The 72,089-nt window shown below is 40.0% G+C and overlaps 1 protein-coding gene and 1 long non-coding RNA gene across 4 annotated transcripts; both read left to right on the forward strand.

Moving 5' to 3' along the window:
* The first annotated feature begins 6,909 nt into the window (after positions 1–6,909).
* On the forward strand, positions 6,910–10,725 carry LOC116780726. Of its 2 annotated transcripts, XR_004354600.1 has the most exons (5): positions 6,910–7,452; positions 8,097–8,210; positions 9,373–9,447; positions 10,362–10,489; positions 10,596–10,725. It is a non-coding gene; the product is annotated as an uncharacterized LOC116780726 (long non-coding RNA). The 2 variants fall into 2 exon arrangements; XR_004354599.1 differs by having other exon boundaries at positions 6,914–8,210.
* Positions 10,726–14,952: 4,227 nt separating this feature from the next.
* Positions 14,953–57,680, forward strand: RAMP3 (receptor activity modifying protein 3). Of its 2 annotated transcripts, XM_032712781.1 has the most exons (5): positions 15,102–15,142; positions 16,945–17,066; positions 32,640–32,669; positions 35,669–35,801; positions 56,290–57,680. In XM_032712781.1, exons 3-5 carry the CDS (start codon positions 32,651–32,653, stop codon positions 56,543–56,545), a joined length of 408 nt encoding a protein of 135 aa, XP_032568672.1. In that variant the 5' UTR covers positions 15,102–15,142; positions 16,945–17,066; positions 32,640–32,650; the 3' UTR covers positions 56,546–57,680. The 2 variants fall into 2 exon arrangements, with proteins under 2 accessions (XP_032568663.1, XP_032568672.1); XM_032712772.1 differs by lacking the exon at positions 16,945–17,066 and having other exon boundaries at positions 14,953–15,142.
* The last annotated feature ends 14,409 nt before the right edge of the window (positions 57,681–72,089 follow it).

Consider the following 72,089-nt stretch of genomic DNA (forward strand, 5'->3'; position numbering starts at 1 on the left):
CCAAATCCACGGAAACCAAATCCAATGCCCTAAGTCATCAGTGCAAAAAGGCAAAGCCAAAACACGATGTAATTACTAAATACGTGTGAAATTGAGCTGTGAGTGGCAAATGAAAACTAGAAAAGAACTGGAAGAGCAAGAAGCTGTGGTTTATTCACCTGATGTATTTTTAACGGACCGAGGAAGCACTCGGTGCCGTCACACATCAAACGGTGGCCATTTGCTACCAAAATCTACCTCAAAATCTACCCTCTCCCCCCAAGGTTCTCACCCCTCGACAAATGGGTGCCGACGGGGTGAACTCGCTGTAACAGGCCGGACCGCACGTTTGTGGTTTCACAGAAAGGCGAGCCGGGGAGGATAAGGTGCTGCCGGAATGGCCGGGCTGTGGGATGGCTCGGGACCAGGCAGCAAGGGCGGCCGGGACAACCCCGCTCCACTTCTTTACAGGTACTACGGCCCTTCCGTGCCCCGGCAATGGGGTCGGCCCGCTCGTTTACGAAGCCCCCGCACCTCTTTTACACATCTCCTCTCAAACCTGGCCTAAACCACCTGTTTCTGTCTCAAATAAAGAAAGATTTGAGGGTGAAGGGGGGGGAGGAGGGGACTCTTGGGGCTGTGAGGGTGACATTGAACCCCTCCATTCAGAGATGTCCAACCAGTAAGGCACCTTGGTGTTTGGGGCGGGTCTCACCCTCTCATTAGAGCAACGCCGTATAGGGTTTTCTAGCAACCAGAAGCTGTGTCAAATAGGCAATTAAATGCAATTTTCAGTGATTTTATGTGGAACATCATGATCAAGGCTACAGAAATCCCAATTTCCACTTTTTAAGAGTGATTTTAAAAACAGGCTTTTAAATAAGATCTCTCAGTGCCTTCTGGTGGATAGGAAGGACCAGGCTGTATGAAACCCCGAATCCATGTGCTGAGCGATGAGCTCCAATCCTCGGCAGTCTTCTGCAATGCTGTGAGCACTGTTTCCCTGAAACAGAGCCACATTACAAAAAAGCTCCACGTAGCAATTTCCACCTCCAAAATTTCCCACATCTCCCAACCCAGCCCTGGGGCAACCCTCAGATTATTACAGGGTGGGTGAAAACACTTCAACCCTGTTTCTTAGCTTGATTTTTTTTCTCAACAACAAGTCTCCATTCCACGTGCAGCCTACTTCCCCAAGAAAGCCTCGTTCCCCTGTGCTGCCTCAGTCATGTCCATCTCTGAAGCTTCCTTCTGGGGAGAAGCCTTTGTCCCTCTTTGGAAGTTCCTTCCTGTAAGTGGCCACCATTCCCTGTGGGAGCCTCCTTCCCCTTGCAAGGCTCCTTGTGCTGCAGTGCCCGAGTCCCTGTGTGAAGCATCCGTCATCTGTGATGCCAGTGTCCCTCAGTGTTGGCAGGGTCCCTGTGTGGAGTATCCTTCCTCTGTGGTGTCAGAGTCCATCTGTGAACCTCCTTCTCCACTGAAGCCTCCTTGATGTGTTTTGGCTGAGTGCCCATGAATCCTCCTTCCAGTAATGAGCCTCCTTTCCTATAGAAGCTTCTTCTCCTGTGATGACAGAATCATTTGACACTGAGTTAGTGGCAGAGGCTGTACTTGTCCAGTGATGCCTGCTTGTCCAGTGAAGTCTCCTTCCCTTGTAAAGATTGCTTCTCTTTGCAAGCCTCTTTCCTTGGGAATGTCAGAGTCCTCTTATTTGCCGGAGTCCCTTTGTGAAACCTCTCTCCTTCCTGAAAGCAGAATCGATCTGTGGACCCTACGTCCCGTCTCGAGCATCTTTGTCCCTCTGTGAAGTCTCATTCCTCAGTCATCCCAGAGTGCCTGTGAGAGTGGTCTTTTCTAGTGAAGCCTTCTTGCACTGTGATGGCAGAGTCTCCATGAAAAGCCCCCTTCCTCTGTTCTCCAGTGTGTTTGTTATGCCGGAGTCCGTCTGTGACACTTCCTTGTAGGGAGAAGCCTTTGTCCATCTGTGGAGGTTCCTTCCTGTAAGAGGCCTCCAATGTCTGTGGGAGCCTCGTAGCTCTTGAAAGGCTTTTATCCCTGTGGTGCCTCCACGCCTATGTGAAACGTCCATCATCTGTGGTGCCAGAGTCCCTCAGTGTTGGCAGGGTCGCTGTGTGGAGAATCTTTTGTCTGTGATGTGCGAGTCCATCTGTGAAGGTTTCTTCACGTGTTTTGGGTAAGTCTGAAGCCTCTCTGCAGTGATGAGCGTCTTTTCCTATAGAACCTATTTCTCCTGTGATACCAGAATCACTTGGGAGTGATTTTCTGGCAGAGGTTCACTCTTCCTGTGAAGCCTGCTTGTCTAGTGAAGCATTCTTCCCTTGTGAAAATTCGTTCCCTTTTGAAGCCTCTTTCCTCAGTGATACTTGAGTTCTCTTAGTTGCAGAGTCCCTCTGTGAAGCCTTCTTCCCTTCTGAAATTATAATTACTCTTTAGTTGTTTGTTTACCCTTGGTTGACACCAGGGACTCACAACAGCCGATCTCTCACTACCCTCTGCAACTGGACAGAGAAAAGAAATAAAAAACAATGCAGGATGCATGAGTTAAGATAAGAGCTGGGAGAGATCACTTAATGATCACCATCACAGGTAAAAGAAATTAAAAGTGGGGATATTAATTGAATTTATTACCAACAGGGGCAGGGCTAAGGAGTGAGAAGTAAATAATCTGAAAAACTCCTTCCTCCAACCTCTCTTTCCTTCCACTTTCTCCCTGCTCCCCCTCAGCATTGCAGGGTGATGGGGAATGGAGATTATGGTCAGTTGTTCTTTCTGACGCTGCTCAGGGAGAGGAGTCCTTCCCCGCTCCTGTGGAGTCCCTCCCACAGGAGACAGTCCTTGACGCACCTGTCCGGCATGAGTCCACCTGTCTCAGTTTAATGAGACTGAAGTGTTTTGCTAAGGAAGATGAGTTATGAGGAAGACCAAATTCCTCCCTCTAAGCAATTGTAAATCAGAAATTAAGAGGCTCCAACTGAGGAAGTATGGAGAAAAGGAAAAAAATTACAGACCTTTATTAAAGGATATATGTGTATTGGCTGAACAACAAAAGAACACAAAAACAACTATACAATAATCCTGTAGCCAAAAAAGTCTCCCGCAAAAAGGGAAACAGTTCAGTACTTTCTGGGTTTTTTGGGTGCAATTCTAACCAGGGTCAGCAGGGGGCGCTGTTGGATCACTGGAGGAGCAGATCCTGCAGCTGCTCCGTGTTGGTCAGCAGGGGGCGCTGTTGGGCTCCGGTGGTCGCCGTGCGAAATAGCTCACCCCATTGGTCACAAGGTGACGTGGTTTTAAGGGATAAGAAGGAGCGCCGAGTTTGAATAAACCTCTTTGACTGCCATCTCATCGAGGAGCTGACTCCATTTATTTATTATATAAAGACTCCACGCTACAACTGTCTGTCCAGAGTAAAGGTGGATTATTTTTCTCTCTGTGAAAAATAAGTAAATCTCCACCTTTTTCCCAACTTGAAAGTATTTTAATTTCCAGAACTGAGAATATTTTTTCGCACATCTAAAAACATATGTCAGCTCTTGGAATTAATAATGAAAGAAGATGGTAGTTTTCTTTTTTTTTCTTCCTTTTCAATCTTCCAGTCAGAAATTGTTTTTTTTCTCCTAATACTTCTGCTGTGAACTGTGGGAAATCATGCACTAAGCCTCTGTCTTTTCTGTTTCCACCTCCTTCTTCACTGGGCTAAAGGTTTCTCTTGAGCCTGATATCCACCATACAGCATTGGTTTTAATTCTTATAGCTTGTTCATTGTAGGAGTTTTTACAGACTGAAAGACAACCTTGGTTATGCTTCTCATTATTTTCATTTTTATTTTGAGTACTAGCTAACCTGCTCCTAATGAAGCAGAACTATAAGCTTCATTAATGCTTAATAAAAGTTTTTTTTTTTGTTTGTTTCTTTTTGTTTTCTGCAGTGGTTTGATATTTTGTAGGTCTCTCTTTGTCTGTCTTGCCCACTGCAAGCTTGGAATGGGAGTGAACTCTGCTTTTCCCTTGGCTCCATTTCCCCAGGGATTCTTGCTTGTGCAAAAGAACCTGTGCTTGGAAGGGCTCCAGACTTGCTGCACCATTCAGAGCTTCTGCTTCCTGGCTCTCCCTTAAGGCGACGCAAGCTCTGGGCAGGCACTAGAGCACTTTTGATGCCTCCTTGGCCCACATACACAGTGGCAGAGTATGTTTTGGAAGGAAAATGGTGTGCTCGTTGTCAATGTGTCCTGCTTTGGAAAACATCCCGTGATATCACACACCTCATTCTTCTTTTGTATGTGGTCACTACTGATCCTCATTCTTAAAGTTCTCACTTTCATTCATCAACCAACGTAAAGTATTGTTTCCACTTGGAACATTCTGTGTCTTTGAAAGTGTTTTTAGAGCTGTTTTCTGCAATGGTTTGATATTTTGGTGTGATGTAAATAAAGGCAGCTATTCACCAGTGCAACACATATATTGAAGCACACTGATGTGGCCCCAACACAGTGGGAATGCTGCATGAAGTTCTTTCAGTATTTAAGTCCAGTGCATCTGACTGAGTTTTAAAAGCAATATGCAGTGAGGCATGGCTACTTCCTCTACTGTGATATTGTTCTCTAGGGTCATTCAAGACCATGTTCACAAGGCCTGATTCCTGGATATCAGTACAGAACAAGCTCAAAACCTAGCTGCTCAACACAAAGGGAAAAAAGAAATTAACTTTTAAGTATTTCCTTACATTATTTTTGTGCTAAATCTATTTACTCCTACTTTGTTTTAATTATCAAAACAGTAATTTTTTTTTAATGTTTGCACAGTAGAGGGAGCTGGAAGTTTAAAATATGTGTTCAGTGTGCAACTGTTGCCTGTAAAGATGAGAAATGTCAGTGGAATAACAAATGAGGTTTTAGCATTGCAGGAAGATGATGGACATTTATTCCAAGCCATTAAGTTAAATGAGTCAGAGGATTTTAAGTCAGTGGTGTTACTGGTCTTACCTGGGAGCACTACCATGAGACAGCAGAGGCTGCTCAGCCATATGCTTTGCAGCTGATTTTATTAAACTACAGCTGGCATTGGCTCCTTGATGCTGTTTGTGTTCAGAAATACTCATTTAATGGAAAAATTTAAACATATATATTTCAGTTACCTTTTAACTAAATAATCTTTCCAGATTCTGTAAGTGTTGAGGTTTTCTTTTCTCCATCTTTGTATTTTAGTTGCTGTCAAACTCATTTCAGTTGTCTGAGATCCAGTCCATTGGAGCTGCCAGTATAAAGGCACATATACTTGCCCTTGAGCCTATTTCTATGAACACAATCTTCTCCCATCTCCATTAGACTAAACTATTTATGGAAAACCCCTTTTGATAAAACCAGTCAAGGGAGAGGGTGCATGTTTAGGTGGTCTGTTAGAGTTGGAAGAAAGTGTTATCTCTTGCCGTCCCAGAGCTCCAGGCACCATGCACATCCTAATGAAAAGTCCCTCAGTCGGTGTTTATTTCCAATGCACATGAGAATCATCAAGAAACTCTCTAAAAAAAAGCCCTGTTTTCCTCACTGTCCTTTGACTGCGTTAGAAAAATTACCTACCTGGCAGCAACTCTACCTGATCCTGCCATTTCAGAGGCATCTCTGACCACATGCAGAGAAATACAGAGCAGCACCTCTACTCTGGTGAGGGTAGAACTTCTTTTAAGCAATTCACCTGGGGCTCAGCTGCTTTCTTAACTGCAGAGAGGGTCCAGTTTAACTTGGTGCCATTTGGGGCATATCTGCTGCATGGCCTCTGCTGGGTGGGAGTAGCAGAGTATAGCAGAGGAGGTGAGGAGACCTCAACACACAGCTTGGGCACATCATTATACCACATCTGACCAAAGCTGCAATGACATCTGGAGGTGTGAGTTCTTGTGGCTCTTACAGTTGGAGGAGAGTAATTTTTCCTTCATATCCCTTGTCTGGGAATTAGAGAGATCTAGTGGTAATGTAAGTGTACAAAGGTGTCTACAAAAGGCAGATGAGGAACAGCTTTGAAGGATCTTTTAAGTGAAGACAGGAAATTTGAAAAAACAAATTTAAAGCAGTAGGACTTCCTTATTGTGGTGAGCTGGTGGGAGTGCCTGACACCGATGGCAAAAATGTTTATTGTGAATTGAGTTAATACAGGATGTGACAGAATGAGAGCTCTAGCCGCATGGACAGTCACATCTCAGGCAAGGGGAGAGAAAGGCACAGAAAAGATCAACACTTTGATTTGTGAGCTTAAAGATGAGCTTAAATTTGTAAGTGGCACTTTGGAAATAGAATATGGCACTTTTATATCAGATCTGTGCTATTGTTACCTGTACGATTCAAAGAGATGGCTTTATAAGCAATTATTTAATCACAATATATCATTTACTCTGCTGTTTCTTTGCAGGTGACTGCAGGAATGACAGTTTAGGCTGTTACCACAGGGTGTCTCTCCTTGTTAGAGTTTGGCATTCTATCTGCCATGACCCATATAGTTTTCCCCGCTGATAATTACTTTCTCTTATCTAGTCAAGAAAATTCCCTTCAAAGGATTTCTTTGATTGAGGAAATTCATTAATATGATCTTGAGATAATATTAATGCTTCTTTGCTTGAGTCTTCTCAGTTACTGTTTGAACAGCACATTTTTCCATAGTTTATTAAGGAAGATTAGCATCTTTTGAAGTTTACTTTAATGGAAGACCTTCTATCAATTAATTAATATTTTCTAGGTTCCAGAAAAAAAAAGCAGTTGAGAAAAGTAAATCTGTGTATTATTATTGCAGGAAACATCTGTGCCCACCTCTTAACATAGATTTAAACCATTGCAAGTGTTCACCCAAGGAATGATCTCATGCTCAGGCTTCTTGAACCCATCTCACAAACTGTCATACTCATAATCAGCTTCCTGAACCCATCTCACAAACTGTCATACTCATAAACAGGCAAATGAAAGAAATGTTCAGGAAAATAAGGTCCTTTTGGCTCTACGAGGAGCAGTTAAAAGGTGTGATTGTTAATAGTTCCCACGAGATGGCTCCCGAGGTACAGAAGTGATGCAGTGCCCAGCATGGATTAGGTTCATGACCCGCAACTCTGTCATGTCGTAAAACACTACTGCAGAGAACAACAAAACTATAACTTTAGCCCAGACTCCACCGAGGATAAACATTACCATAGGGAGCACATACACCGAGAGCGGTGTTATATAACATGCCTGTGAGCACGTACGCAAATTAAATAACATGGTGACCAGCAACTACTCAACCAATACAATTGTTGCTTATAATTAATTTGTTTTAACATGCTCTGATCAGGTCTGTTTTTATCTCAATTCTCCGGGCCCTATGTTGGGCACCAAAAATGTTTGTCATTGTTTAACTGCAGCCCTAACTAAGTACCACACAGCTGCTACCTCACTACCCTTGCCCCAGTGGAGAGGAGAATTGGAAAGACTAGGTAAGCCTTATGTGTTAAGGTAAGTAGTTGAATAGTTGAATAATCAAAACAAAATAAAATATACTATTACTACAACTAATGATAATGACAACTGTAATAGAAAAAAGAGACAGAGAGCAATAAACCCCAAAAGAAACAGCTGATGCGTAGTACCATTGCTCACCACCTGAAGGCCAGCCCTTCCCCCAGGAGCAATCAGCCTCTCCCAGCCAACTCCTCCCAGTTTATATACTGGGCATGATGCTCTGTTATATGGGATATCCCTTTGGCCAGTAGGTCAGCTGTCCTGGACATGTTTCCATGTCCAGCTTCCTGTTCACCTCCTAACTGATGGAGCATGGGAAATTGAAAAGTCCTTGGCTCAGGGTAAGCACTGCTGAGCAACAGTTAAACCATCAGTGTCTTACCAACATGAGTCTCACACTGAATCGAAAACACAGCACTGCACCAACTATGAAGAAGAAAATTAACTCTATCCTAGCCAAAACCAGGCCAGATCTTTTTATTTATTTCTTCCAGAAAGGAAGAAATATTACAAGAAATCTGTTAAAGGAAATTTATTAATTTAAGAGATGGAATTTCTGTCTCAACAGATGAATGCAGTTTTTCTCGCAAGCTCAGTCATACGCCTTTACTTTATTCAGAATTAGAATAACAATGTTCTGAAGAGTAGAAAAAAAAATGAACAGAGTTGGTTCCAACAGAGGAAGAGCTGAGACATATGTGCAGAAGACAGAACAAGTTTAAACTATTTGGAGGTAATACAATCTTTTAAAAGTAGTTGCCTAATTTATGGTGTGAACAGATTTTTGGTTTTTGATTAAATATTTATAGTTTTTTTTCTCCGAACATGTGCTTTAAGCACTTTTGGGTAACTATAATTATGTTTTGATTTTGGGCTTTTCTGTTTGGAGTTGTTTTTGAAACTCATTTTTATTTGAAGCTTTGATGGATGTGAACTTTAAGTCTTGGTTTTGCTTTTGTGCTGGGGGAGATTTCATATTTTCTGATAGCTCTCACTTCCTCCACTGTACTATGAAGCACTGTACTACGCTTGCTAGAATCAAGCAGTAATTCCACCTGAAATCATTGAGCTGCAACTAATTAATCAGCCAGCTGATACAGTAGTTGGAAACGCCAAGTATGCACGTGTGCCAGTGGCACACCACCTGCTCTGCCTGTCATCCACTTACTCACATCCTTCCTCTGATTTAGAAATCTCTGGAGGCAAAGGTAAAGATAGCTCACCTTTGGAATATTTTATATCTGTATCTACCAACAAAACAATTGCCTATCTCAGTTAATCTAGATTATTTAAAGCACTTTTGTTCATCTATATTAGTTGTTCACTTCCCTTCCATGGAAGAATTTAGTATCCGGTAAATTTGACTTGTTATGGTAACTATTGTTATCTCATTTTGTTGTTTCTGATCTTTTCCAAATTTAAAACAAAAGGAATTGATGGTAAGAAATCCCAAGTAGGATTTCACTGGTAATTCCATGAGACGCAGAACACTTTACTATTAGAGTCAAAAACAGTGAGATATTTTTACAGCAATTTGTTTAAATATGAAGGGCTAGATATTCTGTTAAAGGTAAATTTATGAAGAATAAAACCTTTCATAAAAGTTAAACATTTTAAAAGATAATATTTCTTTCTGTCTGTATTTTATACTTTCATTTGAGGGGAGATATTATTCCATGTTAACTAATGCATAAACACACAGTTTACTTTTCTTAGTAATAGCAGGAATTTCCTTAAAATTTAGGTTAATTCTCAGTGAATCATAAATTGAGCACACCCATCTCAGCTGCATACACTGCTGTTTGATATAGGGCAAAGAGAGTGAGTGCTACCAAGATAAATCTTCAACCCACTGTTCCCATCCATGTCCTGTTCTTATTTTTGTGCCGCTCCAGATGTTTGAGACACATCATTTTCTCAAATGAGAGTTGTGGTCACTTGGCACACTGAGATATTCTCTGTTATTTGAGGTTATAGAACCCAAGCAGATGCTGTCATTTCTGTAAGTGCAATAGACTCAATTAAACCTTCAACTGATCCACTTATAAATGAAAACATTAGTTTCATTCCTATGTGGGGGAAATAACTGGTCTCCTTTACTGAAGTTATTTGGAAGTAATCCCAAGACTTATAAAAGTATTTGATCAAAGGGTGAAAAAACCCTTATGAACATTTGAGATCCCTGGACAGATCGATGACAGAGACGGAAAACGCAAGCAAAGGTGTTTTCTGACACATCACCTTTCTTTCCTCCCTTCCCCTTTTTCAATGGCAGTGACAATCAGTGATGTGCTTTAGGCACACTGCCAATGAATTTTCTACAAATGTCTCATATTTACTGTGCATTTTGTTTCAGTCAGGGGAAAGGGAGGTAGTACTAGTAAAGTGAATGCATGACACTGGGGAGAGCTCTCTAGGTCTTTTCCTTGAGTAATGGAAGCTGGGGCTCTGTGCCATGGCACTCCAAGGGAAATTGGCCAAGTAAAACACTGCGAGGCAATATTTGTGCCTGCTTTCACAATTTACGTGATTTGTAGCACATGCTGTGAAATGTGTCTGTGAAAGAGGTGTAAGTGGTCTGTCCATGAACTGGGGTTGCCTTGGGGCTGTAAAGATGACAAGATTAAAATAGAATGATTTATTATGGTAGAAATCTAACTGTGTGAATGCAACAGTGAGTTGAACTCAGCCTTAATTAAAATGTTGTGGGTTTGGTTGTTTGGTTGGGGTTTTTTTTATTATTTTTTTTATTTTCTGTTTTATTTTAGAAGGACAACTATACTAGAAATTAAGACTGGATAATTAGAAATGTTATGTAGTGCACTCATTTTGTGCCACCAAATAACATTTTATTTACTATGGTAATATTTTCCATCTTATATAGTGCTGCATTTTTCCACGGAATGGAAATTTATGGGATTTCTCATTTATGAAGTGTCCTAGGACCTGTCTTGCTCAGCCCTAAAGCCAGTCTTTCATGCATCTGGGAAGGACCATTATTCTGTTTTCATGGTAAGGAGATGCTGGTTCATAACTGAACTGATCAGAACCTACATGTGGATTCAGAAGTCCTGGGCTCAGACTGAATTCAAATAGGCTTTGCTGCTTTCTGTTGTAGGTAGGTTTATGTTGCTGTCTCACCAATCTCTGTGGAGTCAGCTGAATTCCAATGGTTATAAAATGATCCTTCAGGTGTCTGTAAGACTACTGGTAACACAATCCTATAATATCTCAGACTCCAACTCTGTAAGATTTTGTATGAAAATAACTTAAACAGTGTTATTATTTCTACAAGGAAACAAATAAAGATGTGTATTTCCATCTCTCTTTTTGTACCTGTCTCCCTGACTTTCAAAGCTGAGTTATTTCTTAGAGACACAACCATGTATGGGAGACAGTCTGTATATCCCTTGTTGGCATTTTCCAAACTGCTCAGCCAGCCTGTCATGAAAAACTAAATTCATTTTGGAATAAAAAGTCAAGGCCTCTAGAACATAACTGACAGTGAAGTGTTTAAAAACTCATAAATTAGTTTTGGCTTTATTTAGTCTAGAAGGAATAGAGCATTGTGTGCATTTTGCTAATGTTTACATTTAAAATGAAGGCATGATTTGTTTCCAATCCCTGGGCCAAATTACAAAGGTTTTCTGTTACACCAAAGCTTTGGCTGATGTGGAAAAAGAATAGCTGTGCACAACAGGAAGAGAAGATTATGATGTTCATGACATATAGTCACCAGTGGCCTTGGGATACTCTTTTGGTATGAGAACAACAGATAGGAATCAGCAAGACATCCCGGTTCCTACAGATTCTTGCTTGGGTCCTTTAATGAGAGCCTTTTGCACTGCTGGCTCTAAAACAAGGGGCAGACATCTTGGTGGAGGACCCTTGACTGGGGTGCTTCCCTCAAGAGAGAGAGAAGATGGTGTTTGCCATCATCCCATAAAATCTGTCTGGTTTCCCTTGATGTGCTTCGTGACACTTGTGGAATAATTTTGATTAGTTGTAGGTATTGGTGTTGATGGTGCAGGATATAGAAGTACCTTGATTTTTTTTTTTAAATGAAGACAATTTGCCGTACTAGAAACCAGTATGGAAACAAAGTAATTGAATATTCTGCTTCCTTCAAACAAAGCCCACATGCTGTGCTCCTGGGAAGGCTGTAATGTCATGGCTAGGTATGTAAAATAAAATGGTCTTAGAGTGATAAATACTTATAGCTTGGCATCTCTGAAATAGAGTGCACTTTGGCACATGTGCACACTGCTTAGATGCTTTGCTCTGAACATGGAAACCCTGCTGAAATCACAAAGCACATTCACATACGGCTTAAAAAATTAAATTTTAGAAGGCTGGCAAGATATTCGTAAGCTTCCCTGTTTGCTCTTATGTAAAAAAGCCCAAGGTCTTTACATACAAAAATGTCCTTTTTTCTCTGCCTTCAATTCAGGTAATACAGGCATAAAGGGTTTCAGCTCATCAAATTTGACTGATTTTACATCAATTTGGCTGTTATGTGCAGTCAATATACCACAGTGTGGCCTTTGAATCACTGGAAGAAGCTATTTTTTAACTATGGTTTTGAGGTTTTTTAGCATGTTTTTACACTTCTTATATTGAAGGTAAAAAGACAAGAATTATTTTAATGACCTGCAGATCCCCTCCTCCCCCTCCCCCCTTTTTTTTTTCTGGAGCAGGAAAGACATACTCTTAGGAGCACTGAATGGGAAAGATGACCTACTTTAGCTTAAAACCGCAGATGAACTGAACCTACTTTTTCAAACCTAAGTCCAGCAAGCAATCCCATTAAAACATCGTCTTAAAACCTTAATGTACCTTTTCTACAAAATTGCCATGCTAGGAAGAGATGAAGAAAACTTTCCATCCAACACTGAGCAGTCTCTCCATGCAGGCAAGCAGCTATTCTCTTTGGGCCAACACTTGAGGTGACAAGGAAAGGCAATGTTGCTTTCCATAGTGTCATCTTTGTTTTTTTCCTAATTTATTTTATTAATTTTTTATTTTTTTAGGATCAGTTTAACCTCTGGAGCAGGAAACTTTATCGCCTTATCTTGCACCACCCTGAACACCGTAGCACTTGCACTAATACCTTTCCTGGATGGCTTGACTTCTTCCATCTCTTCTCACCTCACACTCCTCATAAACCTTCCCATACTGAAACAACTACAGACATGTCTATTGCTATATTTTCTTTTAGTCAGTGGCTAATTAGCAGATTTAAGCATTTCAGAACAATTTCTGAAGCAATGTGATTGCAGCAGTGTCTTCGGGGTACCTGAAAAGGAGTTAGTGTGATCTCTGGAGGTTGTATGTCTGGAAATTACAGCAGACCATGGTTTTGAGGTCACTGTTAGTGTGTGTTGTTTAGGGATGGGATTCAGAGTTTTGTACAGCAAATGACATTTACAACATCACTTATTTGAAAGTGAATTGGATTTCTACTTCTGGTGTAGATACATGATGTTACCAAGGCAGATTTGCAGAACAAAAAGGTTCATGATCATTCTGAAGTGCATCTGTTTGAATTACTTCAATGGTAGGGGGGAGTAGGGGGGAGTGGGCACCAACTCCTGTTGAGTTTTGAACCACGTTGCTTACAGTTCTAATGCTGTGAGAGTTTTGTTCAAATACACCTGTGAATCAGACTGCTCACTGTAGACCACTTTGCTGAAGATATCATCTAGCATAGTTGGCTTGTGATCCAATGCAACATGCTGAATTAGGCCACTTACCTATAAATTTATAGGTAAGTTTATGGATAAAATTTATAGTTAAGTGGACTAATTTAAAAAGCACCTTCAAACTACGTGCTGCAAGCACAAAATGGGAAGTGCTTGTGGAATCTTGAGCTGGAAAAAGTAACATTCCCTTTTAAAATTTGCCAGTTTCTCATCTGAAATAGGTGAAGAAAATGTATATGAAAGATGTAGAAGAAAACTGTCAACATCATCTCCACGTATGTTACAAAAAAATATTGCCTGTAAGCTGTATGCTACATAATATACCATAAATATTTTAATGTATAATAATGTGTATAAAGCACAATACATGCTAACCCTCCTGAAGATCAGTCTAAATTATTGAAAATACTAATTGTAACTTTAGATTTGCCAGTAACAGAATTTATGACAGAAGTCAAAATCTTACTGTTAGGAAGGATGCTATAGACGGTATAACAAGACTATGGTGTATGTACCTTCATGCTTGTCACTTTCCTGGAGTTCCTTCTGGCAGGGGCAGCTTGCAAACACTCCTTAGCAGCACTCCAAAGCAGAAATGGCAATCCCTCCACTGAAGGACGATCTCCCTGAGCTATGGTTTATTTATGGTATTTTACAAGATTTGCTTCCAGCTAAGCGGAAAAAGTAGCACACAAATGATAGGAGGTTCATTCTGACTAACACACTTGTAGTTTCCAAAGTTTTCCATTTCCTTCAGCCTAGATAACAGCATAAATCAGACAAAGGTTGTGTATTGAAGTTTGTTTATGAAGGCACATGCAGTGCATAATTCTGACCTGGGTGTTTGGAAACACTGTGCTACAAAGTCAATGGGAACAACCTGACTGATACATAAAAATACCCTTTGTTCTTGTGTATCGCTTGAGAATCTCTTTTGAAATTTGAAGTTTTATGGTACATTTGACCTTTAATAATGGCAGTGACTTAATGTTCTACTGAAAGGCAGTTACTGGTGGAGCGTCCATGTACCTAGAAAAACACTCTGGCTCTTTATTACTGAGCAGTACAATTATTTTTAGTTAAGAAAAGCCTTCTTTAGCAGCCTGTCAGTCTGGTGTTTCTTGATGGAGATGTTAATTGCCTAGAGAGAGAGCTCCAGGAACACAGACTTTAAATATTGATAAAAATCAGGAGCCAAACCATTCTCTGAAAAGAGCCATGCAAAGATGAAATGGCAATAAAAAACCACATTAAGCATCTTCTTAGAGCTCCAAGCTGCTCTGGGTCTGTGTGGAGTCAGGCCATCTCGCTGCCCACGTTCAGCTGTAAATATTGAGCATGCTAACATGTCAGTGCCGTGCAAGCCAAACTGAAAGGGCTGCAGGTGGACTAACACAGGTGTCCCTTCAGCTCCTCATGCCTTCACCCCCACCGCCAGGATGTTGTAACAAGAGGGGAGAGGCTGCTGTGGCTCCCACGGCAGGAAGTGAGGAGTCACTGAGCCCCTTGCACACTTAGGACCAGAACCTCTCCCGTGCGGGGTAGGTGCCTACCCCCCAAACACCCACCCAGACCGGTGGATTGGGAGCGGCATCCGTGCCGTGGCTTTTGGAGGAGCTGGAGGCACAGCCCCCCCTGTGTACATGCATACGCAAACACAACACTCACACGTGCACACTCCCGCCTATCCAGCCTCCCGCGCCCCGCCCGGCCGCCGGGTCCGCCCTCCCGGCGCTGGGAGCACCCGGAGGCGGGGAAGCTGCTCCCCTCCGCCCCCGCTCCCGCCCGAGGCTGGACGCCGAGGCATGAAGAGAAGCCTCCCCGGTGGAGGAGCTGAGGTGGGCTTGGTCCCTGCGCGGCTGCGGACCGGTCGCCCCATGCGGGCTCTGTCCCTCGCGGCCCCTCGCCGGGATGGAGGCGCAGGGCAGCCGTCGGCGGCAGCTTCCCGTCCTGCTGCTGTGGGGTGAGTGGCTGGGGCGACTGGACGGGAGGAGCTCGCCGCTACCGCGCCGGGACACCGGCGGCTGCCGCCCCGGGACCGGCCGAGCATCGTCGAGTGTGCGCAGCCCCGGCGGGCGGTGGTTTCTGCCGGGGCGCGGGGCTGAAGTTCGGGAGAGGTGTGAGCGCTCTCACTATTGCTAGAGCATCCCTTTAGGAGGGAGGTTTTCTCCGGGAGTCCCTTGCCCGTGGGTCAGGAGGCTGCGAGTACTGCTTTCCCTCCGGGGCTCTCTATCCATCCCGAGAAGAGCGGCGGCTTCGCGGCGGGAGCGTTTCGGCAGCGCCGGTCCGGCGGCGGGGCCGGTGAGAGGCGTCAGGGCCCTCGGTCCCCTCCAGCGTCGCACTGACGGCAGCCTCCCATCGCCGAGAGGAGCCCCCAAACACGGCACAGGGCGCTCAGGCCCCAAGAAAAATGGTCTCACAAACTTCTAGCGTTAGTCGGGCTTTCAGATCCCACATGGGTTTTGGGGAGGTGCGTTTGGCCGTTGAGGAAGGTTTTCTGCTGCAGACGGAGGTGCTGATTCCTGTTAGAGTAATTGAGTTACAAGCAGGCAGTTATTAAGCAGAGATATCATTCAGATCTTTCACTTACGGTAGCTCTGCTACTAGAAGAACTCTCTTATTGTTCCTTGACACATAGCTTGTTTTGGGGTTCTCAGATTTAATGTGTTGCATTCAGGTCAAAAGTTGCAGGGAGAAGTAAGTTCTGATCATCTTCACTCAACAGAATACCCAGAGATGTAGTTAATTCTCTGTGAGTCACACTTAAGGGAGAAGAAAGTCAGGTCTTGTAGCTTTAGAAGGTGTATCTGAGGACTTTTTGACTTTGTTTGCTGCTTTATGCCACTTCCAAAGTACACAGGTGGTAAACACTGGACATCTTTCTATGAAAAGATGTCCAAATAAATGGATAATTATATCAACAGTATTCAGTAGCATCATCTTTGCCTGATCTGTCAAAAGGATCACATGTCAAATACATGATTCTCTGTGGCTTAAGGATTGCCTAAATCTTACCTTAGTTGCTCATAGTTTGTTATTTCCCAGCTGTAAAGGAATAAAAAAGAGGCCAACATCTGTCTTGACACGGGAAAGATTTATGTGATCTTGAATTTAGGGAACCAGGCAGTTTTTGTATGGGGACACATCTTGATGTTACTGTGTCTTCTGGAAAATAAAATTGCTCTCTGGAGATTTATTTTCGGAGATTGACTGGCAGGAGTGAGGGGAAGTGTCCCTGTGGCTCAGGGCATTTTTCACCAGAGAGGCAAACAAAAGTAAATCAATTGTGTTAGGCATTTTTGACTGTGCTAGTTCCTTTCACAAAAAAAAAAAAAAGATTTTAAGGATATCTATTAACTGATAATGCATTGCTTTTGCCTGAAATTGGAAAGAGTAGATATAATCAAGAATTAATGAAATGAGACTGATTTCCTAGTAGGAAAAGCCCTCTAAGTTGTATGATGTGACATTGAGTTTTTTAATAAAGAAAGCCTTAAGTGGTAGAAAACTAAATTTCTTCCTTGAGTAATACAAACACACTTTTAATATCAGTTATTTTGGAAGAATTTTTACTTTAATTGAATGACCATTCCTAATGGCTTCTTTTGACTAACAAGAGACCCGTGAGCTCTCTCATTAAGGTAAAACTCTTGCCGGGATTCCTCAGTGTTAGCTCACTGACTGCAGTGGGAAGTCCATCTGGGTGGGGACCAGGACTGTACTTCTGTAGCCTCAGACCACTACTTTCTCTATCTTTCTGCCTAGGACTCTTGACACATTATCACTATGTAGAACCATCTGTTGTGTTGTCCTTCCTTAGCAAGGATGACAAAAAAGGCAATGTGTTCACTCGGTGATTATAAGAGAAGTTGGATTTACTGTGTGTGGTGAGTATCCGTGTGGAGGGTAAAGAATGCGTGAACTGAGGCACCTGGTACACAGGCATGCAGTCGGTTCTGTTTTCCGTATGAAGTGCTGATAACATCCCGAACTGGGGCGAGGTGCAGAGCTGGAAATGCCAGCTGACAGGTGAAATCCTCTACTTTGCTTAGCAGATTTGTAGATAGAAGACACTTACTAACTTGTGGAATCTAAGCGCCTCAGAAATAGTGATGTATTTACCATCATACCAGAGTCTCTTATTCTACTCTGTGTATGGGAACTGAGGCAAGGAGCAACTTAAGGACTTGACCAAGACTTTTAACAGCTGAAGTGGCTTTTTTACACAAGTCATTGTTTTGGCATCTCTGTCCAAATGTTTACTCCTTCATTCTTTATGCAACGCCTGCATTTCAGTAGTACTATTTGTATTTGAATTGAAAGATGCTACTAGAGTAAAGCTGGGTGTTTTTTAAAATTCCAGATTAATCTTTCTCAGTATATGTATATCAACCCATATCAAGAGAGATGGTGTGATTCTTATCTGGAGCAGTTTTCCAATGCAGATTTCAAAGACTGTCTGTAGGTTTTTGCATTTTATAATCCTGTTTTCTCAGTGTTAAACAGGTCAGGGGTGAGCAACTGGACAGTTGGAAACCTGGAAACAGAGCCTGGTCCCAGTTACGTTTTTGCTTTTTATTCTAAAGACTATACCTCACCCTGCAAACAATAATGAAAAAGCTGTGTGTTAGAGTCCAGATTCTGAGCTACCCTTGTGTGCAACATAGCATCTGTAACTCCTGGAGAGTTTGGATTCCAATGAGGGAAAAAATAAAACAGGAAACTATTTTAGCGGGTTAAAGTTTGAAAACCAAATCAAGGGGTTTTTTTTCATTATTTTCTTATGAATATATCGTGCTGTTCTGCAGCTGCAAAGGGTGGAACAAAGAAAGGGAATACTGTCATAGGAGTTCTGAATTTATTAGACCCAGGCGAGTGTGCATGTAGAACAAATAAACCTTTGCAAAGAAGTACATCTGATTCTGAGACAGACCACAGAGTTCTAACAAAAACACTTCTCTAAAATATAATGCTTCATTTTCTAAAAACATGATTTTCAACACTAGGCAAGCAGGAAGACAGGCAGCAGACCACACCAGCATCCATCCTGAAAGCAAAGCATCTAGTGTAAATGCAACCTCTGTTAGAACTTGCTGTTGGATCCAAACATTTTTCCCACCATCCTTCACCCTGTTTGTGTCTCCTGATTCTTTTATTTGGCAAGGTGTTGCCCTTTTCCTGAGGTCTGCACTTACAACAGGAGATAGATTCATACCACCTGCTCTTGACAGGGTGAATGGCAGGATTTCCTGATTGCAGTTGTCTCTGTGATGGTAAGTGAACTGCAAGTGGTAGCGCAGAGGATCGAATACCATCTCCAGCTGTCTTGGTCCAAGCCCCCAGGAGGAATGACACTCCATGTTTGAAGGTAATTCCAGGTTGAAAATGTGGAGGAAGAAGAGACTTTTTGAATCTGATTTACACCAATGAGATCTAATCCTTGCTCTTAACTTCGTAGAGATCTCCCTACTTACATAGTAGTTAAGGTTTTAAATAGCTTTGGTGTCAGGGCTTTGCTTTTAGGTTTATTTTAGTCAAACTGGTGATGCAAATCATCAGAGGCCGTTAAGATAGATGTCTGCAGGGTAGACAGGTACTGCTATAGGGGCAGATACACACATACTACGTGATTTTAAGGAAATAGTTTTGAGCATGATTTGGTTCCCTCAAGGAGAACTATGGCAGATTTTGTCAATTGCATTGTGTTTAAACATTGCAGCACCAGCAGTTTTTGTATGGTTTGTGGTTCAGTTTCCCCCACCTCTGTACTGATAACAGAGATGATTCATGGCTTGAATTGGAGACAAATGAGTCAAATTTCAGTTTTCCTTACCAAGGAAAAAAATACAGCGAGTGGTCTCTTACAAAACACCACTTGCTACCATCTGTTTTGGCTATTGAAATTAGTGCTTGAGAAACACATATGAAGAAAGCAAACTGTGGTCTCCTAGGGCTTGTGGAGAGATTAATTTTCACAAACATAATGAAACGTGTTTTAATTCACACCTTTTTAGTTTATGAAAGCTGTTGCATGAGCCATTTTATTTCAGAATAAAATTGTAGAAGTGTATTATTGTGTGTTTTATGAAAACAGCCTGTGCTTTTTTCTAAAATAAGAGTCTCTTCACAGCCAGTCTTGCATTGAGATAAACTTGAAACCATAAATAGAAAAAATGAAATTTTTTAATGTGACTGTGTATGTAGAACAATCTAAAAGCTGCTTGAAGAACGCTTGAGTCATTTGTGGGAATGATACCTTGATATGAGGAAAGAAAGGAGTAGCAAAGTGGAATAGGAGAAAGCTGCCTATTCAGAAGTTTTTAGGCTTAATTTCCCTTCATATGTTGGCTTTCCTGAAACCAGTCTGAAACAAGGAGACAGCTTTGTTCCTCGCTAAAAACCTTAAAAGAAAATGCAATTGCGCTGTTAGATGGTTTGAAGGTTAGAGACAATCCCAGCCTTTGTCTTTGGAGCAGCTTGACATGATCTACCGTATTGTCTTGAACAAGCAGCATATCTGCATAACGGCTGGCCTCAATTTATCTCCAGGAATACAGAACTTTGCCTGTATGTAGCCAGATTGATGGCCTTCCATAGGTGGGGTGTCACTTGTTCCACCTATGCTCTGAGCCAAGGAGACTCTCATAGGAAGAGGACAATGTGATAGACATTGCTGGGGCCCTAGCCCAGCTCCAGGTTGCAAAAACACGTCTTGTTTGTGTTTAACTAGATTAAACTGAGTAAGCAAAGGATTATGCAGAAGCATGCGATAAAGCATGTGTCTTACTTTCACACCCTAATAAATGTGACTAATTTGCCCTTATTTTGTAGAGCATTATCTGGAAAAAAAAAATTCTGTGGGCACTGTGAGAATAAATACTATAATTCATGTTGGCCAGTAATGACTGTCACTTCTTGCAGGAATTTAGTTTTGTTTCCAAATGTCACAAGTGACAGATTTCTTTTGCATCCCTTTGTGTGCAGAGAGATTGATCCTAGAGAGTCTAATCGTTATCAAATATTAGTGCATTGTTGTTGTCTCAAAATACACAGTTTAAGATTTGACAGGGTGTGAAGCCTTTGATCTGTGCGGCCCTCCTGCCTTTAGCAGAAGGGAAAAAAGGTTTCACACCCATAGGGTATTGGGAAGAGATGGGGCGATACTGGAACAGTAAATGGCACCTTATAGAAGTTCAAGTGCTCATCAATAGGACACAAAGCCCATGTTTCTTCTGAATCTTAAGCACTTGAACTTTAGCTTTGGTCTGTACTCTTCTCTTTTGCTCACCCTCTGTGCACTGGAGAGTGTCGTCAGGGCTGTGAGGAAGATGTCCTCTTGATGTGGAGGTGTGAAGGCCACGCAGGTGCTTGCAGTTGGTCTCATCACTTGAAGAGACTTGGCTGTCTCTGTGATACCCAGAAACATATTCTGTAGGTTTGGAGTGGAGGTGGCCCTTTACTATATCAGCCTTCGCATCAGGGCTTTGCTGTCTGGTAGTCACATGGGGCTGTAGAACAGATTTCCTCTTCATGTTTGTTTTTGACAAGTGGCTACAAATGTAATGCTGTCCTTTATCATCTCTTTGAGTTCTTGAGCTGTCCAGTTTTACTCCTTAAGGGTCTCCCTGTACCAAGAACAAGTACAATTTAATAGTAAAAGAGGTTTCTTTAAATTTACTTAGCAATGGATGTTGTAATCTTTCAATGATAGAACATTAAGCTTATGTATCCAGGTGAAACGGGAAAAATAAATTTGTTCTGGCTTTCAATGAGATGCTCAAAGCGTGTATTTCTGCAGAGTTATCAATTGTCATTCAGTATGTGGGGAATCTCCTCTATTTTATTTTTAGAAAAACAGATAAATATGTAGTTTTTTACAAGCTAAATACTTCAGGCTAACTCAAAATCAGAACTTACTGTATGATATTAAAAAATATTGTAAATCTCTTATTTTTGACCCATGGAGCTAGACTAGATTTGCATTCAAGGAAGCTAACTTTACCATTAGTAAATGTGGATGCTGAACGTATTTCCAGAGGTATGTTCAGGGTTGAATTTCCTGCCATGGAACACTTAGTGATGCACAGTGAAGTAATGTTAGTGTTGCTGGAATAACCATTGGTCCAGTTTCTGTTTAAGTGGCTCCAGTGTAGACTAGAAGCAGCAAAAAAGACAACTGCAAAGGAAAGGTCAAAGGAAAATTAAGCTCCTCAAAATATTTGTGTTTTCTTTCTGCATTTTAAGGTTTTTGGAAAGAAATGTTAGTGCTCTTTTCTGGGATTTAATTATTTTAAAAAATGGGGAGAGGAATCTCTATCTGTGTGGTAATGTGACATTTTACACCTGCTATTTACTGTGAGTGTTAGTTAAAGTAGTTTCTAACTCCTCTTTGTCTTATCTTTCTGGTGGAACAGTACAGAACAGGTGGAATGTGCATTGCAACACCATAAGGATGCTTGATCCTATACTGCTTATGCTGTTGCATGCTGATTATGCCTGAGCAGTATTTAGGTTTTTTCCTCTCAGCTACTTCATATTTTATCCTGCAATTAATTATATATATAAAAAAACTTGTCAAAGAAATAAAAAGTGTTGGTAGGAACAATCTCACATAAATGCGCCCTTGCATTCCCAAAATCTGCACTGGAAATGTTAATGAAGAATATCTGTCTTTTGAGTAGACATTATTGACTTGGTACAGAAATTATTGTAAGACCTTTACCTTACCTATTGTAAGACCTGGATGATGTGAGGGATTCCTTATGGCCGCAGAATATACCACTCCACAGCTGTATAAATAAATTAAGCTGTTTATAAGTTCATGAGTAAAAGAATTGTTGACACATTTGCAGAACTACAGGGAGGGAAATACTCATTGTTATCTACTACTCCCCTTTCTACTTATTTCTTGCATGACTCCAGAATCCTGAGCAGGATTTTACTCAGGCTTTAGGAGAAAATGTTTGCCCCAATATGAGAGCAAAATCATGGAAAATTTCAGCCCAAGAATGTTTCTGAGACTGTGAAAGCAGGGAGATTTAGGTAAACTGTTTTGCAATTTCACTGATAGTGTTAGAGCTAAACAAACCCCAATGTTCTATAGATCAATAGAGAGTAACCAATATTGTTCAGTCAAACCCCCCACTGGCCAAGTCCAAGCCTGTCAGTGATGGTGGTAGCACCTCTGGGATTGCACAGTTAAGATGAGGGAACGCTTGCTGCACAACAGCAGGTGTAAGAGAGGAGGAACACGTGAGAGAAACAACTCTGGTTAGTGAAGAAGGAGGGAAAGGTGGTGCTTCAGGTGCTGGAGCTGAGATTCCTGTTCAGCCCATGGTGAAGACCATGGTGAGGCAGCTGTGACCCTGAAGCCTATAGACGGTCCCACACCAAAACATATGGATGCCCAAAGGAGGTTGTGACCCCATGGGAAGTTCACACTGAAGCAGGCTCCTGGCAGGACTTAAAACCTTGTGGAACAACACACATTGGAGCAGTTTGTGAAGAACTGCAGCCCATGGGAAGGACTTACATTGGAGAAGTTTGTGGAGAACTCTCTCATGGGAGGGACTCCATGCTGGAGCAGGGGCAGAGTGTGAGAAGTTCTCCCTCTGAGGAGAAAGGAATGACAGAGCCAACGTGATGAACTGACTGCAGCCCCCATTCCCCATCCTCCTGCACTGCTTGGGGAGGGAGATGGAAAAATTGGGAGTGAAGCTGAGCGTGGGAAGAAGCAAGAGATAGGGGGAAGGTGTTCCAAGATTCGGTTTTATTCTTCATTACCATACTCTGATTTTAATGGGCAGTAAATTAAATTAATTTTGCCAAATTGAGTCTGTTTTACCCATGGTGGTAGTTATTAAGTGATTTCTCCCTGTCCTTATCATGCCCCATGAGCCTTTTGCCATATTCTCTCTCCCCCTGTCCAACTGAGGAGTGATAGAGCTGCTTGATGGGCACCTTGATGGTCAGCCATCCCAGAGTGCAAAAATGTGCGGATCTGAAGATCTTAGGAACCTACTCTTCAGGGTTGATCATCTTCACTCTTTCAGCCTGGTGGCACAAATAGTGATAAATGATTTCTTCACACCCTAGCAATTCTCTTAACTTAGGAAGAAATAAAGGGTAGCATTTTTCTGTACAATGTTAGCCATTTCTGGTTTTCCATACCCATTAGCTGGCATATTCCTAGCACAAGTTTTGCATGTATGTGTAAGCACTACTCAACTGCTGTTGCTGAAATGTCTTTTGGTCTTGGGCTGGTTAAGAAAACATTGTACTTTTAAAATTTTTCTTAGTATAATACTGAAATGAAAGAAAAACAGGATAGAAATTAGTAATGATTATAAAGAAAACTTGGAATTTAAAAGTTTTACTGCCTTGTTACAGTAACAATGATATACATAAAGTAAGTTTTTTATGGAGTCATTGCTACTAATACTTTGTTTCCATTACACAGGAGTAGTTGCAATCAACTTTCAGTACGGTGTTAACACATGAAGGTAGTAGATGGGGAAGAGAAGAAAGAGAAGTTTAAATATTTCACTCTCATAACATCTTACTCCTTTAGTGACACATGCCGTTTGAAAAACAAATCAAAAGAACTCTGTTAAAAAACATGAAATGAAAGTAAATACAAAAAGTGCAAACTAAGGAGCACTGGATTCTGCATGAACAGCCAGATGTGCCCTGCCTTGTTGGCTGGACGGTGTGCCTTGGAGGCAGATACCTGGGAATTTGTGCTTCTCTGATGTTCAGTTCTGGTCCTCAGATCCGCTGAGAGGAATGATTTACTACAGTAGCTTGACTTAAGTAATTTCCTGTACCAGAATCTGCTGCTTTGTAGTTTCCTATTTGGATATACATCCAGAAGAAATTGTGATGTGCAGGGATCATGGTGCCATGCTGTGCTGGCAAGGATCTGTTTCAGTGTTTATTCATTGGAGGAAGGATGCTATTGTGAAGAGCCGCTCACATCTGCTCTGACCAGGTACGTACATAGAAGTATAGGTAGACATGCAAAGCTCTGAAGTTTTGTCGGTGTTTTATTGCTCTTGTTCTTCATGGCAACATGTCATTTAAAATAATCTGTGATCATGTAGGTGAGTATCCAGAGCTCTGGAGCCCTGATAGTCATGCTGGGCTACTGAAGAAAAACAACCCAGATATGAATGGTCAAGCCAACTTTTTACTTCATGGTAGGCATAGAATTCACAGAAAACACGACTTCACTGCAATTATGTTGATGTGATGCTTTTACATAATATTGTAACAGCATTAGGAGTCTGCGAGAGCACTACATGCATCAGCAAGAGAAGGTGGATGTTCAGGGTGGGGATTTTTGTTGTCTGGTCAGAAAAAGAAAAAAAACATTTTCCCAGGCCTTCTATAATGGTAATGTGTTGATTTAAATGTTCTGCTTGTCAAGGGAAGAAGGAACTTTTAATGTCTTCAAGTATCCCATGGTTTTAAAGACTTCCTCAGGAGGGAGTGTGCAGTGACCCTTGTCTATGAAACATTAATAGGTCATTTCCACTTCTCAAGGTTATTAAAAAAAAAATTGCTTGACTTCATTTTCAGACTGCTCCACAGAAGCAAACTGGAGTCCTTACTGACCTTGAGAGACTAGTGTTTTACACGCTTTCACAGGTGGTTAGGTATGGAGAAAAGTCAGTATTGTGCTGACCTTATGTTTTCTTATTATAGGAAAACCTTATGTCACATCACTTTTTTTTTTTGTGTCTTTTCCTGCCTTTTCAACTAATGACAGGCAGTTGAGTTACAATAACAAGCAGCCATTAGATCAAATATGTGCTTTCAGGTGATCAGTGGTACAGTGTCAGACTGAGGTCCTGGATGCAGGTGGCCAACTTCAAGGGCTGACACACTTCTGATGCGGTCTGGGGTGTGTGTGTCTCTCAACAGTAATTGCAAGCTATCTCACCTTTGGGGGGGAATGAATCTGAACTATACTGCCTCATTAGTTGATGTACCTTTCCCATAAATTGCACAGCTGACACAGTTCACAATTATCTTCTGGGCAGAGAGATCATGTTCTTCAGTTGCTTTGGTAACGTTTTCTGAGAGAAAGAGGTAGTGGTGAAACAGAGGTCATGGCACCAGACTGCTGCTGGCTCACACTGTAGATAACAGTGATACTGGTTCCTGCTTGTGACCTGAGACAGATTTCCTACTAGTTCTGTCGTTGTTTCCATAGTTCATGTAAAATGGAGACCTCAGTAGTGATACCTCATGAGGCTATAATAAATCTGAAGAAGTACAGATGTTTCAGGAGTGAAAAAAAGGAACTTTCAGTTGCTAGGTGTATTTATCTGTAATCATAAATTATGAAGAGCTGTGATCTGGTTGTTTTAGACATTATACGTTTATGTGGCAACTACAGTACACCAGGACTCGGAAGATCAGGTCTTGCAGGCAGAAGTTAGATGAAAACAAGGAGTACAAAGCCTTTGGAAGGCCTGTACATTGTAAATAACAGTCTTTGCCTTATGTTCTGGGTAACAAACACACAAGTGAATTCAGTGAATTTGAGTTTGTTAGGAAAGCTGTTGTGCTTTGTCTGTGCTGACTGTAGGCGTCTTCCAACGCACGTGGTCCTCTGGAACTCTCTTTCAAACACCTTAAATCATAGAATTGTAGACTATCCTGAGTTGGAAGGCACCCACAAGGATCTTTGAAGTCCAGCTCCTGGCTCTGCACAGGACATCCCAAGAATCACACCGTGTGGCTGAGGGTGTTGTCCAAAAGCTTCTTGAATTCAGACAGGCTTGGTGCAGTGACTGCTTCCCTGGGGAGCCTGTTCCAGTGCCCAGCCACCCTGTGGGTAAAGAACCTTTTTCTAATATCCAACCTAAACCTCTCCTGACACAGCTTCATGCCATTCCCTCGGGTCCTGTCACTTGCCACCAGAGATAAGAGGTTGGTTCCTGCCCCTACACTTCCCCGCATGAAGAAGTTGTAGACCATAATGTGGTCTCCCCTCAGTCTTCTCCAGGTTGAACAAGCCAAGTGGTCTGAGCAGCTCATCTTATGGCTTTCCCTCTACATCCTACACTGTCAGCAAAACCTTTGACACCATTTCCCATGGCATTCTCTTGGAAAAGCTGGCAGCCCACAGCTTGGACGGATGTGCTCTTTGCTGGGTTAAGAACTTGCTGGATGGCTGGGCCCAGAGAGTGGTGGTGAATGGTGCTGCATCCAGTTGGTGTCTGGTCACTAGTGGTGTCCCTCAGGGATTAGTGTTGGGTCCAGTCCTATTCAGTATCTTTATTAACAACCTGGATGAGGGCATTGAGTCTGAACTCAGTAAATTTGCAGATGGCACCAAGTTGGGTGCAAGTGTCAGTCTGGGGTAGGGCAAGAGGGCTCTGCAGAAGGACCTGGACAGACTGGTCCAGTGGGCCAAGTCCAATGGTTTGAGGTTCAACAAGGCCAAGTGCTGGATCCTGCACTTTGGCCACAACAACCCCATGCAGCGCTACAGGCTGGGGACAGAGTGGTTGGAAAGTGGCCCAGTGGAGAAGGACCTGTGGGTGCTGGTTGACAACTGCTGAAGATGATCCAGCAGTGTGCCCAGGTGGCCAAGAAGGCCAATGGCATCCTGGTTTGAATTAGAGTGAACTGCCCAGGGAGATGGTGGAGTCACCGTCCCTGGAGGTGTTTAAGGAAAGACTGGATGTGGCACTTAGTGTGTTGTTGTGTGTCTAGTTGACAAGGTGGTGTTTGGTCGTAGGTTTGACTCAGTGTTCTCAGAGGTCTTTTCTTCTTTCATTTCTTCTTCTTTCATTCTGTGATCTTTGTAGCCCTCCTATGGATGCTCTCTAAGAGCTTTGTTTTTCTTATGTTGTGGTGCTCAAAACTGCACACAGTTGTGAGGTGAGGCCACACCAGCACAGAGCAGAGCAGGACAATCACCTTCCTCGACTGCCTGGTGATGCTGTGCTTGTTGCTGAATGTCATCTTTAAACAGTTTCTAATGCTGTGGATTTCTTTCTAGTCTAGAAACAAAGGTACTCCTCTTACTCCTCTTCAGTTTTAATCCCTGGAAGGATGAATCTCTAGTCTAGGATCACATCTGTGTATAGCACTTTTGTAAAAGTGTGAAGAGAGTTTACTTAAAGTTATTAATTCTGCAGTTGGAATATTTAGTTGATTCACTGTCTAAAAGTCAGTGGCTGTATTTTATATTTCAGCTACACAGTGCTTCATCAAAAACATAGCAGGACAGAAAAGAGTTCAAAACATTGTTACATTTCAGTCTGAGTAACACAACTGCTAGTACAATACAGATCTTAGTGTACAGCTAAGTAATCCCCTCCACAAGTCTGTTGTTGAACTGGTATAGTTAATTTGATTATTTATTTAATAAATTAATATCTCTTAATAGATAACTTAAAATATTTACCTATTAATAAATATTATTTAAAACACTTGTCATATGTTTATTTAAATAAGACATACTTGTTTCAAACAAAGTAGCAGAAAACCTATCCAACACTTCTTGAAGTAGACGTAGACTGTTCAGAAATTGTGGAGCAATATTAATATACTGCCAGCAGTTATTTAAGAACTTCAGAAAGCAATATAATGGACAATGATTTGTATTACTGCTCTGAAAAATTCGCTGTTGAAGCATAAGTTCAGAGTAATGGTCACATTTCTTTGGAGTCACTGGAAACCTGGAGAACTCTGAACTAACATGGGTCTGAACAGTTGATACCCTCAGTAATTCCCTGTTGATTTGCACCAATGGAATGAAAAAGGTTAAGCTGCTTTCTTTCATGCTTTTCTTGCTCTGCAGGAAGAAGACTCTAGTGTCCAAAATGGTTAACTGTCTAAAATTACCTTAACAATTCAAAAGCAATAATGTCCTGCCTCAAACTGCGATAGAATACAGCATTGAACTGCACTTTTCGTTTTGGATATTACATTTCCGTGGCTATATATGCATGTTCTGTGCAGTTGACACAAGGGGATAAAAAGAATATTAAAAAGGATTCAGCATCAAAGAAGGAGGTAATGCAAAGCCGAGTTCTGTGTTATGCTAGCTCTCTAGCTAACTTCTTGGATGTAGGAACAGATCAATGTACCCTGCCAGCAGGATTACCTTGCTCCTGCCACTCCATGTGGTGAGGCATGTTTTTTCCTGGGTGAATTTTGAGCACAAGTGTAACACTTCTCTCAAGTACTGTATTTATTGCAAGCTTCTGTTTATTCCCAGCATCCTTCCTTTGTGTTGAGTTCCTGTCATTGCCTGTTTCTGTGAACTTCGGTTGCCTCATTTCCTTGGCTGCTTTCACACTGTGATGATTTTCTTCCATTCTGTCCCTGTCCCACTCCTCTTATGAAGTGTCAAAAGGACAGGCAATAGCTGAAAACAAAAGATGACCTTCTGAGCCATACTTACTGTAAAGAGAGTTATTTAAAGGCTGGCAGGTGGGACTTTAGTTTTTGTACCAATAACATTATTTTTCCTTTCTGTACTTTTATAGTAGCCTCTAAACAGGGACCTTTCTGGGCTTTCCCATCAAGTTTCAGGATTTCTTAGCCTATTCAAAGTCTGTGGCGTCTGGCCACATACATTTGACTTGACCCCAACACAGGGCTTTTAGAGAAGGCTTTGAAAGGCAACCATGCAATGCTTGTGTTAGCTCATCTTTTCCTTCTGTATTCAGACAGACTCTACCGAAATGAGGCTCCTGACCTTATATATGCGCAGGAAACAGATAATAAAGAAACCCTACTGCAATTGTAACCAGTGTTTTTTTGATGCAGTAGGATACCTCTTGACTCTGTGTGAGAGCATAGGAGAAGTGATTTCCATGGGAATTCCTTGTGCATTAGATGCCCTGAAGTGTCTATGCATTCCTGCCAGAACACCTGCAGTGGAATAACTTCAGGTTTACATAAAAGATTGATGAGTTTAACATGATCTTTAATAGCACCTCTGCAACAGGTAACTTTATTTAACGTTTAAATATCTCGAGAAGCATTACGCTTCTGTAAAATTGACTTGCTCAGTATTTAAAATCAGGTGTATAAAAAAAAAAAGCTATTGATCAGTATGAGAAAAATAATATCAATAGAGTATTAATCTCTCACCTGTTTTTCCAACATATCATAGGTGCCTGATGGCAGAGCAGCAATTACCTTTTCAAACTGTGGTTTTAGTTGCTTTCATGAACTGTATGTCATGACAGTTCTTGCACAGCTATGTGCTGCTATCATTGAAACTTCAGGTTCTGCAGAGAGACAGCTGTTTGTTTAGTACATAACTTCCAATAGAGATCTGATGTCCTGATGTAGTTAAAGATTAGATGATGGTAATTGGCAGGATTGTCTTTAAAAAGAGGTATAGAAGTAGTTTCTTGACATGAGGCCATTACATGTTCTTCAGGTCATTACATGTTCTTTTTTTTCTTATGAAAATTATAATTGAAAGAAAAGAGATTTTGAATCAGACTTCACAAATTTCAAAGAATATACATAAGATTATACAGCTGTAATTGCTGGTGCAAAACTGTGTACAGGAGTTTTGTCTGGTAAGATGAGAATTATTCTGAGAAAGTATAAGAGCCACTCAAAAATCTTACGATCCTGTCAGTAATAGCAGCATCTTGAAGAAACATTCAGGCAAGGGAAAATTATAACATTTCCCTCTTATATACTTACACAAGATTTTCAGAATTATTCTTAAAATGTGCTTAGAGAAATGTGCAGTAGGAAGAACACACAGCAATTCATATGCTGCTCCAGATTTATAAAGTGGTTGGACGACAGACATTCAGTGCTACTTTTAAGCCTCTGGGAAAAATACCCGTGAATAATAACAGTATAGGAGAAAAATAAACATTGAGAAATATTTTTCCATTTCACAGAAGTTTATATAGTTGAGAAAATTACAGGGCAGTTACCCTGTCATGTATCTCAATAGTGAATTAACATATTTCTGTGAATCTCATTCTTAACTCCCTTTTTAGTGTCAGAAGAAGGTCTTTTTAAAAAAGGAGAGTAAAGAGTAGATAATAGGAGGCTGTAGTGAAGGTCTAGGAATGGATTTTCTATTTTGTCATATACAAGATTTTTGAAGCAGGTTGTTAATAGAAAACTGGTGGATTTTTTTCTCAGTTTTCTTATTTTCTATTACTCTGTCCTATTTTGATTATCTTTTGTTCTTCTTTCCAAAAGCCCTTCAAACCTATTTTTTCTTGTCTTTTATTTGATGATACTTTCCTTCATCTCTTGCTCTGGCTCCAACCTGGTTGATCTCTTTGCGTCTGATTTGGCTAATACTAGGGGTGATCATACATGCCACTGTAGTGTATGGAGAAAAAAAAATGTTAAAGGCAATTGCTGTGGTCCCTTATTGACATGATTTAGCCTGCAGGCAACTTGTACAGTTAAACTGAACCTACTTTTCTTTCCCTAAATGTGGGTTCAGGTAGGAGTGCATGGCAACTGTTTTATTTTGGGATCATGGCAACACCTTCCAATACTGTGACCCATTTTGCTTCCTCTGTGTATCTTCTAATGAGGTGTGGTGGCATCAGCCTTTCAAGAAGTAAGAGCTGCTGCAAGGGTCATACTTTTTGTGTAAACTATCATGGCATGCTATGGTCTCCTGATTAAATCTTTGTTATGAGTTGAATATCTCAGAACAAAAAAAGTAGAGAGGTGGCACACGGTTGTCTGAGTTGTTTTTTTACCCTTCTCTGAAGATATCCAAAGTCTTCTGATTGAGCATGGGTGCAAAACACCCTGTGATCCTTTGTTATGGTCAGAAAAATGCAAAAAGCACATCTTCCTGTGAGCAGGAGGATTTGTGAGCGCTAACCTGTGAGTCTTTATTCCGTATTACGTTTGTCGCAGGTTTCCTTGCTGACACTTGGGGAAGTCTGGTTCTTTCTAGTTGTAAACCCTGTTTTAGTTGTCTTGCTGTGGTCTCATGAAAATTACTGCAGCAATAATTATGAAAAATCTAGAGCACAGTGATAGGAATTGATACAATAAGAACTGGAGGTGCAGTCTGTGCTCTTTAAAGAGTGCAACTAGGGTAACTGTATACGCCTAGACTGTTTCCTGAGAATGGATGGGCTAGGCTTCATCACAGAGTGTGCTTTTAATTTGATCTTCAGTCTTCTGTGGTTAAGACACATTTTCAAGGGAGGATTCAAGAAAAACCTACCCAGAGAATCAAGTATATTTATAAGAGTTAATAGCATGGGAAAAAAAAGTGCTCTATTTGTGAAGGAGATACTACTGTCAGAGTGTAAAATGGAGTTTCATCTCTACATGTTTGGATGCAATGCAATTTTCCGATGTGTGAATTCCTGCTCTTCACAGTAATTTCTGGCTCATTAGTAACTAAGATAGAGATTAATGCTTCTCTGGATTAAAAATATGCTCCTTAGAAGGATCTAAATTCTTCTTCCATGCATGTACCCAATAATTTGCAGTTAACACAACTGACAGCCTGGCACATCCCAGTGGGGTCCCTCGCAGTCTAGGTCAGTGTGACTGGTACTGAGGCTTCATTTTACTGGGGTGACATGTGTTGTATAAACAAGGAACAGGAGGCACCCATCTGTGTGAAATCAGTCATTTAATTTCTGATGTGAGGCCTACACTATAAAATTTGTCAGCAATTTTTTTTTTCAGTGAGACATCAAAAAGAATTGAAGCCACATCCCTCTTAGCTATATTTACAAAATCTTAAGCGTGGCTGGAGCTGTGCAAACACAGTGGGCTTCTGTTGATTTAATCCATCTGGATATACTGCAAATAGCTAATCAGAAGCCTTCTCCTGTTGGCATAGTCTGTGTTTCCATTTGGATGCTCTTCTGACATACCTATGCTAGTGTGACATCTGCATGAGAAGCTTAGAGGTTTTGAATGTAATGTTTGTCAAAGTGTGTGACTTCACTGTGCAAAAGGTGGAGACTGTGAAACAGAGCATTACATTTCTAAATGAAGAGAGCACACATTTATTATTGTTTGCTTAATTTTAATAGCAAAAGGATTTTTTTTTCCTCTACACGTTAGAATGTGTTTACCTATGTTTTGAGCAAGTGCGTTACCTTCTCCAACTTTTTCACCCTCAAGAAGCTTAAAGTGCAATTTCCCTATCCCTAATCGTTAATGTTGGAAACTACAGGAAGGAGTGGTGTGGACAGACCCATTACAAGTCTGAGTGACTCAGCCATTTAAAGAATAGATTAAAAAGAATTTAAAAACATAATGTTCTCTAAATGTTCATTATTCTGTTCAGACACACTCTTTAATACAACTGAAACTAATGTTTGAATGAGCATTTTGAATATTATTTTGAAATCTAAATTATGCTCAAGTTTGCTTGTATCTGCATTAATTCTTTTATATAATAGTGTGGAGGTATCTAATTAATCTCTCTTTTTTTCTTTTTTTTTTTTCCCCCTCCTTAGTTAATGGTCTAATGACGCTTGGATTCGCAGGTGAGCTTTACTTCAAAAATTCAACTTCTGTTTCTGTTTGGTTAATGGCCACCACTGGATAAGAACTTTCATCCTATCTCATCTCAATTAGTCAGCTGTCATGCATTTTTGCAACTGGTCTTGCCCATTGGCTATATGAAGAGAGAGTGCTGTAGTGTTTTGTGAAGGTCGTTCTCAATAGTGATAGTTAAACTGTAGAATTATTCATGATTTTGAACCCCATTGGTCAGGGATTTAGACAGAAACTCTTATGACATCATATTGCTGTCAAATGACTCAGAGTTTTTTTCTATAACCTTGCAAAATACTGAAGATTTATTAAAGAGAGACAACCTAAAAAAAACAAGACCATGGGAAATCCATTTAAACACCCTACTGGGAAGGGATTGGAGCAAATTGTCGGCACACATGACGTAGAGGAGGAGAAACTCGTATTCTGTTGGATTTATAGGGTTATAAATCAAATGATTTAGAATACTCTGGCTGTTTAGAATACTCTGCCAGAAAAGGCAGCTTTGCTTAACTTTTGTCAAAGCATCAGTGCAGGATTTAAGTTGCCAGCTGTGCAATTTTTGTATCTGGTTTCGAATTTTGCACAGCTTTAGTGCTCATCTGCAGATCTAACTGTGGAAAGTATAACTTGTAACTGGTGCAGCTGCCAGATGAATTGACAGGAATGCTTAAATAGGCAGGATCCATGCTATCATGTTAACTTCCTAAGGACAAAATTATGCAGCGTGTTTGGTAATTTTCACTATTTCTATCACTGGTGATTAATTATAGTTTTGACTGTTTGCTGACGGGGTGAAAACTTCACGTTAGCTTTAAAGAGCACTGACAATCAGACATGATGAGGAAGGTAAGATTAGGTCTAGTGAGTTAGCTGTACACCTGGAGAGATTTGTGTAGACTTAGGGTCTCAGGTGCAGCACAGGCTGTCCTGTTGGGGGGCTGCTGCTCTTGGAAAGTACGTGAAAGCATCACAGAGACAGTGACTGCCCCAGGTAAGGAGTTAGCTGCGATAGCTGGACTTAAATTGCACGGTGCTTCTGCCCAGGCTCAAAAGGAGCAGTCTCCTTCATGGGTGAAACGATGTGCACTCAAGCCTATTTTACAATCACGTACACCATTTTGAATGAAGATGTTCAAAATTTCTGATTGATGGCTGGATTATGATGTGAAGCCTGAAACATCATCTTGCCTTGGATTTATTTTTTTTTCTAAACAGAAAGGAATGGTGCCATTAGGACTACTCCTTCCTTCTCATCTAGCAAAAGTCTTGCACGGTTTTAATCACAGTTCATCTGGCAGCGTATTTGGCTGTTACCACACAAAATTAGAACCACTAGCTCTTTTCAGCAATGATGGGATCCTGCTTTAAAGTAACTAATACAAGGAAAAGAAATACTTCCTCTCTCTGGTGTAAATAGGTTCTCAGTGAAAACATAGGTTCAGAAGAAAAAGGTGCACAAGACCTGATTCCACTTACACTTCTTTTTTCTTAGGATTAAGTGATCTGTTCTCCTTGGCTTTATTCTTGAAAAAAAGCCATTCCTCTGGAGTTCTCAGGAGGATTGCCATATATGCAGGTTTTGTTAGAGTTGCAGTTTTGTTCAGGTAAATCCATTTCTCAGATTTATGCTGCTGTGAAAAGAAGAAATTACACTGGGTTTTTTCATGACTAATTTAATTTAGACATTTGTATTAAATATGTTTATATATATATTTAGTTAATTTTTAATGTTCTACAAAATATATGCATTTTTTATACAGAACAGTCAAAGTAGTAACATCTGTAAAAGTAAAGCAAGACATACTTAATCAAAACAAAATGTTTCAGCCTTATCAAAATAAAATTCATTAATCTGAATAATTTTTTTTCAGAATTTCAATTTTATAAGAAATATAAAAATACTGTTTTTGTATTCCAATGCAGTCATGTGCTGGGTGAGAAAAACCTTTGACCTTGACTCTAAATGTTGTGGAGTTGCCATTACTGGTTGAAAAAGTTACAGGCTTGCTCAAGTCAAGGTTAACTCTTTCTTTGCAAGTAACTGTGTGCTGTAATTTCAACTGATAATTGTAAATAATTCATAGAGTCATAGAATCTATGATCATTAAGTCCAACCATTAACCTAACACTGCCAAATTCACCACTAAAACATGTCCCTTAGTGCTGCATCTACACGTCTTTGAAATACCTCCAGGGATTGTGACTCAACCACCTCCCTGGGTAGCCTGTTCCTGTCCTTTTGGTGAAGAAATTTTTCCTAATATCCAGTCTAAACTTCACGTGACACAACTGGACGCTCTTTCCTCTTTTCTGCCACTTTTTATGTGAGAGAAGAGATCAACACCCACTTGTCTACAACCTCATTTCAGGTAGTTGTAAAAGAGCGATGAGGTCTCCTCTGAGCCTCCTTTTCTCCGGGCTAAACAAGCCCAGCTCCCTCAGCCGCTCGTCATAAGACTTGAACTCTGGACAATTCTTTTAGTGATACACTAAAGAAAAAGTTGTGATTGTGAAAATTCAAGCCCTTTAGCTGGTAAGATACGCAAAAGTTTCTGATGTTAAAGTAATTTCACAGTAATATAGTTAGTTGAATGGGATGCATTTGTGTAAGCTTGAGAAGTGCTTTCTATACTGAAGTGTATGATCAGGAGATCCGGTTACTTTTTAAGTGAAAATGCAAATGGGCAGTAGTAAATTAGTATGAGTTGAAGCTAAGTAAGATTAGAAAAGTGATTAGATAGGTTCCTCTATGCTAGGTCTAAAAAGCAATACTATATGTGGTAACCTTTCGTATTTTATACTAAGTCATGTTTTCGGTAAGTTTATGTAAAGATATACTTTTTCTGTTTTCTAAAATTGCTCAGAATATTGAATACTAAGTTTACGACAATGTAAGTGGCAAGCAGAACTGTGTGAGGAGTTTGAGTGAAGTGTTCCTGCTTCTATTTCAGTGTTTTTGGTTTAAGGTGCTTCTGGTTTTACCTAGGTGCACGTCAATGGACTGATCTCTGCAATGAATCTCTCATGTTAGAGAAGTTGCCTGCCTGTGGAAAATCCTTTGAAGAGATGATGAAGAAAGTGGACTCTAAAAAGTGGTGCAACCTGACAGAATTTATCATGTAAGAGTTAGTTTTGTTTTCAATAGTTCTCACCTTATAATGGTGTTTGTCCTTTAAAAAAAGAATAACTTCAAATACCAGAACACTGTAATACCAACATCCTAATATATCCATAATATGTGTAAAATGTTTTGTTCCAGATAGATTGAAAACCTCCAGCATTTGGTTGCCAGTTGCAGAGGGCTGAGCTGCAGCTCTTAAGTCCCTGCACTGTGGCCTCATGCATGTAGAGACACCCAGCTCTTAACTCCGAGAGTGCACAAAATAGACGACTTTATTGAAAACTAACCAGTGGAATAATCAATACTATCTACTATTGTTTTTACCTCAAACAGTTGTGTTTATATTTAATCTATATTTCTGTGCATTTTAGGCAATTGTTACCCAAGTAAATTTTTTTTTTCTGTGAAACCACTAAAGCAACAATGCTTTTAGAATCATGCTGTTCTGTTTTCTCTGGCGGCAATACAGCTCCTTCCTCTGATTTCCTTTTCTTTGGTAAGACGACATTGTTTCAGAAATCCACCTTGTGTGAAATTGCCCTATTCAAATGTAAAGTGATTTGTCTTATTGAACCTGCTGTAGTTTGTTTCCTTGCCTGACAGATAGCATGGAGAGAGTGAGCACCACCTAGTCTGTTTGGATGTTTAAAATACTCCAAGACTGACAGTAGTGAGGGTGGCATTATTATTTTCTATCTCTATTCCTGTTATCTGTTATCTCTATTTGTGTAGTTGGCTGGAGGTATTGAAATATCTCTCTATAAAGCTGCACACTTCAAACTCTGCTCTGGAGGAAACTCAGAGGCTTTGTGTAATTGGTGGCATTTTTGGCTTTGTAGAGCATCTGCTTCTTAAGACCGTGTTTGCTTATGCATAATGCTTGGTTTTTGGAAGCACTGAGTACTCTCTACACCAGCTGAAATCAGGGGAAATTGCAGGTGTTCAGCACTTCAGAAAATGAGACTCAAGTGAACTAGAGCTGGTGTGGTACAAGCCAGCCTGAAGCAGAGCATCTTCCTGGATGTGAAACTGTGCTAGTGGTGTTTTTGGAGGCTGCTCTGAGGTAGCCACAAGCCATCTGTCACCACACCTTTTACATTTAACCCTAGGTATATTCTTGTCTTGTATGATCATTGGTCTTATTTCCTATTTAGTATCACATCGTGTGATGCAAGATTTTAATTAGCTGATGACCAACAGACATGATAGATAATGAAATGTTGGACTGCAGTGCTGTGTTGCAGTAGTTCCCCAGGACTCTCTTATCACTGACACCTGTGTTGAAATGGTCCCATCTGCCGATAATGTTTCATAATCTGACAGCATATTAACAACTTAGATGCTATTCCTTTTTAGCACATTTATTTGCACATTTATTTACAACCTTGAAATCTTTTAAAGGGTACATTTTTAAAACTCACTGCACTGGAGTAAAAGATGCAGTCATGCAGCTCTCTCCAGCTGAGGGGAAGGGCAGGAGGAGGCAAACCAGCTTGCAGAAATTGCATTCAGATCTGGCAGAGAAATATACATATACAAAGAAAAAGAAATCCGTGCAGTGCTGGTACTGATAAATTTCTTTAATAAATAACTGTATGTTATGGAGCAATAATTTCAATTTTGCAACTCACCTAGGTACAAGATGTTTTATTTATTTCGGTGGAAGCACTGTAATTTTGCTCCATTTTATGTTCTTTACAGTTGTATTATAGTCACAGAATGAGTTCTTTGCTGATATCTTGTTTTTATTGATGTGTCCTTAACTAATGGGACTACTTGCAGCAGAGAAAAGTACCTGTAGGAGTCAAAATATTAGATTGTGCCTTAGTTAATGCAGGTAAATAAACAGACAACTTTTTTCAAGACTTGTGCTAAAATTTCTTCAATAATTTAATGATTTTGGTGCAAGAATTTTTCAAGGTTTGGAGGTGACTGAAGTTTGAGTTCTCCTGACTTTCAGCTAAAGTTAAGAATCCACCTAGTTTTTATCCTTTCCAATTCCACTTGCACTTTGGTGTTGTTTTTATTCCCTGTACAAGAAAATTCCTGCCTTCCTATGGAGATGGTTTTTCTGAAGTTGGTCAGTCTGAGGCTTTGCACATTTTTCCTCAAAAGCAACACCAGAAGAATTCAAGCCTCTTACAGAAGAAAAACCTTTTACATTTTTACATAGTATTCATTTTTTGACAACTTTCTTTCTATCTCCTATGTTTCAAGTTCTACTTTAGAAGAGAGTAGCAGGAGGAATTTGTTTCGAAATTTATCTTCTGAATCAAGGATTAATCAAGCATCATAAGTCTGATTATGGTTTATAATAAGGGTTCATTGCACTGAAGAAAGCAGACGTGCATCTACCTTTACAAATTTTACTCTTCTGAGAATAAACATTGTTATTTGATGTCATGTTTATATAAGAAGCATACAGAATCATAGAATGGCCTGAGTTGGAAGAGACCATAAAGATCATCTAGCTCCAATCCCCCCACCCTGGGCAGAGACATATGTAGGCTAATTTATTCCAGATCATTGGAGGAGCCCTGACAGATGAGACAGAAACAATTCTGTCTATGGAGTAATCTGACAAATTAATGAAAAACTGGTTTATCTAGCCATGGGCACTTAAAAGTCACATCTTGAAACCTGGTAGTATTAGTTTACACAGATTTTTACATATAGTCTCCAGCAGTAACAATTGATCAACCTGGATCAAATAGAGGGTTAAAACTGTGGGGTTTGTATAAAAAAGCCTGTTTCTTCATACAGTTATTTCTGCATGGCACTTTTCATTTAGAAAGATTTTTCAAAATCTTTGTATCTTATATCAAAATGTAACAGTTAATGGAAATCTGCTTATTTTCTAAATTCTTTGTTTCACGGAGGAGTTTTAGCTCTTCAGTGTAAATGGCTGTCCTCGATTATGAGACTGTAAATAGCAATTATCTGCAGTGCTTCACTGTTTGGCCAAACATTTGTGAGAGATATTACAGTGACTTCAATTTGTCATAACCTAATTATACTGTAAGATTTTCTGACAGCTCTGACATTCTTAAAAAACTTGTGTTCTTTAAAAAGCAGCGTCTTGACTGATTTTAAACAGATGAAGCTCCTATGTGGCAGCTGGTACTGCAGACCAATATGAGTTTTAGCCTCCACAGCTGATATTGATCTTGCTGGGAAAGTATAATGACCACATATAAACAGTAAAGTCTGAGGTAAAGCTTTACAGAAGCACTGTCAAAAGAAAGTTTTCCTATTGTTTTTGTATTTTTCTATGAGGATTCACAGAGAAGTTAGGATACAAGTACTCTAGGTCAGATGGTCCAAAGGTACTCGAAAGCTTAAATATGATGAGGGATCAAAGTAGGATTTTAAAATATTTTAAGTAATTTAGTTGTGATGCATTTCAGTGGTTCTTGCTTGGACATCGGAATATGAAGGCCAACCACAAACGCCTTACAAGAAAGGTAAAACACAGCTGGAGATATTCACTGACAGAGGGGTTTGCCTAGTCACAGTTTTGGTGATGCCTTTGAGTTATTCATAGGGGAGCTCTGAAGATGAAAATACAACTCAGTTTAATAGACAGGAAATTATGGTACATGGCAAGTGAACTGAAGTGTGGGTGAAAGCTATATGGGGAATTAACAAAATAAAATATACTTCTCATTTGCCAGAAGATTGGAAATTACAGAAAGGTTTTATTTTTAATGTTTAAATTTCTGATATTTTATATCTATTTATAATAACATGCATGTTATAAGTTCTGCATTACATATAATAACAGAAGTATTATATTTCTGTATTACCATCTTAATATTTAGCAACTGCATCTGAATATATAAAATCTGCTACCGTCCACAAACCAAAGTCCATTATTAACTGTCAGATTTTTTTCACTGTGCTATGTTAAATCCTGGTGTGGTTACAATGGAACTACAGTTGAGAGGCCAGGTATGACTAATTACTGAAGCAAGTGGCCAGATGAAGATGGGAACACCCAGAGCTGTCTTACATGAACCTGAAAAAATGCTGCTTATTGTAATGGCTTAGATCACTTTCTATTCTTAGCTCATAAAAGGGTTTTCCAAATACTTCTAACTGGATCCTGGAAACAATTTAGCTAGAACAAGCAGTTTCTAAACAAAATTCTGTGTGTATCTTAGGCCTAACCCCTGTGGAAATGTGGGATCACGATGTGCTAATACTGATTATCAGTGGCTTGTTAAGCTTTTGGCCTGCTCCCAGGCACCAGTCTTCTCTCGTCTACATCCCCATTTTCCGAATCTTTATGAGTGTAGTTACTAGCATTTCAGTAATTTTGAGGCCAGAAAGATTGCCATCTGGTCTGCACTGTTGAATAATACAGGCCACGCAGTCTGCACAGTAGTCACTATTTAAAACCCTGTAAGAATAAGTGTATATTATGGGAATGCATAAACTCTTTATTTAAAAGATTAGTATTGATTCATTACATCTCTATATATAGATTGTTCCAAAGGGTTTGCTGTTCACAGCCAGAGGAAGATGTGTCTTATTTCTCATCAGTTTGACTCCAGTTCCCAGTGTTTACACCTTATTACATATTTCACAGATACAGTAAAATTCCTTCTTTTGTCAGAAATTCATTTTTCACAACTAAATACAAACAAGCCACTTTTAGGTCACCTTTCAATCACTTTTCTTTTATTAAATTAATATCAAAGTTTTACAGCCTGTCATAATAATGCAGATATTTCAGACTTCTTGAACTCTTGCAAGTTTTCACAAGTTTTTTTTTTTGAATTTCAGTGGATTCAGGTCTAGAACTGAATATTTTGCCTAGCAGTAGTTTGTATAGTGTTATGTACTTACTCCCTATTTTTTCATCTAGTCCTGCTGTGTATTCAGCACTTTTCTTCTGCCAAAATATTTAGATATTGCATTAATCCTCCTAGCTACCTAATAATTCTAGGAGAACATGGTTTACAAGCTGTAAATGATTTAAAGTCCTTCTCAGAGTGACTTGCAAGTGTGCCATACATTATTTCTGGATCTATCATCTTGCATTCACTAGTGTTAAAATGCATATTGCTTACATAAATCTGTATTTTTAAGTCATCCAAATCAGTCTTTGTAACTGCACCTACATTTTCTACTCCTTCACCATTTAACATGTTATTTGCATACTTAAACAAAAAGTATGTGTTTGCCTTACTAGGTTGATTAAGATATTGGGCCAAAACTTTTGCAGCTGCACTCTGTTAATGACAATTACTTTTTTATAGTTAGTTTTCAGGTTCCATATATTTTTAATTCAAAAGCTACCTTTGATTTTTAATGTTTTGGGGGATTTTCCCCATGTTTTAAACAAAGTTTGGTAAAACCTTCAGTGATAAAAAGTGATTATAAGGAAGTATGTGGTATCTACTCACAAAATTTCCAAAAGATTAATTTGAAAAATCTGTAAGACTGTGTTTTAGCCTCCGTATATGTATTTCTAGTTGATTGACTGCTCTGAGGGCAAACACTACATAGGTAAGAAATACAGATCTTTATGGTATGTCAATGCAAAAAGCTTTAGTAATAATGTATAACAAAAAAGAGACATACACTTTCATTAGGAAGTTTTACTTAGTTAATCTAACAAGACTTGATAATTTATATTTTAATCTTCACTATTGGGTATTATTTTGTTACATTCCCTAGAGACAGTTATACTAGTTTTTTTTCACACAGTTGTCCAGTAATTCCGTACAAAGATGTCACTTAAAGAAAGCGTGTCCAACTACACTGTAGCACATGCCAGTCAGCATTCTTGATATTATTGCATGTATATATGTATGTATATATATGTATATATGTAGAATTAAAGTATTTTCAGTGGTAGCAATAGGGCTAAAGGCATTGCTCTCTGATAGTCACATACTTTTTTTGGTTGACATACTGCCGAACACCTCTTCTGTTTAAAAGCATGTGGACCTTATTATCACTGATTTAGGCTTCCAGCTTTTCTGCAATAAAAATTATTAGGCTGTAAGAATACAGAGGAATAATTAAAGGGTCACTACTGGAATAGCAAAGATGACAATAACAGATATTTGGTCATAGACTTCCTCCTTTCTTCAATTGAAATGTTAAGAGTTGATGGTTGATTTACCTATCTGTCAGAAGGAACCTGTTTTGGCCAGATGCACATTGTGCATCTGGGGCCCTGGGCAGCAGACACCAATAGTGAACATGAACCTATTGCCATGCCTCAGGAAAGCGTATCAAAAGGAAATCAAAATGAGGGCAGGATGCTGCATCATTCATTACAGAGAAAGAAATAGTAAGAAAGAAATCTTTCTGTCTCTGTTTAGAGTTGATTAGTCTCTCTCTGATGTTATTATGGATAGTGATGGCAAAGGAGGCCAGAAAGTGATCTTCCTTTCACTTTCCTTTCAGAGAAATGGATGCTTACATATTTTATACTTGTCTCTTGTTGCACACTTAACTCAGTTATAACGCTATGCATCTTGTCACTCCAACAGTCCTCTCTTAAACTGAGTCTCCACATAGGAATGCAACCTTGGAGTTGTCTAAGTGTATTGCCAAACTAATTTCTCACAGATCCAAAGCAAACTGTGGAGTAACAGTTGTTAACTTAATATCCATATGATAGTGCTTTTATGTAATTTTCAGTCTTTCTAGTCCTCTAAACACTTCCTGAGGGGACACATCAGCCTCAGTAGCTGTTTGCTATTGAACTGAAATGTGGGGTTTGATTGTTCTTGTTGATCTACATAAGTGTTGTCTATTAGACTGGAGGCATTATGTTATTTCAAGCCAACACTGTTGTTGCAGCAGTCAGCTCAAGTGTGTAAGGTTGCATATCTGCTAACCCTGAGTGCTCACAGTCAGTCATTCTGTGTTTTCCGGCAAAGGAGTAGCTGTGGGTTTACAGTCCAAGGGTCAAATAGCAATTTGTGTTTTGGAAGAGAGTTCTAATAAAGTAGTGCACGTAACACATGTTAGATCTGGCTTTTCTGTTTCAGAAAGAGAATTGGTTGTAACAAACTTTTTCCTACTATTCCTACATTTCTTTTTACTTCATCAAGCCTGTTTTCCCAGATCTAAGAGTCCCTATTTTGTTGTGAGACAGTGGCTGTGTGGCACAGCTTTATGGCACATGTAAGATATTAAAATTTGTATTTTTCCAAAGTTTTAAATTTCAGTTCTTAGCAGAATAGGGAAGGGCAAAATTTTTCTTTAATTATATATCTGAAGCAGATTCATTGAAAGTATCTGTGTGCCTGATAGAATTCCCTGCTTTGCTGTGATCATGGTCCAAGGTCTGTGCTAACACTGAACAATTTTTTTTTTTCTATACAGCTCAGCGTAGTTTCCCCATGAAGCTTTACATGAAAAATGAATTTTATAGAGACATTAGTTTTCAATCCCGTTGAAGATGACAAAGGAGTCCACCCATGTTCTGTACAGATGTCAAAGATTTGAAAAAGGAATTAAGGAAAAAAAAATCTGTATGACTAAAGCCAAATTTCATGTAATGCTCTGGAAAAGTAATCCTAAAGCTGTTGCTCAATTTTAAAGTCAGTGGGAGTTTTGCCTGTTACAATTTGGCCCAATGAAACTAATCATAAAAGTGCCTATTTCTCAAAGAAACTTAGTAAAATGTTACATAAAAGAAAGCCAGATGACATTAAGATCGATGGGAAAGCAAACTCTGGAAGAATCATATGCAGTCTAAGATGAAATTATATGCCCCCACTTCTTAAAGCTTGGAGCTAATAACCTCTGCTGGCTGAGTGTGTATGTAAGAACCCTCCAAACTGTCATTTTCTTGGGCAGTTAAGTTTTTTCATCTTCCTCTTTGACTGCTGCAGGAAGCCTGATCTAGATGCTGATTGCATCCAGCTGCTAATATCAAAACTTCCACAGAAGAAGAATGTACTGGGAAAACCACAGAATCACAGGATGATTTGGGTTGGAAGGGACCTTAAAGATCGTTTGTTTCCAGGTTGTAGGCAGGGACACCTTCCACTAGACCAGGTTGCTCAAAGCCTTATCCCACCTGGTCTTGAACACTTCCAGGTATGGGGCATTGTAGTGGTTTGGACTTCGTTTTCCCCCAGAGGATAAGAAAAGTGGTAGACCCCAAGGGGTGGAAACCCCTGGAAGTTTTGAATTTCTGTCCAATGAGCGCTCCTGCAAAAAATGTAAACATATCACAACCAGACCGGAAGAGAAGAGTTGTAGTTTGGGTTAGAAGAAGAAGTAGCCATGTTGTGAGCCATGTGAGGAAGGGGCTCTGAGCCCCACAGGGGGGCTTTGGCCCCCAGCCCCAGCGGGGGGCCTCTGGGGACCTGGAACAGCATAATGCTGGGCTAGGTGCCTGTAGTTATGCCGGGAGATGTTTTCTCCATTATGGGCAGTGGCCGTGGGCAGTGGTCAGAGAAAGCAGCCGCTGGCGCTGACCAGAGAAACGGTGGCAGAGAGCCAGAAGAGATAAGATGGAGCAACAGAGACATGCAGCACCAGAGAAAGAACTCCTGGAAGGAGAGCCGAGGAAGAGAAAGTCAGCAGCAGAGTTCTACAGAGTTCTGGGGGTAAGAACTGATACCAGACCCCCCAAAACTCCTTTGAGACCTCCTGGAAGGAGGAAGTTGATAGACTCTTACTTGAAAGAGCCTTGAAGTGCAACATGCACTGCAGAGAGGAGCTGAGAAGCTCGGACGTCCTGAGAGCTCAGCCAGGACGGAGTGGGGGAGGTTGGCCTTGAGGGCCCTCCCTTGCTGCAAGCTACAAAGAAGCTCGCAGCCTGAGACAGGGCACAGAGGTCCTGCAAGGAGCTTGAATCTCCTGAAGATACCAGACTGTCACGAAGACCCCCTGTGCTTCGTGATATGACGTGGTGATACGACCTTGTCTGGGGTGACGAAGCCCACGGAAGACCACTCGTTTGGAGAGACGAGTGGCCGAGGGGGATACCCCCCTCGTGTGTGCTGGCAGAGATCCAGCTATCAGCTGCTACAAGAAACAGAAGAGACAGAGAGAGCCTGCTGCCTTAGAAGATGCTGCTGCTTAGTGACTGCTACTCTGAAGAAGCTGCTGCCCTAAGAGACTGGAAGGGATCTGTCCTTCTTTCCCTCCTGGACTTTTATTTGAAGGGGAGAAGAGATCTGATCCATTGTAAATACTTATGTCATGGTAGAGATAGTTGTAGTCGTGTGTATAATGTATTGTAGTATTTATTTGTATAGTCATTGTAATATATTCCCTTTCCCCATTCTGAGTCTGGTTGTGTTTTGTCTGGAAAAAAACCCATCTCACATTGAGTTGAGATGTGGGAGGGGGGATGGAGCTAGGGAATTGGAATTTGGGCTATCTCAAACCATGACAGGCATCTACAGCTTCTCTGGGCAACCTATTCCAGATAGAAAAGAATTTATTCCTTATATCTGATCTAAACCTACCCTCTTTCAGTTTCAAGCCGTACTCTGTTGTCCTTTCACTAGATGCCCTTGTAAATGATCCTTCTCCAGCCCTCTTGTAGGGGCCCTTTAGGTACTGGAAGGCTGCTATAAGGTCTTCCCAAAGCCTTCTCCTCTCTAGGCTGAACAACTCGCCACTGGTCTCCACTTGGGCATTGAACCACTGACTGCACCTCTTTGAGTGTGACCATCCAGCCAATTCTTTATCCACCGAGTGGTCCATCTGTCAAAACAATGTCTCTCCAGTTTAGAGATAAGGCTGTTGTGTGGGTCAGTGTCAAATGCTTTGCACAAGTGCAGGTACATGATGTCAGTTCTTCTCTTGTCCACCAATGCTGTAACCTCTTTGTAGAGAAGGCCACCAAATTTTCCAGCTACAGTTTGCCCTTAGTGAAGCCATGTTGGCTATCACCAATCACCTTCTTTTTTCCATGTGACTTAGCATAGTTTCCAGGAGGATTAGTTCCATGTTCTTGCTGGACACCAGGGTGAGACTGACTGGCCTGTAGTTCCTTGGGTCTTTGTTATTTCCTTTCTTAAAAATGGGGGCTATATTTCTTCTTTCTCAGACAGTGGGAACTTCACTAAACTGCTGTGGCTTCTCCAATGTGACATATAGTGGCCAGGCCGCTTCCTCTGTCAGTTCTTTCACGACCTGTGGATGCATCTCATCAGGTCCCGTGGACCTTCAGGTGCCTTAAATGGTTTTGAACCTGATCTTCTCCTACTATGGGTACTTCTTTGTTCTCCAAGTCCCTTTGCCTTCTTTGAGTTGAACAGTGTGACTGGAGAATTTGCCAGTGAAGGCCAAGTAAAAAAAAATAATTGAGTACCTCAGCCTTCTCATTTCCCAGGTAATCACCTCTTTTGTTTCCTTCCAGATAGGGTCCACATATTCCCTAGTATTAAATCTCAGTAAAGATCACTAGTAAAAAATTCCAAACAAACTACTGGGCCTGTTTTGCAGCTAAGGTGAGGCACTGATTTATGTGAGCTAATATGTTCCCACAGTAATGGTCTCATAATTAGAAAGCAGACACCTTTGATTCATTCTTTTCAGCGTTATCAGAAAAGTATCAATTTTGGATTTTTGTGTGTGATTTTCTCCCATGAAAGACAACCTGGGTCTGCCTGAAACTGGACCTTTGAGTGACCACCGCATGTGATCTCAGATCCAGAAGAATACTGATTAAAGGACGTCCCACTCTTCCTCAGTTGTGTCATGTAGGAGGGGCATGTCTGTATTTGTGTCAGGGTTTGTATCCCTGTAGACAGACTAGTACATTGGTTATGCTTTACCTTGGGCCAAGTCAGGATAAAAATGCTGCAAATCACAAATATGCTTGCATGACAGAAGGTCATTGTATTGTTGCCTGATCTGCTGCTTATTTTCTGCAATGTTTTTGCCTAAAGTTCTATATGTGTCCGAAGAGTAATTCCTTTTTTTTTTTCCCCTGAAGATTTGCTGAGAAGGGGAACCAAAATTCCTTATTTAGCTTGCTGTAAGCCCTTGCAGTTTTGTCAGTTCAGATTTTGTAGAAGAAAGTATTCTTTGTCAGCTTAGTGTCTCTGTGAAGGAAGGTTGAACAAACCTGCACTTGGTGTGGCCTTATGTCAGTGTAGCTTATTTACCATTAAGTGTTGTGGGATTTAGAAAAAGGACCGGCGTGGTAGATTCTAGCATTTGGTCTGCTTTGGTAGGATTGTCTTTCTTTGAGCTTCTTATAGATACAGTTGTTGCAATTTTTTAAGCTCTCAGCAAAATGCAGATAATACTGATATTTAGTCCTTTCTAACTACCTTTCTTTCACCTTTCTACATATAAAAACATACAGTAATTTTGTATTAAAAAGCCTTCTAAAATTTCCTGGTGGTAATGGCAGTAGTAGCAAAATCAGGCTGGTTACCCCTGAGAACCTATTATTTTCCTTCTGTGACTCACGCTTTTCTTTTCAAAAGCAAAGTAAAACATCTTATAAATCAGTTAGGTGTGAACAAGTAAAACAATGGAAAAGAATGCCGTATTTGAGCGGTTGTGTTGCCATCATTCTGGTAGCTGACAATAGCAATTTTTCATTGCAGAAATGGTAATGTGTGGCATCTATTATTTGAAAAATTGGGAATGAAAGAACACTAAAGTTCATAAAGTCTCACCAAATTGCCTGGTACAGAGCTATGCTGAGAATGGGTACATTCATGTGCTGTTTGGGATCAGCTGTTCTAGACACAAGTTGCTGTGAAGTTAATGCAAAGTCACAGCTTGCCCTTGAATGGGGCTATAGTAGAATATCTTTAAGAGGAACTGTATTTCAGGTCAATCTCCATTACTTTCATATGAATATATGAGCTTTGGTTTACATTATGTAGATAAGAATATGTCCTGATGCATATGAATAAAGTGGTTACTTTGAATTCAGACACCAGGGTTCAACACAAGGCAAGAATACTTCATTCCCCTATAACTGCTTTCCTCTTGATAGATGAAGAGGCTGAAATATGGTTTCTTAGTGCAGTTACAATCTTTGCCTTTACTACTAGGAGAGGCAAATTTTATACAATCCATGGCTGTGAAAATAAAATGTATATTTGATAACTCCAGGTGAGGCACTGAATAGGCTTATGGCTTTGGATACTCATTTCTAATATTTTTTCTCTCTGTAGTGCAGTTATAGCAATGCATTCCTAAGTCTGTGTCTGCTGTGGCCAGGTTACGTCATGCAGAAGAGTGGTGAGAAAACATTCCTAAATGTTGAATTTTTAATGAATCATTCTGACTTCTGAATTGTAATGCTGTATTAAGAACACTGCCATTTATGAATTCTGTGCCGACCTGCAGACCACTTTGCTTACAAATGCAAAGTGATCACTTTGTTCTGCAGCATATTGTAGACATAGCTATGCTACAAACTAGCAAAGCCTTATCAACTTTTTAGCTGATGAGATTTCTTGGGTTTTCATTTTAGACACCAAAAAATCTTGCTTTTTGCAAATTAAACCTTGCTTTGAAGAACTCTCTTGAAACCAGTATATGGGTTTAATGTAGAGGATAAGGAGAAAACTGGCAATCTTTGGGTAGGCTGCTGAATTAAATGCACAAACTACCAAGAGCTCAGATTTGGTGAACTAAAGCTATGTATTTGTTATTTATACCACAATATATGTTGTAATCACAGTCTACAAAAGCCACAGTTCAGGAATACCAGCGCTGAGGAATGAGGAGAAGAGAAAATGATTGGCGTTTGTTCTTCATCAAAGATAATTGTTTCTTTCTTGTTAAACAACAGGAGATATTGGGTCTTCCATTGAAAAAACAGTGATGACCATATCATTCCAGAATAGTGTGCTTTTTCAGCCCATTCTCCATCTCTTCAAGGTTTTTAAGAACTCAAACCTTTTTGTTCTTAAGTTTACAAAGTATTTTGCAAATCTTTATGCAGTTTTGTCAGTGTGAAAAAAGAGGAGGATCTTCTGAGCCTGTTGCTATGTAGGAAAAAAACTACCTTTTCATTACCAATAGCTGAAAACTTTTTAGTTTTTAATATCAGATTTCAGTTGTTCAAGTGCTTTTTTCAGCAAGTTTTAACATGTTATATTTATTTCTCATGAGTCTTTGTTTTCAAAAAGAGAGTGAAATCTGGCATTTGCCAAGAGATCACTGATGTAAACATCAATATTTTCTTCTTGAAGTTCTAAAAGAGTTTTCAACATTGGTGAAGTTAAGGCCCCCAAAAGACACCAGTAACAATATTTATGCAAGGGTGCTGTAAACCAAATTGATGCGTACTGCAGTAGATCCTCAGACTAATGGCTGGTAGCTTACACTCACAGGGTGGCATCAGTATGTCAGTGCTTACATTACCGAGTCAATTAACAAATAGTTAGAGATATGAGAATATAATAATCCTAATGAGTAAAGTCTCTTGCAAAAAATAATGTAAGCAATTTAGAGGTGATGTTAGAAAGCACTGTCAGCTGATATGGCCTTTCAACACCTTTCCTGACCTTTTTGAAATTTACTATGATAAGATCAGTAATAGAAAACAGTCTTCATGGAGCTTATTATTAAAGGCTTTATTTCAAAATAAGCAATGCATAAGATTTCTGTCTAAAGTTGCTTAGTGGTAAAATAATATGGCATAACTTGATAGGCTGGTATGAATTATGCAATGCATATATAATGGACAGTATATTTTTAGATGCAATGAAAATGGAAAGATAAATGTGTTATGAAAATGAAAACTTAATACAAACTTTTCTGGTTCTTCTGTTGTGGTTTGCAAAACAGTTTCTACATTCTTGTTTTCTAAATGGATCAACCATGAACATAAAATAACAGATTACTTCAGCAGAGAGAAAAAATAGATTTTCTTGCTCCAGACTACCTGTGGTATTAGTCACGTGATTAACTGTTGGACCTAATAAGAAGTTGAATAAACTCAGCAGATTCAGGAGCTGAGAACAAACTACCTCTCCCAGGTGACAGTCTCAAGGTGCTGGGCCCCTCTACTCCTGATCTGCAGACAGTCTTACTGAACATCATCCAAAATCTCCTGACATAATATTTTTTGCACCTGCTTAGGAGGCTGCTGACTTGCCCTTAAGCAACTCCAGGGACTATTGCAATGCTCAAATATTTCATAAACTGTTGTGGATAAGGAGTAGGGCCCTTTGGGTCCACCATTGGCTTCTGTTATGTGTCTGACATGTTGTAGCAGTCTCAGGAAGCCACAAAGCACAAGACGAAGTTAGTAAGGAGAGGGCATATGTCTTTAGCATCACAAGTAAGAGGGGAAGACATAAGAAAGGAAAAAATCCAATGGTGTACGTGCTGTTCTGTCAAGGTCATATTAAAACATAATCATGTACTTCAATAGTAGTTAAGCAGAACTTTTCTATATTAGGCTCTTCCTCTGTGCTATACCATAAATTAATTTTTAATGTTGTTACTTTTCCTCTGATTCGATGGTTAATTTTTCATCAGTTTCGGTCTTGTTTGTGAACTGTCCATGCATAGATTGCAATTTTAAAGAATATGTTTACTAGGCAAAACTACAAAAATAATTTATTCTTTAACTGAAGCTTAAGATCTGTAACAAATGGCCTGATTTTTGTTTCCAATTATTTGTGCTCCACTTGGAAAAGAACACTCTGCTCCTAGAGCAAGTGGCTTTTGTAATTGCAGGAATTTTATTAGTGTATATAAAACCCATTTTCCATAAGTAATCAGGAAAAAATGAACATTCTTTACATGATCATAAAAATTATGTATTCATAACCAGGGATATGGAAATTATGATGAAAAGTTCAACTTTAGAAGTAAATTAATTGTTTGGGTTTGTGTTTTTTTTTTTCCTTTTCAATCTGTGGAGATCCTGCAGTGGGTTTTTCTAAATTGAGCCTTGATTTCTATTTCACAGCTGGATATCACCAGATAATTCTCTCCTCTCTTTCCACTTTAAGTACTGTGGTGTTATAAAAGGCTTGTGCTACTTTGGACTAAGTGAAATCTAATAACAGCTTCCACTCAGTAGGTGACACTTGCATATCCTTCAATATCCTCTTAGAAATAGAAAAAAGCAGTTATTTGTAGATGTAAGCTGCAATGAGGGAGAAGGGATCTTCTGTTATTTCTTTTCCTGTGAGTTTTTGTCTGTTGGTCAGAAAAATTACTGTCTTCACAGGTGTTTGTTTTGAATGGCTCTCTGGAGGCACAGCTGTGTAGCACTGATCTGGATTAGAGCCACATTTTCCCTGTTTGCCTGTCAGCTTGGTTCATCTAGATGGAAAGGAAAGCTGCATTTTAGGGTTTTCAGTTAGATTTATTGAATGATTTTTCATTTTCCAGACAGTTTTTGAAGCTAAGGGTGGAGATCTGTAATTATTTCAAAGGGCACCAGAATGTAGTTATTATTTTCAACCCAAGCGAGTAAGTTTGTCACGATGTCCATTATTTAGTGACATAAGAGTAAACTATACTTCATAATGTCATTAAACTATTTTTTTGCCTTTCCCCCATACACACATTAATTTTTGTCCTTATGTTTTGTAGTGCATTATTTTCTTCAGGCTGAACTCTATATTGGAGCTGCACAAAAGTAGATCTTATCTGATTAGAGAGGTAAAAATGTGTCTGTGAGAATACTCATCTTGACACAAGATATGTGATTAAAGCAATGGTGAGATACAGCCACAAATCTGTTTGGAGAGATGTTGAATGAGAAAAACTCATAAATATTCCACTATATTTTTAGGCTCATAGCTGATTATAAAACTAAAGCTTTCCTTTTATAATGATGATGAAACCTCAGAAGATAATTATCTTATGGTTTGGATCCTTATTTGAACTTCATCCACACTGTTACACCCTGAAATTCTATGTGATCTTGATGTATCTCATACAAGAGTAGGCTTCTTATTTTTCTGAGGTTGTTTGGTACTTCCTGCCTCCACAAATGCTTTAAGAAACGCCTTCCTCATCATATGATACTTGTTTTTATTATTGCAGCATTTCTTATTCCAGACTGGGCAGAGGTTATGAGGATGATAATTCAATTTAATATATGACTATGTATAAAGAAATTTTTGGTTGAACCATTTGGGGGAAAACAAATAGTTTTGAAACATCTTTAACATCTTTATTAAAATACACCACATGACTTGTAGTGTACTGGAAGAGTGCCTCTAGATTTCTGTCCAGGATGTAGAGTAACAGGAGTGAGTGTCCCTGGTGTATCTATTATCTGATTTGCATCAAGACTCATTTATGCTAGAGAGAGTTTTCCCTGTATTCTCTGAATACTTAGTGGACTCAAAATAACAAAAATTAGTCATAATGTATTATATATCCTGCAATACCCTTCCATATTTATATCATTAATACTGAAGTTGATTTATGTAAAGTGGAAAAGTGAAAGTGTGGTAATTGTTTTGCTTTTAAATTCTTGACCTACATCATTAAGCAATGGCAAAACATCCCTGGCTGCGTGTGTGCTGAGAGTCTCTGGGGTGGTCTGTCCATGAGTGCTGGAGAGGTGGAAAAAGTCTTCTATTGGAACTGACAGTGAGTCTACTGGCTGCAGCCAGAAAATGCCTTCAAAGGTCTGTCTTAAGTAGCATATATATGGCATTCGGCTTTTTGAGAATTGTTTGGGGATTTTTGAAAAAACAATTTTGCTTTGGAAAATGCTTATTTGTTGAAACTTAATTAAGCAATCTATTTGTTTTCTTGGTCTCATGAAAATTTGAAGGAGGGAGTTTTATTTTTTGTGTTTTTGTAAACCGATCATCTCTGCAGTTTTCCTGCACGGGTACGTTGAGGAAGAAGGAGCAAGAATTTACCACATTCCTCCCTGGCGATGTGGGAAACTACAGATGAGATTCAAGCCCCCACTTAGACTGAGAAGTGCCCTAGGTGGTAGGCTTATGTACCCTGAGACGGATAAGATATAATACATCCAGCTGTCTATTTAAATAGTTTGAGTGGGCACTCTGGGAAAGGCTGTCCAATTAAGACAGATGTGTGCACTAGCATTCCTCATAATAACTGCCTCTTACCCGGGTTCCTGGCTATAGGTAAACATATAAAAATGTGCTTTCTCATGGGTAAAATACTCACAAAATAAAACTTTCCACAGTTTTTATAGAAAAACCTAACCACAGAGTTGTTATTATCTGTTTTACTGGAAACATAAAGTACAGGAGAAAAGTGTTTGTGCTCTGAAAATGAAGTATTTTTCTAGAATATTGAAAATTTTCTTTCATGACAAATGTGTTACAGCTCTGAGATTGCTCCAAAAAGGAATTATTTTTCATGTTCTCTGAAAGTGAATATTTTCAGTAATGTGCAGAGTTGGTTCTCCAGTAAGAACTACAGTTGTCCTGAGCATATCAGGGGAAAGCACATCTTCATATGAATTTTGCTGCTCAGAATATACTTAGATTTTTTTTTTTTGGTATTGAACTACTTAGCTCAGTTGAAACACAATAATTTTTCAGCCCATTCACCACAAAGCTTGTGACCTGGTTCACAGTGTAATACCTTTTCTGAGTACTAACTAGAGTCCTTGTAGCTAGCCTGAAAGAGACAAAATGTGACTCAGCACAAAGAATAACAACCTTCCCACATCACCTTATAATCTGAGAGGCGAAGGAGCTTGAGCTCCAGTGTGCTCTCCAATTACTGGTTCTGGGAATAAGTAAAAACTGTAATTTCTTGTTCTTTCCTTTCACAAATTGTGTAGCTTAGGCATTTCTGTTGAAATATCTCCATTCAAAAGCCAGGGTGTTTTTTGTGATAGCCTTTTTTATTATACAGAATAAAAAGATTTGCAGCTTCAACCTTTACCATTCAAATAGAGAGAATTGCATAAGGCATAAAAGAATTAAGCATAGGAGAATCAAATTGGAATTAAATATCCACTAACCCCCCCCTCCTTCTTAAAAAAGCCCAGTAACTTGCAAACCAGTTTGTCAGCTACAAAACACCCATGTTGGAGTAATGAGGATGCAGTTGCTCCATTCTAAGGCAGCTCTTCCACAGTACCATGCAGAATATGTATATATATATTTTTTTAGATAAAGCTTCTGTTGCAGTGCATAAACTCTAAGTTCCTAAATTACAGAAATATTTAAATGAATTCAACTTTACTGGCAGACATGCAGTTCTCAAATAAATGACATTTTCTCATATCTACATTCTCACAATTGTGTGAACAAACAGTTACAGAGCAGGTAGCTTTTTTTTTTTGCGCCCCCTTTTTTTTTTTTGACAGATGGGGATTTAAGGGAAAATGGTAAGGAATTCAAACTATCAAGATAACGTTTTTATTCTACTTTGACTCTTGGGGATTAAGTCTTTCAAATACAATATATTCCCCAAGTTATTTTTTATCTGCCTTTTTCAACATTTAACCAGGTTTTTCTAGCTATGTTGTACTTGAAATAAAAAATCAGTAGGAAATATTTTTGTTTACACCATCTGCAATTTATGAAAAAAACTACAGAATTCTTGGAAGAATAGTGAATTTTCTGTAGGATTTTACACACGGAGGAAAAATAGTAACAAAAGAAAGATTTTATATCATTGAATCTTTCAGTTTAGAGTATTTTTGTGCTCAGATCACCAGGATTTATTGTTGTTTTTTTATTGAGGTGGCTGTAGCAGTTGTCATAAGTATACCCTTGAGATCATGTCCCAGAGCAGGGCTGGAGCACAGTTCAGCACTCCCTGGATCCTGTGCTAGACGGAACACTGACCTGTCTGGGCAACTAGATGCTCCTTCATCTCTGCTTTGTAGTCTGTTGAACCTTGTAGGGTTGCTTATAGATGTATTATTCTTCAGGTCCTCTGGGACTGTCTCTCCCACATTCGACTAGACATCTTCAGTTTCTAATTTAGTCCAAGGACATAAAGAATGGATGCTACCAGGTCACATAGAGGAATGACACTACTAAAATAGCAAACAGCTAATATTTGTATTTTATTTTTAGCTTATTTCCTGATGTTTTCCAGTGGCTACTGATGTCACAAAAGCTTCCTTTCTAGTTGTTTTTCTTAAAATATACATACATCATACATATGTGCATCTTTAAGCCAGAGGTTGGGCTCATTTGATCGTCCAGTGTATTTGCTTATGAATGAAGTGGCATGAGCTCAGACTCCCTGAGAATGACAACTGCAAGGAGCTTGCAGAAGGGCCTTTCTGCGAGGCTTTTTCTTTTTCTGTGAACACAGCCCTGAGAATTTAGATGCTTGACAGCCTATATTCTCAACCTCTGTGTTTGTAGCACAGGCAGGCAGACATTTCACCTGACATACAGGCAGTAGACAGTAGACTTCAGTCTTACCCAGACACTGAATGTCTCTCCTCCACCACTTTACAGCAAAGGATTGAGTCAACATTAATCTCCTGTAGGACTTAATGTCAGAATGAGTCATTTGTCAGGGGTTACCATATTTATATGTACTGTAAGGGAGGGTAGGGTCTTTAGATAATAGTACAGGATGCTGTCCCTTGAGATGTCATGTGGTTTCTTGCCCTCTCTATTTTTAATTTCCCTTTGAAGTGAGTTTATGGAGTCATGCAGGACTGAAAGAAATGCAACAGACAATAATTCAGCTTCCTTATTTCTTGCCCTATTCATGTGCTGACCATACAGTCTTAGTTTTCTTTGTTTCTGATCCCCTCCCCCATATCCATTCACTTCCTGAATTTCTTTTACTTATAATAACACCACAAAACCCATGTGATTACTCATTTAGGCTTATTGTTTCCTATTTTTTTCCTGATGGGTAGCCAATTCTCATAAATATGTTATTACAGGACAGGTAAATTTCAGCACATGCTGTGTTGAAATCAAGTGTTAGGTCCCAGTCTTTCATAAGCAGTACAAACACATAATTAGAAATAATTTATTTATTTTTTTCCCTACTGGGCATTTGCTGCAGTTGGGAATAAGAGAAAGTTTGTGAAAAGCTAACTTTCTGTGTGTTTATTTTCCCATTATCTTCTTACCACCTCAGGGTGAAACAGAACCAAAATTTTTACACAGAGTGAATGTTGTAGCTTGGTCCTAATGTCACATCACAACTTTCAGCACAGCATCATGTCCAAGAGCAGTTGAGGCTTGAATTATGCATATTTTGTTCAAAATGTCCTGTTCTTGGCACATTCGTGTGTATGTTTTTTAAAGAATCTGTGGATGTCTCTAGTGAGGGAGTTCTGCTTCTACCTAAGTGGCATCGGGAGGCCCTGGCTGTAGTAACAGCACACAGAAGAAAAGGTTTTGACCGTTGTCCATCGAGGATCTCAGAATTTCACGTTTTATTAGCACATGTGAGTTAGTTCTTCTGTCTCACTGTATAGTATTTGGTACCTACAGCTTCCACTGAAGGTCTTTCAGTAGAGTATCTACATGACAGACACGTTCTCAGAGATTTTGTATGGCACACTTTCTCTAAGTGTAATATACATATACATTCTATTTAAACTTCTCTTAATTTTCTTCTTCTTCCAGGTATTATGACAACTTTACCCAGTGCACAGAACGTGAAGCCAACAATGCAAGTTGCTTTTGGCCAAACCCCCTTGCAGAAGGCTTTATCACTGGGATTCATAAACAATTCTTTTCAAACTGTACTTCAGAAAAGGTTCACTGGGAAGATCCACCGGATGAAATTCTCATAACTCTGATCTTGATCCCAGTCATGCTGACATGTGCCATGATAACGCTGGTAGTATGGTGCAGCAAGAGAAGTGATATCCTGGTATAAGTTCTTCCTCTGGGCTTTCTTTTTCCCCATTTACTTCTCCCAAATACACTAAGAAAGGAGGAAAAAGAGAGACACTCGAAGATTTCATATCTGCTAAATTGGAACCTGTGAGATACTGAGTCAGAGACGATGGTCCTGTGAACAAAGAACTGCCTGCTGCTGCTGAAATTCACTGCTTCTAGCTTGGCCATGGGTGTTGCTGGTGCAGAATTCTACTTCCATTGGGCCTCATCATCATGGAATTCACAAGCAGCTCCCAGAAACAGAAAGAGTCCCCAGGCAAATAGACTCCTTATCTGCGAAAAGGGTAATTTCCTATGGGTAAAGCTGTCTGGTAAACTAATTTTTGCAAAACTGTAAGTAATTGTATGTACTCACAGTGTAATATTGACTGCGGAGGAGATGATATCTCTTGAGGTTTTGTGCAGAACACTTGAGATTTTCGTCTATGAACCCTGTGGCTTGGATAGATCATTGGCAAAGGAACTGAACGTGGATGTAACCAAGTGGTAGCTTTTCCTGAAAGCTGGTCAAAATCACCCTTATCAAGAACTAGAAGTATTGTCCTGGCAAAGAAACAATTTTTGTGTCCAGTGACCATCTACACAGGAAAATTATCATGCCACAGTATAAAATAGTTTATAAAATTCCTTTAAACATGGCTACTTGGAATTGTATGTCTTACAAACAAACTCTGGGAAGATAAACAGGTCTTGTTTTACAGAGCTGAAAAATGTGAGAGCAAATTGGTTTATTATAAATATACTAAGAAATAATGAAGAAACTTTCATATACCAGACTCTTTATTTTTCCTCTTTTATAATTATTATTCTTGATGACTTGTGTTCACTGTATACTCCCCACTCTCACTTCAATTTGTGCAAGTGATATCCTACAAATATGTATAAAGGTGTCATGTTGATTGAGGTGCCTTTCAGCGTATTGTACATAAATATTTCTATGTCCTGTGTAGAGTGTGGGAACTAAAAGTATGAACATCAAAGCTTGGAACAGACATAGGAGGAAAGAAAAAATTCAACTCAGAAATCTTTTTCTATAAAGTTATTCCTATGTAACAGTTTAAATAAAGATCATATGCTCAAAAATAAAACAACTTCTGTGTTTGTGTTGCAAACCTTTCTCTTCTGCCCCTTCTGTCCCTTCACAAAATGCGATTCACTTGAATGCTATTTTAAGTGTACAGTATCTGTTACAAGTGACTCTACATTTTTCTACACCTTATGCACACAAATCAATGCCAGAGTAGGTAAGAATTTTAAAGCATGGAAAGGAGTATTAGGCAAGCATGGCATTGGAAACTGCAACGATAATGGTCGACTTCTGCTAGAATTCTGTGCGGAGCAACAGCTCACCATCACTAATACTATCTTTCAGCAGAAAAATAGTCTGAAGACAACCTGGATGCACCCCAGATCTAAGCATTGGCACCTCACTGATTATGTCTTGGTGCGACGGAGAGATGTCTGTGATGTCCACCATACTCACGTGATGCCCAGTGCAGAATGCCAAACAGACCATTGGCTTGTGCGCTGTAAACTCAACTTCAATCTCGTATTCAAACCTAAAAGGGGCAGTATCCCAAGGAGAAGGCTCCAAGTTAACAATCTCCAATCTGCCACGGTGAGAGACAGATTCCAGGCAAACCTTCAAACTAGGCTCAAAAACCATTCCACAGATTCTACAGATTCCTCTCCTGAAACAATTTGGCACCATAATAAAAATAGCATCCTGCAGTCCTCTGAAGAATCCTTAGGGTTCTCCTTCAAGAAGAACAAGGATTGGTTTGATGAAAACAATCAAGAAATCCCGGATTTGTTGAGGAAGAAGAGAACCGCCCACCAAGCACACCTTGCACTGCCATCCTATCACGTAAGAAAAATAGCCTTTCATCTCGCATGCAGCAAGCTCCAACAGAAACTCCGTGACATCCAGAACAAGTGGTGGATCGATCTAGCTGAAAAAACTCAATTATGTGCAGATACGGGTGATCACAAAGGTTTCTATGAGGCCTTGAAAATAGCATACAGGCCTACATACCAAGTCCAAAGCCCTCTACTCAGCGCTGATGGTCAAACGCTTCTAACAGATAAAACCTCCATTCTGAATTGATGGTCTGAACACTTTCAGACTCTTTTCAGTACCAACCATGTAGTCCAAGACTCAGCAATTCAGTCCATTACACAACAACCAGTAAAGTATGAATTGGATACTGCCCCCACTTTAGGAGAAACCCTTAAGGCCATACAGCAGGTGAAAATTGGCAAGGCAGCTGGAGTTGATGGAATTCCTCCCGAAGCCTAGAAACATGGGGGCCTTGCACTCCATGCTAAATTTCATGAGTTTGTGGTGTGCTGTTGGGAACTAGGCGAACTCCCATCAGACCTTCAAGATGCAGTCATCATCACCTTGTATAAGAAGAAAGGTACTAAATCAGACTGTTCAAATTACCGTGGTATTACTCTGCTCTCCATTGCTGGCAAAATCCCGTCAAGAATACTCTTGAACAGACTAATACCTGCTATAGCAGAAGGAATTCTACCTGAAAGTCAGTGTGGTTTCAGAGCCAACAGGAGAACCACAGACAGTGGTTCTCAGACAACTGCGAGAGAAGTGTAGGGAACAGAACAAAGGTCTCTGTGTAACCTTTGTTGACCTCACCAAGGCTTTTGATACTATGAGCAGAAAAGATCTATGGCAGATTTTGGAATGCTTAGGTTGTCCCCCCAAGTTCCTTAAAATGATCATCTCACTCCATGAGGATCAACACAGCCAAGTCAGTTATGGCAATGCACTTTCTGAGCCCTTTCTAATAACTAATGATGTGAAATAAGGCTGTGTTCTCGCACCAACCCTATTCACAATCTTTTTCAGCATGAATCCCAGATGTGTCCACCCTGTGGCCTTTACTCTGGACCGCCCCGGGGTCCACCCCCTGAAATGGGTCTGGGGTGCATTTCGGGACCACCTACTTCATCACCTTCACCATCATCAGAGCACAAAGGGTACATAGTTACCTAATTCTTGACTTCATTCTGTGGTTTAGGCCCAGATATGCTGTTCTGTCAACTGTCTAGGCCTTGCCTTGACAAAAGACTAAACATTTCTATTAGATTTGGGGCTATAAGTGATATAGGGAGGATAGAATGAGGTAAGAGGGTTAAGGAATGTGTAAACAAGGGTGCTAGAGGGAAAAGGAAAAGGGACAAGGGACAAAGAAGGGAGGGTTTCTGCTTTTAAAACCTACTTATAAAACTTACAAGTCCTACAAATATTAGAAAAATAAAAACCATTAGGGGCTTAAGGCATCACCGCCACCACCTGCGTCTCCTAGAACGCTTCCACCAACGCTGTCTCCGCACAATCCTAAACATCCACTGGTCAGATTATGTGACCAATACATCTGTTCTAGAACAAGCAGCAGTCACAAGTATTGAGGCCATGTTGCTGAGAACACAGCTGCGCTGGGCAGGACACATCTCAAGGATGAAGGACCACTGCCTCCCTAAGGTCTTGCTTTATGGTGAACTTGTCACCGGCTGCCGCAAGAGAGGAGCCCCGAAGAAAAGATACAAGGACTCCCTGAAGCAACATCTCAGCCTTGGCCATATTGATCATCATAACTGGTCTACTCTGGCCTCCAGTCGGGAAGTCTGGAGACACACCATCTATAACGCTGCTGATGCTTTTGAGAAAGCACGCAGGATCACCCTTGAGGACAAAAGACAATACAGAAAGAATCGTGCCTTGCAGAATTTACCACTTAAGGAGTCTTTCTGCTGTGCCTTTTGCAATCGGACATGCCTATCTCGTATTGGCCTTTGTAGCCACCAACGCGCTTGCAACAAACGTGGGTAGAGCCCTCCCCAAATCTTCATTCGCGAAGCCCAGCCATGATGATGATGCACACAAATAAAATACTGTTGATTGGCCAAGTAACGGTGTTCCATATCTCTTCTAGTTAGATTTTCTCCTTTAAGATTCTGATTTAGTGTTTGAGACTTAGGCCTGTGTGTATGAAAAGCATTTCCAGGCTTGAACTGAATTTGAGGTGCTCCCTTTACTAGAATCGTTTGTATGTAGATGGGTAAGTAAACTGGTTTGTTTTCACATCTTTCAAAAGGTTTCAAAAGGGTTGAGTATTTTTTCAAAGACTCTTTCTCATTGTCTAGATGCTAGCAGAAATTGCTCTTTGTAAAAAGGAAAAGTGACATAATTTACTTTAGTTTTTTTGCATTAAAATGCTTTGACCACCAAAATGAGTGTCCAAGTAAAAATCCCAACCCATGCATTTTACACAAAAGATTGTTTGGTTAAGCATTTTGTGGGGCCAAACCTAAATAATTTTATATTCTGCATGGAGTTTCATTTTAATCCTCATTTTACTTTAAATTTCAACAAGCTTCAAAGCACGTTTCAAAACTTTAGTTTGGAAACCACATAGCAAAAATGTTGACTTTTTAAAAGACATGTTCATTTTAACCTAATTGCCATGTTTGATGGAAATTCTTGACCAGTTCTGGCTCATTTGAAACTGTTTTCACCTGATCAACAGGTCACCTGAGAGATACCAGTCATCTTAATTCAAAATAAAACAGATATGCCTGGGTACTAAGTGAAGAAGAAACCTTGTTGATTTCATACAACTAGATGTGTATTGTGGTCTTTAAAAGAATTCCAGTTTTAAAGGGTTGAAAAGAATGATTGTTTAATTTGAAAATAAAATCTAGTGTCAACTTTTCAAAGAGTCTTAAAAAATGTAAGATCCAAAGAAGAAAAAATAGTAGATTTTACTTCCAGTGCTGTGGAGTAGGAGGAAAGATTCTGTCACTGCTCTGTACTTTGGAGGTGAAAATTTAAACTTTTGTATTTGTCTTCCCTATACAAAGTGTCATGTTCCATTATTTTTTTATATACTTGAAGAAGGGCAGAGAAATTGAAACAGTGCATGGAAAATCACACTATTTATTCAATGTAGTCTCCCTGGTTAAATCTGAGAAATATTTATAGTGTTTTAAGGGAAAAAGCAACCACAGAATACAGATTTTAAAATTTGCGTACATTAATAGGGACCCAGGATGGTAACTGTTGTATCTTTTGACATAGCTTGTGCTATGTATTAGTTAGAGTTAATGGTTATTTTCTGCTTCATGGACCTTGCTACTTCTCCCCCAAAATCTGTTTCCATTGCCAAGGAAATCACATCTGGTACCAAGAAGCTGGCTCATTTTGTAATTGCAAATTAATTCTGTGTTACAACAGTGTCTCAGGGAAATAGAGGCATTCAAACAGAAAGAAAATAACTGGTTCAAAATCCTTCCTAGAACTGAAACAGTGGTTGATCCCAACCAGTGTGTAGGCCAGAAGAAAACTGACAGCTAGATGACATTACTGTGAGTTGTGAGATTTTTTTGCATTCAGGAACAACTGGGGAAATATGTATTTCCATGGGGTGTAAGAGCTTCTGAAGCAGAGTTGACTGAAGAAGATGATGACTAGCAGGAATAAGACAAAGGTACAGAGGGTGCCATCTCTTTCCAGAAAGGTATCAAGGGTGGAGGCCAAAGGAGGAAAAGAGCTCCTGAAGGGCAAGGAAGAAGATGGTCAAGAACACAAAAGAATTCAGGACTTCTGTCCAAGTGGATGACCCCACTATAAGCAGGTTAAAATGTCCCTTGGTGCATTGGTTGGGAATGCTGAGGAAATTCTGCACAGTCTCTGCCTCTGTCCTAAGTTCATGCTGGGGGAATCAAACTCCCCTTTCATTTCTGGCACCTCCACAAGTAAATGACTGTATATGGTATAAACACCCTTCTACACAATCTGGGCATCCAGATGAATTTACAGGAATGCCTAGCAGATGTACCCCTGTTTTGGCTGGTGTAGGTGGTGTCTTCCTGTCTAAATGTCACGTGTGAATCCTGGCATCAGGTGTTGTGGCAGTTTGAGCCACATTAGAAATCTAAAATTCAATTTCCAGGCTCCCTCCACCCCTTCCCACAATTTATCCTAACACTGGAGAGAAACTTTCAGACCAGAGGCTTCTGTAGGGGAAGGGGGAAGTATATACATTTATTTACACAAATAAATACTATACAAACTAAAGGCAACTATATATATATTACATTGCTATCAGTCAGTCCTTTCAAGCCCCTCCTTTAACTTTAGTCCAGGAGCAGCTTTTCAAGGCTGATACGTAACACAGTCTTTTGCTGTGGGAGTGTTCTGGGCTCCTGAACACTCCCCCCTCACCAAGTTCTAGTTGTTTGTTGCAGTCTCTCCTCCTCATGAAGTCCAAGAAGATAGCTTTGAGTCCTTGTTCTTCTGCTGCTGTGTGATCTCTCTCTCTCTGCTTCATACCTCAGTTTGTAGGCTGCTGTAGTGTAGTTCAGCTTATCAAGCGCCTGTGTCCTGGAATGTTGATTTCTCCTCAGGTTTTCGGTTGTCCTGCATTTTAGTTCACGGCAGAGACATCCTCCGGGCCCCTCTCTCTCTCTCTCAGGGGGTCTGTCTCCAATTTTTGCCTGGGAATTTTTCTCCCTAGCAATCGATTCTCCTCCAGCCCATCCACTTGGCTCTGCTCCAATGCTGAGCCTTGCATCCACTCTCACTAAACAGCGGGTGGGAAAAACACAGCCCTCCTCTACAGCTTGGCCACAAAGGTGGGGGGGGAAGAAGAAGAGGGCCTGGCCGCAGGACCTGCCTCTCTCTCTCTCCCACTTACCAGTTGTTTGTGAGTCGCATCCCTCACAAACATGCACTCATTCCAATGCTGTCTCTAACTCTGGCCTAGGCAGAGTTAGAGGGGGGCCGCAGGGCTCCCCTCTTCCCCCCGGAGCGGGGGAAAGAAGGAGCCCAGCCGCCCCCTGGCCTTCTCCACCTACACGCAGCAGACACCAACAGCAAAACAACCAAGACACAACTGCCAACCGCTTCCGGTGCTGTGATATATGATTTTGAGCAGAAGCGAACAACATGGACAGTGACTGGCTCTCCAGGGAACACTGTCCTGGCACCCAATCACCTCTGAGCCCTCCAGCTTCTCAGGGGGGGCCAATCTCAAACTATGACAGGTGTCTACCTACTCCAATACATTGTTTGGATCTTTTGGAGCCTGATGCAAAGTATGAATTTTGTGAGGCAACAAGATAGTGTAGGTAATGCTGCAATTCTGGACATTATTTTGCTTAAGCTTCAATCATCAGAGGCCTGAGGGTACTTCATTCCTAGAAATGAAAATGAAAGGCCTTGACCTGTACTTGCAAAGTCTGACTTTCAAAGAAAAAAAGCAAAACATTGGTTTTTTTACCTCATGGGTGTCTTGGGAGGATAAGGACAATTAGTGACTGTTGTTGTTTCTGAATGCAAGAAGAATCAAGCTACTGTATGTGGTTTGACAGAAATACCTAAAAGCATGCAGTGATATCTTAATACTGAGAAGTACTTCAGGGCATAACAGATGCTATTTAACTTCAGTTAAAGAATCTATGTTTCTGCTACTCTAACAGAACTTTGAAATAATGAGACCTCCATTTTTTTATTCGATAAGAAAAGTAATTTTTCTGCGTTGAGGCTACTACCTTGTCTTTAGCTAAACTCTCAGCAGAACATTTCAAAAGGAGACAAATATTAACGGTACATAATGGGCATAATCCGTCAACATCAACTTGCCAAGACTGTCAGGGAATGGAGGCAGAACCAGATGGTCACAGGCATTATATAGGCACCAATCTGCTTAGAACTCGCTGTGAAAGCTGCCTCTGCTCAGAAGTGTCTGGAGACACATTAATGTGGTACTGTACTTGGCTTTGAGAGTTGTGCCTTATGCTGAAAACACCACTGATGCAATGGCCTGACTGCTGGGCTGGAGACAGCTTGAAACATGGGGTTGTAAAATATGTGCCTTTCTAGAGGTTCTTGAGAGTATGCATATACAGACAAGACTACCAGGCACATTACTGGCTTTTTCTTTGGAACCTGAGGGGCTGGTAGCAGCATAGCTGAAATTACTCCTTAAGATTTGTCATTCAGATATACTTGAATTGTGTCTAAATCCTTCAGGGTGGGATTTTTTTTCTTTGTAAGTTTTTATATCTAGGGTGTTGGTCTCTACATGAGAATAGGCTATCATCTCATTTTCATCACATTCCTAAGGGAGACACTTGATTTTGGTCAGATTAATGGTCAGAAATGCTCTCTAGGAACCATCAAATAGATCCTAGTGACAGTTTCACTGTAGCCTCAGCTACAAAGTAGTCATCTAAATTATATAGTATGGCAATCATACTATATAGCACCTTAGTCCTCTATTCTTCAGTGCCCTATCTGAATAGGGAATAATCTCAGAGGGGTGCTATGAGGATAAGAAAGTGAATGATCACAAGTAACTTAAAGAATATTGAGTTGTAGAACATATTTACAACAATCTAATGATTCAAAACAACAGCAATTAAAAAATCAATAGGAATTCTATACAGGGAGAATTTTCATGATTCAGTCCATTTGGCTAATTGTTTTTCTTTGCTATTATTTTTTTTATTTGCAGTTATTCTTTTTCAAAAATTAATGCACTAGAAGGGAGAAATAAAGGGCCTGTTCCTGTTAAAGTGCAGCCCTATATATTTGAAAAATACCATTGTATTAACATAATTAACATTAGCATGGGTCTTTTTTCATCTTCATTCTCCTGCTGCTCAGAACATCAGGAGAATGCAATTTTCACCTGACAGTTTCAGTAGCATTAAAGATGCAGAATGACAACAGTGGAAGCTTTTAGCACACAACTGCTTGAAAGTGAAATATGTTGAGTGACTTGGAAACCAATCGAACTATTCCTGGAGAGTGCACCAAGGAACAGCATATGTGTATGTACAGATAGTGACTGGAAACACACAGAGAACTCCACTGGCACAGCTTCACTGTAAGTCCTAGGAGGTTGTGATACATTTAATTGCTCACCTCACAAAAACAACCTCAACTAATAATTACTAATTAAAAAACAACTGAAGAAAACCTAACTATCTCCATCATGTATTTAAGAGACTTCCTTATTTCTCCCTTCTCTTTAATAGGACTGTAACATGGGTGCAAGGGGATGTCCTGCTATTTTCCAGTTGGACTAACAATGTGCATATGATTGTGTGTGAATGGTGTATTTGCTCAACATTTGATGCATAAATATATTCTGTAAAAAAAAAAAAGAGGAAATTCCTCTAGTTTATCTGCATGACAAGCTACTGGAGGCATGTATGCCATTTCAGCATAATATTAATATTTCAGCATGTTTCAGCCATTAGCAAGAATACAGAGCCAAGCATCGCTAGAACTAAGAATACTTGAAGGAGACCAACTGATACAAGTCTTGAAGCATGCCTGTGTCTGATTAGACTCCTATAACATCAACACCTTCAGATTTTGACGATAGAGTTGGAGAGGGCCTTTAGGATTTTTATATTTGGTCAACTGTTGTAAAAGCAAAGATACATATTTTATGAAAATTGAAAAAACAAGTTGTTTTGTTAGGAACTTTGAATAGGAACTAAATTTGAAAGCAATAGCACATTCAATCATTCCTATTCCAAATTGCTGTAGTGAGGCTTGGATTTGAGTGAGCTGTAAAAATCTAATTAAAACTAAATATTCACTTCTAAATAAAATGAAGCATGCAAGGTTACACGTTGATTTTAGGTTGGTCTTTGCCCCGTGAATGAATTTTATCTTGAATAAAGAGAGAAGGGTAAGGAAGAAAAATAAAAATGCCAAATTTTTCTATGAAGTATCAAGAATTTTACTAATTTCTTTAAATAAATCATTTATTGATTATTGCTTTGATTTATTCTGTAATTTAGACTTTTTATAAAAGTAGCTTACTTTCTTTAAGGTCAAGCATGGGTACTTTCCAAAAGCATGAAGCTATTAATGCAGACAAATGTAGGTGCCTTGCTTCCTGTTTAGTAAATGGTGAGATGTCACTGTTTGCTGGTTAGTCTTTTGGGACATATCTCAATGAAAATATTGGAGACAGTTGTGTCAGGGTCACGGTCTGATCCAGAAGAACTGATGAAACACCTGGGTCATATTTTAAAGGAAACCTTATTAGTCCTAGTGGGGTATTTGTAGTAGGAGTGCTGACTGGGCTACCTGGAGTCAGTCTGGAGACTTAAAAGCCGTAATAGGTGTAGTGGGTTAACCTTGGCCAGATGCCAGGTACCCACTAAAGCTGCTCTCTTACTCTCCCTCTGCAACTGGACAGAGGAGAGGAAAAAAAGAAAACAGCTAAGGATTCATGAGCTAACATCTGGGAGAGCTCAGTTACTGATTACCTTCCCGGACAAAACAGACTCAAAGCAGGGATAGTATTTAAATTTATTACTAACAGGATAAGAGCCAAAGAGTGAGAAATAAAACAATCTTAAAAACACCTTCCATGTTCTCCCTCCTCCCCCCCCAGCAGTGCAAGGGGATGGGGAATGGGGGTTACGGTCAGTTGTTGTTTCTGCCGCTGCTCAGGGAGAGGAGTCCTCCCCCTGCTCCTCTGGGGTCCCTCCCGCAGGAGACAGTCTTTGATGGACCTCTCCGGCATAAGTCCATCCCTTGGGCAGCAGCTCTTCCCAAACTGCTGTCCCATGGGTCACTCCTCCATGGGGTGCAGTCCTTCAAATGAGCTGTACTGACATGGGTCCTCCACAGGGGCCTCCCACGGGGTCACAGCCTCCTTCATGCATCCACCTACTCCAGCATGGGCTTCTCCATGGGCTGCAGGTGGGTCTCTGCACCCCGATGGTCCTCCATGGGCTGCAGGGGGACAGCTACTCCACTATGGTCTGCACCACGGGCTGCAGGAGCCTCCGCTCCAGCATCTGGAGCACCTTCTGCCCCTCCTTATGCACTGACCTTGGTGTCTATGTTGTTCCCATGTTCTCACTCTGCTCTTCCCTGGCTGGAATTCTTCTGCACAACAACCTTCTGTTAGTAAATATGTTATCACAGAGGCGTTACTATTGCTCCTAATTGGCTCGGCCTTGGCCAGTGGCAGAAAGTCTGTCCTGGAGCCAGCTGGCCTTGGCTCCATGGGAAGGGGAAGCTTCTAGCAGCTTCTAACAGAAGCCACCCCTGTAGCACACACACCTCCCACCCCCCCGCTGCTATCAATACCCAGCCACAGAAACCCACTGCAATTGGGTAGACTTGAGCTTGCTGCATTTTGACAAAGGAAATCACTTTTAAGGATATCTACTAATAATTGAGGTTGCAATTTATAGAAATTTTATAGGATCAGCATCTTAGAGACCTATGTACTGGGATCACTATGCTGGAATTTTGAATAAGTGCATTCCCAAGAGCTTGAGTCTCTAAGGAGAGATATTTGCTCAGAGTATAACATTTATGAGGTGGTTGCAATGAATTTTCCTCTCAGCAGTGAGTGAATCCCAGCTCTTTTGGATGGCCTAATTTGCCTCAGTTTATTTTAAAGTGAAGAGCTCTGCCAGCAAATTTTACCCTTTTTCGGAATTAATCTGGGTATTAAAACTACTTCTTAAAATGTTTGGAGAAACACCATTATTTGACAATCACGTTGTCAGAATATCTGCAGACTCAATTTTTTCCTGTCTTTCAACAATTTGATTTTGGTAGCAAAAATAAGATATTTTAGGAGGACTTTCTTGAGCAGAGGAGCAGAACTGGTAGTCCTTTCTAATAACTAAAGCTTTAATACTTTACACAAAATACTCTGATAAATCTTCCACATACACTTTCCTTTCCTGAAAAGAGTATAAGAAAGTCAAACCAATAAGCATAATTTCAGTACTTCAACTGTGGTGATTGATCACTGGATCTTCTCCATCTGCATGCCGTTAAAGTTCCTGTTAAATTCTCCCCACTGAACGTGATAGAGCTGAGACAGCCACAAATCTTCAAAAATGGAAGATCTTTTGTAGTAGTAAACCATATAGTAGGCCAGCAGCAGTAACTGAGGCATGCTGCAAGCCACACATTTCCTGATACTGATGATCAAGACCAAAAGTTAATGACTGCTACCGATGTCACCAATGCATATTGTTCATCAGGGGCCCACCAGAGACTGTTCATATCAGAGCAGTCATTTCAGTCTCTCCCAGGGTCATATGATCAGCTCCCTCAGTCTTATTTCAACTTTCCTGGGTGAAAAAAGTGCCTGAGAAAAGAAGAAAATAGAAATATTTATAGCTTTGTGTTATGTGTTTCTGTCTTAAGAAATTAGCAGGGTTCCTGGCTGCTGCAGTGGATCAGAAGGATGCAGTAACTGCTCTCTATTTATAGTCCTCCTTTAAGACTAGGATTAGATTGTCAAAGAGTCACTTGAGCAGTTGACAAGGACAATGCAATTCATAAGAAACCTGGTGTAGGGTCACTTTTACTGCAGCTGGCTTATAATGTAATTCATAAGAAAGTTAGGTCACTTTTATTCCAACTGACTTGTATTTTTGGAGGATCTAAAGCAGCAGAAGAATTCCAGGAGAGTTCACTCTGACCATACCATACATAGATCACTCCATTGATGCTTAATGTGCCTATGTTCAGTCTATACCCTGGTTTGGGCTCTGCATTGAAGTGCACGCCAGGCATTCCCCAGGTTTCCTAGGCACCAGTTTGTACATATGTCTGGAACGGAGGGTTGGCCTCGTGGATATGTTTGCCCTTTTAATCACTGTGGTGCCTGAAAAATACTTTGCTTTAAGATGTGTAGTGTAATTATTGAAATAAGGGATGTGAGTGGATCCTCTCTCAAAAAGGTGCCATGTTTTGTATGTCTGCCAAAACAGTCACTATTGAGGGCAGTAAGGGTGACACCCATGGCAAATAATCTGAATAGAGGAGCCTACCACTTTTTATTGACTTTACAGGTCTGGAGAGTGGGAGTCATTCATCTGTGCACATGTTATTAGAAGCATACAAATTCTCTTAGATGCTCTGTGAAGATAACTGTTTATATCCCTGGCTATATACATTTTCAAAATTATTTCTTACATAAAGGAAAAAAAAAGTGGCCACAGAACATTGATCATGCTTGCCTGCTTTCACATCATTCATGTAAACTGGTATGGCTACTGCAAAGCATGGTCTACCATTACTTAGCTGGAAACCATGGTCAGAAAATAGAGTCCTGGTGTGCTATATGTATGTGTGTGTGTGTGTGTGCGCGCGCGCACAACAAACTCACAATTATGAATACTGGAGAATTTTGAGGTGTTTGTGAACCAAGATGTAGAGATAGGTACAATTTCAGAACACTTTGTGATGGAAAGCTAGAACTCAATTTCACTTAGGAAGACTGTAAAATGCCTTCTCAGACGGGTTTGATGTTTTTTTTCCTTCCTTCTGCATTTCAAAGAAAGTTGCAGGGAAAAGCTGTGAGCAAAATATCTCTCTCCCTGGTATGCACAGAGATAACACGTTTGCAGAAATGTACAAGGCCTCCTCAGGCCAGAGAAGGTGGGGGAGGAGAGAGAAAAGATACAAAAAACCTGGGAGAAGGTAAGGCATTGCCTTTTTTCTCTGGGAGCCTGGTACGTGCAGCATTATTAAAAAATGGTCCTTGCATCTGAAAAAAACCTTTTTTTAATCCTTCCACTGCCTTGGCATTCTTGGGAAGAATACTTGTGTATGTTTTACCTTATAATGATGATGCATTAATGAAACACAACTGTAAGGGGATGGAAACTTGCACGAAGAAAAGTAAAATAAGCAATTAATTATTTGTGTGCTTATTATTATTAAAGTAAAAGTCTGCAGAAGCAAGGTAAGACTTTTGCCACCTACCAAGTACAGAAGATACAGTACCAGAGTTGCACAGTACAACAGCACTGAAAAAAATTTCATTTTTCTGGGAAATGTTTATTAATGATCGAAAGATGAGAATTGCACAGTAACAGTCTTTGGGTATTGGTCTTTATGAGTTATGAGGTTGTCATAGATCAGTAATCTTTGCTGAATGGAAACAGAGTAGATTTGGCAGGAATTAGTCATAATTTGGTTTATTTTGTTCAAAACAAAGCTCTTTTCAATTACAGGGAAGTGTATTCACATTGTTTCTAGGATGATTTCCATCCGTATTTCTGCTCAAGGTTTTTTTAATCACTGATGAAAGAGTGGTGCCAAAGAATACATCACAGATTTTGTATGAAATGCAGTAGATGCTGTGAAAAGCCTTGGGTTTTCCAATTAGATTTTTTTATTAACTACATTTTTCCTGGTGGATCTGAAAATATTAGGTAGATTTAATAGGTACAAAATTCTAATCTAGTGAACTTCTGTTGGGGTTGACAGAGAACCTGTCAGCAGCCTGGCAATTAGTGATGAGGAATTTAAACAACTTTTAGGAAATATTTACTGTAATGCCGGACGGAACAAACGTAATGCAGCCCAGACCAAAAGTCACCAATCAAAATGTGTATTAGTGTCACCAGCAACATGTCACAGCATGCACAGTGTCTTCAGTGTCACCAATAAGAGTATGTGCAGTGTTTTATGCTTGAGACTTTTGACCAATTGTATTGTGGTACGATAGTGTACAAAGAGTGTAAAAGAAACACTTGAGAGCAATAAACAGCTTCCTGATCACCTTACACCTGGACTACGTCTGATATCTGTGTCGCTTTGGCCGTTCCGACATTAACAGCAACAAACTTCTTCACATAAAATACGGTTAAATTGTGGAACTTACTGCCCCAAAAATATTTTGAGATCATAGGAAAGCAAAAAAAAAACAACTTACTGTGTAGAAATTAATGTTACCAAAGCATGTAGGAGTCATTGTTAGTATTGGAGACCATACAGGTTTCTACCTCGAAATCTAAATTAAAAATTGTATATTGCAGAGAGTGGCTTTGGAGGAGCAGCAGATAATTGTGTTAATGCTTCCTGTACTTTATGTATAACTTTCAGCTGTCGTTTGGTTTCTTTAATGCACATATTGACTGCTTGAGGTTGAGAAGGCATTTTAGAAGAAAAAATACTAGCTTTCCTGAGTATGATCTTGGAGAAGAAAACAATAAGCTGTCATTTATCCCAAAGACAATTGCATCTGAAACTGAAGTGAAATTTTCCCTAAAGGAGCTGCTTTGGCTCATTGGCCACAGTTGATTTCTGTGGAAGGAAGGATTAGAGAAGGGGAAAAGAGTTCTTAGTAAGTACAGCCTCCAGTATTCCCCTGCTCTTCCAAAAGTGAAGCTATAGACAGTAAAACCAACCAAAAACCAACCAACCAACCAACCAAATTCAAACCAAACCAACCAAACAAAAAAAACCCTCAAAAAAACCAAAATCTGGACACATACAAACTTGAGCCTTGGGCTAGCTGGAAAGGAGCTAGCTGAGGTATATTGGTGTAAGTCTGCTTTGCCAGATGTTCAGTGTTTATTCTGATGCAACAATTCAGCCAATTTAAAAAAACTTTTACATGCTTGCAGTGTATGTGAGGTGCCAGAGATCCTAGAAGGTGGGTGGGATGGCTCTGGGGACTGCCAGCTACCAGTATGTGGCTACT

This window comes from Chiroxiphia lanceolata, chromosome 1 (genome assembly GCF_009829145.1).
Source record: "Chiroxiphia lanceolata isolate bChiLan1 chromosome 1, bChiLan1.pri, whole genome shotgun sequence".
NCBI classification, from domain to species: Eukaryota; Metazoa; Chordata; class Aves; order Passeriformes; family Pipridae; genus Chiroxiphia; species Chiroxiphia lanceolata.

Excerpts from the sequence above, each read along its gene's own strand:
- RAMP3 (XM_032712772.1), top strand. The coding sequence starts at position 15,091 with ATGGAGGCGCAGGGCAGCCGTCGGCGGCAGCTTCCCGTCCTGCTGCTG. Across the intron at positions 32,670-35,668 it reads AATGACGCTTGGATTCGCAG|GTGCACGTCAATGGACTGAT; the intron begins GTGAGCTTTACT and ends GGTTTTACCTAG. Across the intron at positions 35,802-56,289 it reads AACCTGACAGAATTTATCAT|GTATTATGACAACTTTACCC; the intron begins GTAAGAGTTAGT and ends TTCTTCTTCCAG.